General features: G+C 39.6%; 1 protein-coding gene across 1 annotated transcript; it reads left to right on the forward strand.

The window, feature by feature from the left end:
* Positions 1–7866: 7866 nt before the first annotated feature.
* LOC130463332 (uncharacterized) lies at positions 7867–26490 on the forward strand. The gene is made up of 7 exons (XM_056832429.1): positions 7867–9784; positions 10024–11640; positions 24387–24488; positions 25586–25649; positions 25766–25958; positions 26069–26296; positions 26434–26490. Exons 1-7 carry the CDS (start codon positions 7867–7869, stop codon positions 26488–26490), a joined length of 4179 nt encoding a protein of 1392 aa, XP_056688407.1.
* The last annotated feature ends 45599 nt before the right edge of the window (positions 26491–72089 follow it).

Below are 72089 nucleotides of genomic sequence, written 5' to 3' on the forward strand. Positions count from 1 at the left end.
GCGGTCTTCAGCATACCGTGAAGCTCAGTGAGCGTTTTGTCCAGACTATTCATACTGTAGTTCAGTTTGAACTGATCATACCCGCTATGAAGAGAATGGAGGATGGTGTCTATAGCCATTTCCTGAGAAAATTGCTGATCCAGCCGACTCATATTCTCAATGAGTCCAATCATTTTGAGAACATGTGGACTTACGGGCTCGCCTTTCTTAAGCTTGGTCTCAAGAATTTGCCTATGAGTCTCGAATCTTTCGACTCGAGCCAGATCTTGGAACATGTTCTTCAACTCACTGATGATTGTGAAAGCATCTGAGTTGATGAACGTTTTCTGCAGATCCGCACTCATAGTGGCGAGCATTAGACATTTCACATCCTTGTTGGCATCAATCCAACGATTGAGGGCTGCCTGAGTGATCCCGTCGCCTGGAGCTTCGGGCATCGCCTCATCTAGGACATACTCCTTTTCTTCCTGCATAAGAACTATTTGCAAGTTCCTTTGCCAGTCAAGGAAGTTTTTCCCGTTCAACTTCTCCTTTTCGAGAATTGATCGAATGTTGAATGAATTGTTGTTTGCCATATTAAAAACTACAATTGAAAAGAATAAACAAATAAATAACCATTCACAGTTTCTCTTAATAAACTTAAATTCTAGCATACATGCATAATTCAATGTTTATTAAGCATTTTATTCAAGTTATGTGTTCCGGCAGGTGTGAATAAAATGATTCCAAGATCCTAAAATCATTGAAGAACTAAGCACAGTTTGTCGACTTAATCCTAGAACATCTTAGGTAAGCAAAAGCCTTTTGCTAATAGTCTAGAAACTATTCTTGGTTGATAGGTACGTCTAAGAACTTATTAGGTAAACCTATCGAATTTGCCACGACATAAAAGGACTCCTTACTTATATCGTTGAGTTTCACCAAAACTAACATGTACTCACAATTATTTGTGTACCTTGCCCCTTTAGGACCAATAAGTAACACCTCGCTGAGCGAAAACTATTACTAGATTGATGTAAAGGATATCCAAGCAAGTGTATATTTTGGCATGGCACCTTTTAACTCAATTTTTAAGTTTGGAACTTAAGGCTCTTACTATGTTGGTTAGATTTTAAGTGAACTAAAATCCTTAATCATGCAACATAATCAAGCTTTTGATCTCATGCATTTTAAGACATATTTAAAGCAATAAATAACTTAAAACATGCATAAGATATTTGTGATCTAGTATGGCCCGACTTCATCTTGAAGCTTTGACTTCAAAGTCCGTCTTGAAAATCTCCGTGGGAGGCACCATTTTCTTCAAATAGGATAAGTTATAACTAATTACAACTATTTGATGGTACGCAGACCATATTTGAATTGAAAAACAACTTTGGTACTTTAGACCAATTACATTCAAATTAATGGTACGCAGACCATATTTTCTATCCTATTTGGGCCATACTAGTCACTTCATAACCTGCAAAACAGTACATATACAATATATACCATTCACCCATTCATTATCATGAATGGCCCACATAGCTGGTTAGTTAAACACATTATGCATCACGTAAACATTTGCAGCAATTAATCAAGGGCACCAATAATCTACCAATTATTCAGTCCTTATTAATTCTAATCGAGTTGTTTTAACCTTAAGGATTTGTAGACCTAATCAAGAGTTTATGACTAAAAAGTGCTCCCACTCAAACCAATAAATTCATATGCTTTACTAATTTTAAACATAAAATTGTATTTCTAGTCTAACCGGAAACATACAAATTTAATTAAAATTTAAAGCTCATATAAATTTATAATTGAATCCAAAATTTAATTTAATTTCAGTCGCATTTAAATTAATTCATGATTTTAATTTTAGTAAAATAATTAGAATAAATTCCATTTATTATAATTATAATATTCAAAATTAAAATCCAAGAAATTAATTCAAATTATTAATTTTAAAATTAATTAAAATTACGTGAACTGAAATTTTCAAATTAAACATTCAAAACGATCTAATCGAAACGCAAACACCCTACGCGTTGCACGCCCATGGGCCGTACGCACACAGCCATTGCTGGCCATGTGCGCGCAGCCCATGCGCTCGTTGCATAGCTGCTGCTGTCCCATACGCAAGCCTCCGCACAGCGCCCACCGCACGCGAGCTATCGCTCGCAGCGCGCGCGCGTTACCGCGCTCGCTGGTGCGCGAGATCGCTCGCTGGTGCGCGCGAGCCATCGCTCGCTGGGGCGCTGCATCGCTCGCTGGTGCGCGCGAGCCATCGCTCGCTGGCGCGCGAGATCGCTCGCTGCGCGCGCGCGAGCCATCGCTCGCTGGTGCGCGCGAGCCATCGCTCGCTGGTGCGCGCGAGTGATGCTGTGCGCAGCGCTCGTGGCACGCGAGCTTGCGCTCGCTGCGCACGAGGCTGCGCGCTGTTATGCGAGGCAGCGCGCGCTGTGGCGCAGCTCGCTTGCTGCCCACACGCGACTGCCTTGGCTCGCCCCTCGCCCATGCCCATCCGTTCATTGCTCGTGGCACACGACACAAGGCAGGGCTGCTGCCTTGCGCTCGTGCACTACGCCCTTGCTCATTGCATTCGTGCCGCACGGGCGACGAGCTCCCTTGCTCGTCGTCGCATGCCCGCATTATACAACACCCCTTAAGGGTAACACGAAGCGTCCATTGCTTCGTGCGTGCAAGTTATTTGAACGAATCGCATAAAAATTTAAAATTTATATTTAAAATTAATGACAAATTAATAAATATTATTAATTTCATAATTTTAGGGCGAAAAAATCGAAAATTTATTATCCAATTGATTTCCGATTGTTATGGATTCAAGTCTAGGTCATAAAAATTTAAAATTTGTCATAAATTTACAATTTTTATGGTGGTTTTTAATCATAGGTTTCTAATTAAATTATAATTAATTATGAAAATCAAATTAATTCTAAATTATTCTAATTTTCAACAAATTAATCATAATTACAAATTAGATTGCATAATTAACAAGACTAGGCATTCAAACTTGTTAAACATATGCAGTAGGTCAATCAAAAATTCAAGATTTATCAACAGGAATCGCAAATATTTAATTTAACATCTTAAATTTACGAAATTTTGCATCCGAAAAACTAAAACCTTCGAAAAGTCATAGTTAGGCTTCGAATTTGAGAATTCTGGGTTCGGCAGAAAAATACTATTTTTGTCAAAATTTTAGAATGCCTTTTACATGCGGAATTGACACAAAAATCACTCAATTCGGATGAGTAATGAGGAAACTGCCGAAAAACTGCGTACATATAGTTAAATAAACGCAATTTGCAATTAATTAACAATTACGAAAATTAATCACCCCTTTTAATTCTTGCAAATTTGTAATATTTAACCATGTTCATGCAATTTAGATTATGAAAATAATAAGGGGCTCGTGATACCACTGTTAGGTTATGATACATATGACATTTACATAGATCATGCGGAAAAACCATTAACCCAGGAAACATATTATTTACACATAATCATATAGCATAATTAGATGCATACTCTTTGTTGCGTGCCTTCCCTAGCTGCGCCCGAACCGAACAAGAACAAGTCTTTTAGGACTCCAAGTGTCGTCCCTCCGTAGAAAGTCCACAGCACGTCCGGATCCGCCTTAAGATTGACCAACTAGAATCGCCCTTAAGGTACTCAGAAAATTCGGCACTTTTGAGCAAGATGTGTGTTTGATTTTCTCTCAAAAACTCACTTTTGAATACTTGAAAACTTGTATATAAATTATGAGCCCTAGGCCTTTATTTATAGAGTTATGGAAAAGGAATCGTAATCCTAGTAGGATGCGAATTAATTGGAATTAGAATTCTACACGAATTCTACTTAATCAATTTATCCAATAGGAATAGACATTTAATCATACACTGACTCTTGCAGATTCAGGAATCTCGCATGAGCTGAAACTCACACACACACGGCAGCCACAAGGGCTGCCCATGCGCGTGCGAGCAGCAGCCCGCGCAGCACGGCCCACGCATGCGCGGCCTTGTGCGCGCTGGGCTGTGGCGTGCGTGCTTGCTGGGCGATGGCCTGGCTTCGTGCTGGGCCTTCGTCCGGCAGGCCTCGTCCGATGCTAATTCGTACGATACGCTTCCGATTAAATTTCCATTTCCGGAATCTATTTCCGATACGAACAATATTTAATATTTCCGATTCCGGAACTAATTTCCGTTTCGAACAAATATTTAATATTTCCGTTTCCGGAATTATTTTCCGATTCCGGTAATATTTCCGATTCTGACAATATTTCCGTTTCCGGCAATATTTCCGATTCTGGTAATATTTCCATTTCCAATAATATTTTCCGATACGTACCATGTTTCCGTTTCCGGCAACATCTACGACTTGGATAATATTCATATTTCCGATACGATCCATATTTCCGTTTCCGGCAATATCATCGTTTCCGGAGTATTCATTTCTTGCCTGTGACGATCTTAGCTCCCACTGAAACCAAGATCCGTCGGTTCCGAATATTCATAGATGGAGTATTTAATGCCATTAAATACTTGATCCGTTTACGTACTATTTGTGTGACCCTACGGGTTCAGTCAAGAGTAAGCTGTGGATTAATATCATTAATTCCACTTGAACTGAAGCGGCCTCTAGCTAGGCATTCAGCTCACTTGATCTCACTGAATTATTAACTTGTTAATTAATACTGAACCGCATTTATTAGACTTAACATAGAATGCATACTTGGACCAAGGGCATTATTTCCTTCACTACTTAGGTACGGGCGTATGTCCAACAAGGGAGAGTGCTCCTTGAGGACTATCGCAAGGTGGGAGACGTCCCGCAAGGCTAACTTGTCAGTTACCAAGTAAAATGAAGGTTTTATGAAAGATAATGGGAACTATCAAAGTTTCAAGTTATAAATGATGTTTTATTGCATTTATGAAAATGTTTTACTATGTTCTATTCTCCCTGATTGCAAAGTAAATAAAATGAATTGAAATGAGTTTACGCTGTTAGGGTAGTATGTTACTGGGCCTCGGCTCACGATGTTGCTTTTGTTTTAGGTACGAAGAAGATCATGGGATGCCTTAGAGTGAGGATGCAACCATCAAATTCACGATCGATGTTTAATAAAGATAACTATGTCATTAAAGGGATGTATTAATTAAACTCTAAGTTTGATTTCACGATTTGAGTTAGATTTTTAAATTAATGTTTAATCTTGTTAGAAATATTTATTAAGGTTTACTTAGATTTCAATGTAAATTTTAAAGAATTAATCGAAGTGAAGCATAATTACTGTTACTCAATAGTAGTAAGTAAACGTAAAAAGGTTATGTCGCCTTGTATTTCCCACGAGGGAGATACGGCAAGTGACGCTCCGACTAAATTAGGGTTTCCGCTGCTAATTAAAGATAATTAACCTAATTAATGGTGTGTAGAAGTCGGGGTGTTACAGTCTAGCTATGCCTCACTTCTTAAGAAGAACCCTCCTGCAATTTCCAATGAATCTAATTATACCAGCTTACCTAGTGATACAGGTCCTACCAGCTTCTTCAGTCACACCTCCCATAGCTCCTTTCTCCTGGGAGGTAGCAGTTCTGTTATTGATCCCAATACCTCACCTAAGGACAGTTCACACAATTCTCCACCACAGGTTCCTGGTTCGAATATTGCCACCATCACCTTAGATGCCCCAAAACTCGAGCATGATCAAATTAAACTTATGGAAGCCACTTGTCTTTTTGGTAAAGTGTGGGGTGAATTTGTCCCCCAGGCAGCTGTTATAGCTAGAATGAAGAGAGACTGGAGTTTCCTGAGGGGGGAGGTGTCCTTTAGATGCATTGGGAATGGGTGGTTTTTAATCAAATTTTCTAATCCTCTGGATAAGGAGGAGGTGTGGGATAATAGGCCTTGGTTTGTGCAAGGGCTGAATTTTGTGTTGATTCCCTGGAGAGCCTCATTTAAATCTCAGTTCAACTCCATTACTCATGTTGATCAATGGGTTAAAATACCTTTTCTCCCCACTGAGTATTGGACCTGGCACTACCTAACCCAAATTTCTAGTTGTGTGGGTCGGCCAATCAAGCTTGATAAGTTCACTTCAGAAATGCTGAGAAGGGTCAGTTTGCTAGAGTTTGTCTTAACCTTGACATCACCAAGCCTGTCCCTAGATCTATTACTTTGAACTTTGGCTATGACATTCAGGAGTACTTTCTTTCCTATGAAGGTGTTTGGGAAGTCTGTCCTCTATGTGGTGACCCTAAGCACTCCTTGAATACCTGTCCCAAGAGACCCCCTCCTTGTCTTGAGTTAGTGGTGGCTCAGCTGGATGAGGCAAAGCTGTCTATGGGGGTGTCTGGTGATAGTGGGGGGCAAGCTTCCCCTTCTGATTGGCTGGCTGTTGTGCCAAGAAGGAGAGCTAAGCCTAGAGGTAACTTAAAAAGAAACCAAGCTAAACCTTACCATCACACCTCTCCACCTCATACTAGACCTGTTGCTACTCCCCAGCTAAGGCCTGACACTGGTTTGCCTGTCATCCCTTTAGCCAATAGCTTTCAGGGTCTTCAGGATTTCCAAGTATCTACTGGTGATACTATTTCTCTTAATCCTCCTGCAGTCCAACCTTATGAGGACATTTTGCCTGACTTTGACCCTTTAGAGCTTGCTCCTCAAGGTGTCAAAGAGGTTCAGGTAGATGAGGAGCTGGATATGGACTTGGAAATCTATGATGGTGATGGGTTTGATGTTAATGATCCAATTTTCTCTGAATGCCCCCCCATGGAAGCTGAAAACACCAAGAGAAGGAAGAGAGATGATGGTGATCTCTCTCCTTCACCCTCTGCTGGATGATATGTCTCTCCTTACTATTGATTTTTTGGATGGTGGTTCTCATACCACTTTTTGACCAGTTGATTCTGATTTTTATGCCTTTAGGGTTTAGTAGTTATATTCATAGCTTGTGTTCTATCTCAATGTATCACTACAGGCTTCTTTTTTACATCTTTTGTAAACCTGTAGCTATAAAGATAGCTAGGCTTGTAACTGCTGTAGTTGTGGTTACTTTTTCTAACACCAATACTGTACCTAAGTGTCAAATTAATGATAGTATGGTTTCTGCCTTTACTTTCCTGGATTGGTACTGTGTTGTTTGTTGTATACATTGGCCCTGCTATTTCATTTATCTTAAACTGTGGAACAGTTGTCTTGCCTTGATCATTGCTATGGATCTCCTTTGGACCACTAACTGGTTCCAACTCAAATGGAGGAACCTGAGACATTGGAAGCTCTTTGATTGGAACCCTGTTATTGTGTTCTCTAAGGACCAAAGGCTCTTGTCCTATGATGTTGTAAGAAACAACTCTGGTTTCCTACCTGAGGACTTCTTCCCTCCTTTAACCTTGCTTTCTTCCTTCCCTTTCTCTTTTTTATGTTCATTTCTCCACCTTAAGAAGATTATTGTAGCTTTTCATGATTGGATAACTAAGCTTGTCTTTGTTTTTGTGCTCAGTTGGATGGGGGTTAACCACTACGACCTGCTGTACACGTTTTCGAACCTGTGGAACATGTACAGACCCAACCTCATTATATCACTTGCATTGTATCCAACTCCCCTTGCATTGTATCACTTTTTCTCAACAGCGTACACTACTGTTTTCTTGTTCATTTCCTTCTGTTTTTAACCCTTCTAATTTTTACTTGTATAAATTGGAACCGGACTGTGATCCGCTTAGAACGTATTGGGCTAACAGCCTACATTTGTTTTGGCCTTATTCTTCTTGATTTGGTGTGTATTATTTGGAACCGGACTTTGATCCATATGGAACTTTACGGGCACAATGCCCTGTTTTTATTTGCTTCTTACTTATGAGAATACTTTCATGGAATATTCAAGGGGGTAAAAAGCTCCAAGCTATTGGAGATATATCTCACTATATTAATTCGTTCAAGCCTGATATCTTATTTGTCCTTGAGACTATGACTTCTAATTTCACAAGTAGAAATGTAATTAAAGGTTTTCGTTTTCAAAAGCATATAATTATTGATCCGATTAATCATAGTGGAGGACTATGGGTTTGTTGGAACAACGACTCGATCCTGGTCCAAAACTACACTCTAGTAGATAGATGTGCTCACCTTAACGTCCTTTATAAACCAACCAATGAGCAAATTCTTGTCTCTGGGGCTTATTTCCCGGCACAAAACAACGATAAAGACCAATTCTGGGAGTTGATATCTAGCTTCTACGATAACATTCATATTCCCTGGATCCTCGTCGGTGACTTTAACGAACTTTTACATCCTTTGGATAAATGTGGAGGCAACCCAGTCACTCAAAGACAATGCCAGAGACTTCCAAGGTTTCTAACTCGTTCAAATGCGACAGACATAGCGTGCATACAACAATCGTACTCCTGGAAATCCCAATCCCACCCAGGCTTGTATCAACGACTAGATCGGGCCGTCGCAAGCAACAATTTCACTGATAAATTCCCCAACGCATCAGTTAAATATGGTACCTTTACTAGCTCAGATCATGCCCCAATGTTCTTTGATACAAACTCAGAGACCATTATGGTGAATAGATTGTTTAGATTCCAAAATTCTTGGACTCTCGAGGATGAACCAGCTAAAATTGTTAAAGAGCATTGGAACTTCAATACTCAAGGTTCAAGATTCTTTAGAATAAGATCCAAACTAACCAACATAAAAGGCGACCTAAAAAATTGGGCCAAAGGAAAATTCTCACACAAGACCATGCAACTTAAAACTAATGCAGATAAAATACAAGAACTCGAAGATAAGCTTATAACCCAACCGTTCAACCCTATCTGGCAAAACCACCTTTTAAGAATGCTCAAACAACGAGAAAGGATCCTCTTACAAAAACAGCACTTGTGGAAAAATTCTGCAAAAAAAACTTGGCTGAATCAAGGAGACAGAAACACGAGATTTTTCCACCAACTCATGAAACATAGAGCCGCGAAAAACCACATCTATCGACTAAAGAATGCTGACAACCATTGGGAGGAGGGTCAAGTGAACGTTCAAAACATCCTCTTTAACTCCTTTCAAGATAGATTCAAAACATCCGTTCAGCCTGGGCGTATAATTAACCTAGATTTTCTCCCACAATTAATTTCTGATTCCGATAGGCTTAGTCTCATCGCCCCCTTCTCAGACGAGGAAATTAAAAATAGCTTCTTTACTATGAAACCGCTCAAGGCACCAGGATCAGATGGATTTGGGCCAAAGTTTTTTCAAACCTACTGGAAAACAATCGGCCCTGAAGTTACATTAGCAACAAAGAGCTTTTTCTCACACGGAAAAATTCCGCCTTTCCTGAATCACACTCTTATAGCTCTTATCCCCAAAAATGATAACCCAGAGAACCCCAACCATTTCAGACCAATCAGCCTCTGCGGCACGATCTATAAAGCTATCTCTAAACTCCTAGTCTCTAGACTAAGTCCTATTCTTCAAAAACACATAAGCCCCTTCCAAAACGCCTTCACCCCTGGCAGGTCCATTCATGATAATTTGCTTTTAGTCCAGGAGATTCTCAATGTTTTTAAGAAATCAAAATCCAAAGTTGGATGGTGTGCTCTTAAACTGGACATGGAAAAAGCCTATGACAGAATAGAATGGGATATCCTTTGGGTAACTCTTGACAAAATGGGCTTTCCGACAACCTGGATAAACTGGGTGAAAGCAACTGTGACTACAGTATCGTACTCTATCAAAGTCAACAACTCAACCACGGATATTTTTACCCCGTCTAGAGGTTTAAGACAAGGAGACCCGCTATCTCCTTATCTTTTTATTTTATGCATGGAAGTTTTTATAATCATGCTGAATAATGTCAGTGCGAGACCTAACCTAGGACTCGGATTTAAAATAGCGCCACAAACTACAAAAATCCCATGTTTAATGTTTGCAGACGATAGCCTACTTTTATGTAAAGCCACTAACTTCGCATGCCATAACTTACCAAAGTCATCACTGACTTCTGTAAACTCTCAGGCCAACTAGTGAATTTCCATAAATCAGCTATTATCTTCTCAAAGAATATCAACCACCCCAAGAGAGATGCCTTGGCCAGCATTTTTAATATGAATAAATCTGGGTCTCTAGGTCGATATTTGGGTGCTCACTTCTCAAATTTCACACCTACAAGATCTGACTATCTACGCATCATGCAAAAAAATGAACGCTGTATAAACTCCTGGCAAGCTAACTTTCTATCCAAAGCGGGTAAAACAACGCTTATTCAAAGCAACCTTGAAGCCCTCCCGTCCTACATTTGCTCTTCCTTCCTACTTCCAAGGAAGACGTGCCACCAATTGGATAATGTCCATCGGCAATTTTTTTGGAACCAATCCAAGTCAGGTAATGCACTCCCTCTCATTGCCTGGAATAAAGTCTGTCAGCCTAAGGATCAAGGAGGGCTAGGTTTAAGAAGAACCTACCCTCTGAATAGAGCTTTCATCGCAAAGCTAGGCTGGAAAATCCTAACAGACGAAAATAACCTTTGGGCAAAAATCATGAGGAAAAAATATCTTCAGAACACAAATTTTTTCTCTGCTAAGAGAAAAATTAAAGACTCTCCTATTTGGATCAGCATTTTAAACCAGCGGGAGATTTTGCGGAAAGGAATTAGATGGAAGATAGGCAATGGGAATCACATCAATTTCTGGAAAGATAACTGGGTTGGTCAATATGCCCTTTCTGATCTCCCATGCAACTCTCCAAATAGTAGTAGGGGAGACGTCTACGTAAACTCGTTCATTGATGAATCCAAAAATTGGGATATAAGGAAACTTTCTTCGTTCCTCACACCTGAGTTGGTGCAAAAAATTAAAGGGATCCCTATCCCTGTTAATGAAGTGCCTGACAACCCTATTTGGGGATGCACAAACTCAGGAGAGTTCTCAGTTAAATCCGCTACCTGGCTTGCCCACGAACTCCCAGTTTCTGATAAAAAATGGGAGTTTAGATGGATTTGGAAACTCAATATAGCACCAAAACTAAAGATCTTTTTATGGCAAATTTGCCACAAAAGTATTCCAACTAAAGAAACTCTTTTTCATAGGAAAATTATTCCCTCAAGTTGTTGCCCTAGATGTAACCATGCTAGTGAGAATATTAATCATCTCTTTCTCAATTGTGAACACACAAAAAATGTCTGGATGCATAGACTAACTAAAAATTGGTTCGATTTCTCCTTCCCTATGACGGATTTCTTCAAAACTTTAGACTACCTTAGACGGAACCAAGTTGCGCTCAGGAAGTTCATTACTGTTTGCTGGACTATTTGGAAGGAAAGGAATGCCTTAGTGTTCTCCAACAATAAGCTTTCTCCTTGCCGCTGTTTTTTTAAAGCTCTTAACACCTTCAAAGAATGGGAGCTTAGACTCCAGATTGACTCACAACAACTTAGAGGTAACCATTTCAACACTCATCATCCTTCCACTTCTCTTCCAACCACCCCACAACCCATTCTTGTGCGGTGGTTCCCGCCCCCACTGGGCGCTTTCAAACTCAACTTCGACGGATCACGCAAAGACTCATCAGCAACAGGAGGTATCATCATCAGAAACAACAATGGAGATACGGTCATCACCAAATCTTTTAACCTAGGTAACTCGCAAGTCTACATGGCAGAAGCCCTTGCCCTTCATAAGGGCATCCAAGAGGCCATCAAATTAAACTAAATATCAAAGACATCTACATCGAAGGTGACAACCTACTTGTGATCAACTCGCTAAAAGGAACCTGGAACCCCCCGTGGAAGCTTCAAAACATTATTCAAGATAGCAGGACTCTTCTTCAGCATTTTCACTCTACCCATATCAAGCATATCTTCCGAGAAGCAAATAGAGCAGCAGATTGGATAGCTAATGTAGGACATCTTATTGTTGAACCAATGTGTATCACCCCGAACTCTAGCCCTAACTTAGAAAATATTGTCCAAAGTGACCGCTTAGGTTTCACCCTTGTGCGAAGGGGAACCTAAGTCTTTTTTCTTACCTTAAAAAAAAAAAAGTATACTAGGATTAAAATAATAGTTTCTTCAAAAGTGGAATGCAGCTTGGAAATAAAAACGAAAATGGTTATACTCTTATCTATCTATCTATCTATAATATACTAAAAGAGAGGAAATCAATGTGGTGATGACAAATGTCACTCATTGATTGGTCTCTCTTATAGATGTTAAAAAAAAAGTTAAAAAAATTAAAATACTTGATGCTATAATTATTTTGTTAACTTTTACTTCGAAAAAGTATTTGATTCTCTTTTCCTTAAAATATAAAAGATTTCAATTTATATATAGAGAATATTTTTTAAAATTATAAATCTTTTTAATATTTGGTAACAAATATAACCAATATAAGAATAATAATATTTTCTTTTTTATATTTGCTAACAAATATAACCAATATAAGATTATATTTTTATAAAAATTTAATCCATTGTACGGAGTACGTAATATGACTTTTATAAAAAATTAAAAGTAGTCTATTTATTTGTATTTCGTACTTACATAATTTGAATACAAATAAATTAGAAAATCAATCAAGTATGAATAAAAAAAATTACAATAGTACTCTATAACATTTTAACAACTAAATGCGATAATTATAACCGTCATTGATTGTACTATTTCATACATAGTATATTTAGCTACTAAATTCGATAATTATCACCACTATTGATAGTAATATTGTACTACTTAAAAAAATTATGTAATTTCTTTAAACATGAGAAAAATTATTTGTATAATCTAATCTATCTACTCCCTCCGTCCCATAATTATCTTCCTGTTTGACCAAAAACACGGATTTTAAGAAAGTGGAATATAGTATATGAAAAAGTGGAATAAAGTACAAATGATGATTGAGTTGTATGGAAAAGTGGAATAAAGTACATGTGAAAGAGAATATAGTACATGGGAAAAGTGGAATATAGTACATGGGTGGGGTTTTCAATTCAATTTTAATTAATATAGTACATGAGAAAGTGAGGACCTTAGTAGCCAAAATTAGAAACAGGAAGATAATTTTGGGACGCTCGTTTAGGAAAGTAGGAAGATAATTTTGGGACGGAGGGAGTACTATTTTACTACGTAATTCCTAAATTTTTTGGATGCAACTATTTGATTTTTACATTGGCTGTTATATTCACACATACCTGTATGTTTTCTGTTTTTTTTGTGATTATTAATATTTTATGATGAACATAGTCATGTACTCCGTAGAATTTTACCTCGAAAAATTCTATATAGAGAGAATATTTCAATCTACATATAGAGAATATTTTTTAAAATTATAAATCTTTTTTATATTTGGTAACAAATATAACCAATATAAGATTATATTTTTATAAAAATTTAATCCATTGTACGGAGTACGTAATATGACTTTTATAAAAAACTAAAAGTATTCTATTTATTTTTATTTCGTACTTACATAATTTGAATACAAATAAATTAGAAAATCAATCAAGTATGAATAAGAATGTATTAAAAAAATTACAATAGTACTCTATAACATTTTAACAACTAAATGCGATAATTATAATCGTCATTGATTGTACTATTGTATACGTAGTATATTTAGCAACTAAATTCGATAATTATCACCACTATTGATAGTAATATTGTACTACTTAAAAAAAATATTTAACTTCTTTAAACATGAGAAAATTATTTGTATAATCTAATCTATCTACTATTTTACTACGTAATTCCTAAATTTTTTGGATGCAACTATTTGATTTTTACATTGGCTGTTATATTCACACATACCTCTATGTTTTCTGTTTTTTTTTGTGATTATTAATATTTTATGATGAACATAGTCATGTACTCCGTAGAATTTTGTTGGATTTTTCTAAATACTTACATATTACTACTACATTTTTAAAATAAGTTTTACTAAATGATAATTTAAGATATTAATAGTTGAATTTATTTTTAACAACCGTGAAAATAAAGTTGTTTATCCAAAAAAATATGGAAGTAGTCATAAACAAGAAAAATGATGCGCGACTAACACGAAATCCTCTCTACTTAAAAAAGCTCCGCCAAATATTTTAGGCTGATAAATGACTTAAATTTTAGTCAATTTTTAACAAACATATGTATGGTAATTTGATGTGGAGCTAACACATGCCGCTCGTATTTGCCTCTTTTATAATATCGGTGAATGGTGACTAACATATAAAACATTTAATATAATTTGTATATGTTTTACCTAAAATCTTTTATTTATGTACTTATCGTAATAGTTGATTAAACGAATTACTTATTTACTCATGTCCATAAATTTCTTAATTTAAATCTATATATTCCGTACTATACTAAAAGAGAGACAAATCGATGTAGATATGTCAAATGTCACTCTATGATATGCCTCTCTTATAACATAAATAATGACTAATGTAAGTGCTATCAAGTTTTGTTTAGAAATTGTGTCATATACTTAGTACGGACATGTTCGAACGTTCCTCTAATATAGAAAATCTTATAATAATTTAACTTGGACTATGAATTATATCCTAACACTTTAAAACATGCAAAGTTCAAGTTACTATTGCAGCAATAGTGCAATGACGATTTTGCCCCCACCTCTACCTCTTTACTACTGAGTTGCCCTTCTCTCTAAATCAAACCAAGTTGCTTCTCTGCCCAGTTTTCTCATGTTTTTGCTCTTTTCTTTCTCTCTCTCTTCTTTCTCGATCTTTACTCCCTCCAACTTTCTCTCTGCTCTCGATCTTTCCTTCCTCTCTCTCTTCCCTTTCGCTGTATAATTTCAATTTTTCGCTGCTTCTCCTTCCTCCCTTGTCTTCCACTTCTGATCTTCACATCCAACTCCATGTTTTGGAGATCTGAACTGGAAGAGTAGGAAGAGGAAGAACTTTTGTGGAGTAATTCTCATGGATATAGTATTTTTTTTTAATTATTGTAACACCCCCGATTTACTAACTAGAAATAAATAAGAATATAAAAGACTTTATAATAAATTGCGGAAGCTTACACCTAAATCGGAGGCATCACCGCCACACTTGACCACATTGTCAAGTGCTAAGGCTTACAAAACTCAAACTATTACAACTTGATTACTAGGTGATCTATTTACAACTGTACAACTGTCATAAAAGACTAAACGGTAAAACTTGAGCTCCTTTAACTTCTAACTGCAATCCTTCACGATCAATCTGCTCCAGTCAATCTTGACTGCTCACCATAGAGGACAAATTCCAAAAGGATCGTCGCAGAGCCACCATAAGAAAAAGACATGGCCACAAACACACATAACAAATAAACACACACGTCAGCAAAAGCTGAGTAATCACCTATTACAAACAGAAACATACTAATATAGAACAATAAATTCTCATGTAAACAATGTAGTATGAAACCACATTTCAAGTACGATCCCAAAGATAAAACTAACTACATACTCCATTGAAACTATAAATCTTCTCTTCATATGAACCTCAAATATATTGATATGATCTTTTCCTCTACTAAACGTACTCAAGCCAATAGGTGCCATATGCGCTCTTTGTTCTATACCTAGCCTTGGACATGGGTAATTCGAATGAATATACCAACAAGTATAAAAACTTGAAACTCTCAATAGCTACTAGAAAGACTCTCTGAGTCAATGCCACTTTTGGACCAAATCCCACTTTTGGAGATATTAAGAAAATAATAAAGATTGTATCTTGCTCCTCTACTAATGGTTTTCATCTCCTTACCAACATGCCAAAGACTAAGGTCTATAACGTCGAGCCTCAAACCAAATACATAATCATCCTCAACCTTGTTCTCATAATATGATCAAAACGCATTACAAACAATACTGCATTCTTCTCAACAATGGCACAAGTTCCTAAAGTAATCCGAAACATAACAAAGTAAATCCTCTATATATTTCTCCAACGATACTCTTCTTTCCCATTAATCTTGTACCAAAAATTACTCTTATTTGATCTATACATAATAATACACCCAAATCCAAAACCTTATCTCACTTTAACCTATTTTTTAAAAAACAATTACGAAACTTTAACAAATCCCAAGCTATAATACTGTAGCACTTTAGCTATTAAACACATAAACTACAAAATAAATCAAACAATCTACTCAAAAATATATATTCTAACAACAGTTACGCATATAAACACAAGATAAAGAGTTCACCTAATAAACCGCCAATCTCAATCATATATTAAGAATACAATTACAGATAGAGTAAATAATTAATCTCATAATATTATACAATTACTTCAAGATATAAACGTGTGTGATTACGTATAATAATTAATTCACACAAACAACTCAAAAATATTAGGCGCGTGTGATTACAACTAAAAATATACACGAACAATTAGAAGGGACTAAGCGTGATTGAGAGGCTAAGTGCGCGTGATTACCTTTCGGAAAATAACACTGAGACCTTAATCATCTGACTACTTCAAAATCATCCATGAGGATGATGCTTTCCTCGCTAAACTCACGCATTATTGGGCTATAAAATATGTTGTTGACATAAGGCATATTATGAGATGAATGTGGAGGAATAAGGTGTATGCTTAGGAATTGACATCCCCATTTACACGCACAAAAGCAATATATCTCATTTGGTTATTGAAGTATCAAAGTCATGGTTTGATCAATAAGGGAATATGAGAGATAAACAAGGGCTGTACAATGTTTCTTTCAAAAAATAATATAAGGGTTAGGTATTTATAGGTACTCATATAATAGAGTCCCATAACCAATAAAATAGGGTTAAGTTTAACTTAACGAAAGTATTAACAAGGACTAATTAAAACGGAAATAATTATATTTTGACTATAAAATATATTTTATAAAATTATAAAATATTGGAGTATTACAATTATTCTGATCTGATCTACGGGTACTCTTCACGGACTAATTCATTCGATGTTGGTGTCCGAGTTGACGGCTAGGGTCAAGGAATCTGATACTACAATGACGGCCAGGGTAAGTGACAGGCTAAATCGTACTCCTATCAAAGATAAACCTAACGTTAACCAACTAAAAATATAGCAATGGATGCAGGGATCGTATCCACAGGGAAACAGGCGTTCTTTCTACTATTAAATTATTAATCTAGACTACTGGTAACAAGAGTTTGGATTGGGTTGTGTATTAAACTAAAGCAAATAATCAAATCGGAAAATAACAATATTAAAGGAATCTAGGGCAGCAGTTCACCATAAATGCAGACCGAGATTGGACAACGAACAATGACAATCAATTAACAATCATAACTAGGAAAACATGCATCTCTCGAATCTTATGAATTCCTTAGGATAGAACAACTAGCGGGCTCTCGCTACGTACTAGAAATAATTCCTATCTAATAGCCACAAACCAAAAACATCAGATTTATACCTCTCGGCGCATAATCCAAGGTTAATCAAACTCAAATCAAAATAGTTCGGCCGAACAGAATTGACGAGCAATAATAATAAGCTATAGAAATTATAATCAATCAATCAATTAATCAAGTCCACATATAATCCCAATCATGCATTCATGGATCCCCTAAACCCTAGAAATTAAACTACTCACTCATGATAATAAATAACAAAGCAATTAACATAATAGAAAACATGATCAAGCAATAAGATAAATTAAAGCAAGAAACAATACCGACTTGAAGAACAATGGAATAATAAAGCTTGAATCTTTGATTAAAATTAAAACTAAGTGTTTGGAGAAAATAGAGAGAACTAAAATAGACTAAGTAATTAGAAAACTAGAATAAAAGATGTCACTAAAAATATAAGGGGCTAGTATTTATAGTTTGCCCAAAATAGAGCCCGAAATCGGAAATAAAATCTCGCGAAATACGCTGGAGGTTGGCGTGGACCGATCGGGCGACGCTTCGCCCGATCGGGCGATGTGCTCGATAGTCGGCCCGATCGGGCGAAATTCCGCCCGATCGGGCGGTTGCAAAATGCCCAGAACAACGCCCTGAATGACCGTCCGATCCGGATCGGGCGAAGCCCGCCCGATCGGGCGCGTGTTGAAACTACACGATCCTCTATCTTCAAAACGTCATATCTCCTTCGTTATTCGTCGGAATTAGGCGAGTGACCACTTGTTGGAAAGATACTGAAGTCTATAATCCAACCCAATTAGAATTACATCATTTGGAGTTGTAGAACTTGAGTTATGCTTAAAATAGTGGACTATAGTCATTTTTTGTACTTCCTTCGTTATTCGCTTTGCTTCAAAACTTTTCAAACTTAATGTTTGTGCTCTCGAAAGTACATAATCTCTTTTATTGATTCAAATGAGTAGGAAATGCACAAAAATATACTAATTCCTACAATGATGAACCTGAAACTACAAACACACTACAAGGAGCACATTAGTACTAAAATTCGCTCCGAAGAGCTCATTTGGGATCAAAAAGTACTAAGGGACGGGGTAAAAACTCTACATAAAACACACATATCAAACTCCCCCAAGCTAGATCCTTGCTTGTCCCTAAGAAAGAAAATCATTGATGAATACAAGACCAACTTCACCCCCACCATATTTCAAAATGAAAAACATAATTCAAGGCAAAATCTAACGAGCATGCATCAATGTCAACCAATCAAATCCACCCAACCACAAATCCTCCCTAACAATCGTCACGCAAAGCGAACCACAAGTGCACAATGGAATTCAAGACTAGTGCTCACACACTCATCACTCATTTATGGGGCGGGTAAAAGATGTACCCGTTCGCTCTCCTCCCAACATATAAGTGAACAATGCCCTCCCAAACTCACAACACTCGTGTGTCTAGAAAAATATACACTCAACCTAGTAGTCGACTTGAAATGTGTCATGTCATAACTTGCATTGATAAACAACTATTTTCACATAAGTACGACTCTATGCACAAAGGTCAGAAGGTCTTCAAAGCTTGTAATGTTAGGCTTAGGTAAGGGTGCGGTAAATTTGGGTATAATGTGAGCTTTAAAGCCTTGGCTTTGGGGAGCATAAATCCTAAAAACAACCGTGATAAATCAACATAATGACCATAATCTCCCACTCAACACATGACAAAACAACAAATAGCCAACACCATACTTTCTTGCATTTTTTCACAATTGTAACCAATCACTCATAAGGATATGAATTTGCAGAACTTGATTGAAACAACACTTTGAACTTTTTTATGAGAGTAATAGATTTTTCTCTTTCTTTTCCTTTTCAATCTCTTTTTTTTTCTTTCTTTTTAGAAACCTTCACATTTGTTTTGTTCTTTCATCTCTTTTCATTTTCAACTCATTTTCAACAACAAACATGATAAGACGAACTCCTTTTTCAATACCTACTTTGTGCTCAAAATGTAGCACATTATAACTCCCTCACCTCACTACTATTAGCTCCCACAAGCTAGGATTGGGACTAGTAACCAATGGGGTTTTTCATGGGCTTGTAATATGGCTAGTCACCGAATAAAAGGGCACAAGCAACAACATGGGTAGAAAAGGAGGGGACAAATGTATCTAATTTCATCTGAAGGCTACCTAAATAGAAAAATGCCTTCGTCCTCCACAATGTGCATGTATATGAGTCATAAAACACTACTAATAGTTGCAAATCAATACTCAAAATCAATGACACACCAGGAAGCTATCACACATCCTAACCAAATCAACTAGTCAAGCACCAAGTCCACAAATAGTTAGTCGGAGTTGACTCATGTTAAGGCATCAAAGTAATCGAATATCAAATCATGGCTAACACATCTACATTGCCCATCATCAAATACCAAGAATCAAAACAATTTTCGTTCAAGGGGCACAGGGAAGCATGATATTGTATTCATCGGAACGTATTTTTGTATTTTTTTTTTCAAAGCAATAAACTACTCTAGAAAACATTAAACACACCAAAATAAACACACAAAAATAAGTAAATGCAAAAATAAAAGGAAAAACATACCTAATATGTACAAGTGAGTGAAACACCCCCCCAAGCTAAATCAGACAATGTCCTTATTGGCTCAAGGGGTATCATGAGGAAAGTGAGCAAACCGTGGCTTATTTGTCGCTGATTCGCAAATCGCCCGATCGGGCAGCAGATCGCCCGATCGGGCGAATTTCGAACCTTTCCGTTGAATCTGTGCGCGCCCGATCGGGCTCACCTCGCCCGATCCGGATCGGGCGAAATGCAATGCCTTGTTTTATTGACTTTTCTCAGCCCAGAATCCTTCCTTGACCTTTCTACGACGTCATCATCAACCGCCCGATCGGGCGGAATTTCGCCCGATCGGGCATTTCACTCGCCTTTTGTGTGGATCGGGCAACCGTCGCCCATTCGGGCGATTTTCCAACATTTTCCTTGAATCGACACGCGCCCGATCGGGCGCTCTTCGCCCTATCCGGATCGGGCAAAACGCAGACTACTCCGTTTCAGCTTGAATTCAACTTTTTCGAACTTGGAGCCTTAGACCTGCACAACATTAAACGTCCAAACCGTAAAATACCCTCTTCTCACCTCTCTAACACCAAAAACTACAATGAAACACACACTTGCTCAAAAATTATACCAAAACACACAAACAAAAGCGAAAAATACACTACGAAAAGCAATAAATGGATAGTGAAATACTCATCCCCTATTAGATTGATGCAATGTCCCCATTACACAATCTTAGTTTATGTACAGACAACGAAAGGAACGGGATGAGAGCCACGACAACTCATCGAATGGGGGCACCAAAGATGGTGCCATCTGGTGTCGAATCAATTGCCTTGGATGAGCTATGTGGCGCGGGAAGTGACAGACCACGACCCCGATCATGAATACGGTGCCCACCGTTCACCGAGCTTTCGGCCTTTCGGGTCTTAGCATCATCAAATCGTGCCTCCCGCAAAGAGATTGGTTAGTAAATAACCAACGAACGAGCGCAGAAGCTTGTCATGCGCACTCGCACAACTTTCGTGCAACAAGACATGCACGATAATCAACAACAACATTTGCATAAAGTCCGAATGAACTCTATGCCAGTAAGGAGTAGGATGCCTAAAGGAAGAAGAACAAAAAGAAAAAACAACAATAAAAGAAGAATAAGAAAAGGAAGGGAAAGAGAAAGTAGGCATACTCTCCTTATGGAAGTTGTTTTTACGGACTATTGATTCTTCAACCTCAATGATCAATGAAATAACTCTCTCTGTGTTTTGGAATTCATGGTGGATAGGCTCTTCACCATATAGAGCTCTCTGCAAAGCATCCACCTCTTCTTTGTAAGTATTGTAAGTACCTGCGAAAGATTCACAAAGAGGAACATACTCTATTGGGTCATTGGGCTTTTGATTTTCATGGGGAGGAGGAAGATCCTCAAGTAAAGGTTTTATGGGGAAAGAGAAGGGGAGTGAGACGGTGTAAACGGGGCTAAGAATAACCCTTCTTGGACTTGGAATATGAGGGGTAGGGGTTGACACAACAACAAGGGTTTTATCAACTTCAACTTCCTCATGGACTTGCTCTATGACATATGGCTTTTCAGTTTCAACAAATCCTTCATCCATTGATCCAACAGTCAAATCATCATCCTCCCACTCATCCTCAGCCTCTGTTATAAGCTCCTCCCACTCTTGGTTTCCTATGGGTTCACTCAGTTGACCCCCATCCCCAACACAACTCGAATCATTATTTTCAATAATTTCTTGAACTTTTCTAAATCTCTCAAGAGTAGCCTTACTAGCTTTAATAATCTCATTAGTAGCCTCTTGAGATCTAGTACACTGAATCTCAATCTCAGAGTTTAATCTTCTTAATTCCTCTAAGAAGCTATCTCTGCTTTCTGATTCGGGTTGAACAGGATTGAGCAAGGGTTCACAATAATACACGGGAGAAGCAAAAGTGGAATCATGAGGCAAAACATTGATATCCATGCAAGGGTTAGATAAGTCGTTAGAATATACATGATTATCATAAACATTAGAATGCACCTCATTATAACAAGCATTCAAGGGAGAGGGGGTAGAAACATGTAGATTATGCTCATAATTTGGATTAGCACATGTAACATGAATCGCCATTTCACGCTCATACAAATCCCTTGCAAACCACATATAGTAATCCCACATATCATCTAAAGACAAGGCTCGAAAATCACCATTAAATCTACTTTCTATCACATTCCTTGTATACTCATTCAAACCACCATAAGCAAAACCACAAGAATCCCAAAGATTAAAATTGTAGTAACCAATAAAATCATTTAGCCTATCGAAATACACCAAAAAAGGCTCATTTAAGAATTGAGGGAAAGAATAATAATCCATTTTTTTCAGGGGAAAAAAATAATAAAAAAATAAACTAAAGAAAATAAAATATATACATGGTCTCAAAGAACAGGAAGTTCTATAAGACTCAAGAAAATAATCTAGATCATAAAATTAGTAGCAGAAAATTAAACCGTTTCCCCGGCAACGGCGCCAAAATTTGACAGGCTAAATCGTACTCCTATCAAAGATAAACCTAACGTTCACCAACTAAAGATATAGCAAGGGATGCAGGGATCGTATCCACAGGGAAACAGGCGTTCTTTCTACTATTAAATTATTAATCTAGACTACTGGTAACAAGAGTTTGGATTGGGTTGTGTATTAAACTAAAGCAAATAATCAAATCGGAAAATAACAATATTAAAGGAATCTAGGGCAGCAGTTCACCATAAATGCAGACCGAGATTGGACAACGAACAATGACAATCAATTAACAATCATAACTAGGAAAACATGCATCTCTCGAATCTTATGAATTCCTTAGGATAGAACAACTAGCGGGCTCTCGCTACGTACTAGAAATAATTCCTATCTAATAGCCACAAACCAAAAACATCAGATTTATACCTCTCGGCGCATAATCCAAGGTTAATCAAACTCAAATCAAAATAGTTCGGCCGAACAGAATTGACGAGCAATAATAATAAGCTATAGAAATTATAATCAATCAATCAATTAATCAAGTCCACATATAATCCCAATCATGCATTCATGGATCCCCTAAACCCTAGAAATTAAACTACTCACTCATGATAATAAATAACAAAGCAATTAACATAATAGAAAACATGATCAAGCAATAAGATAAATTAAAGCAAGAAACAATACCGACTTGAAGAACAATGGAATAATAAAGCTTGAATCTTTGATTAAAATTAAAACTAAGTGTTTGGAGAAAATAGAGAGAACTAAAATAGACTAAGTAATTAGAAAACTAGAATAAAAGATGTCACTAAAAATATAAGGGGCTAGTATTTATAGTTTGCCCAAAATAGAGCCCGAAATCGGAAATAAAATCTCGCGAAATACGCTGGAGGTTGGCGTGGCCCGATCGGGCGACGCTTCGCCCGATCGGGAGATGTGCTCGATAGTCGGCCCGATCGGGCGAAATTCCGCCCGATCGGGCGGTTGCAAAATGCCCAGAACAGCGCCCCGAATGACCGCCCGATCCGGATCAGGCGAAGCCCGCCCGATCGGGCGCGTGTTGAAACTGCACGATCCTCTATCTTCAAAACGTCATATCTCCTTCGTTATTCGTCGGAATTAGGCGAGTGACCACTTGTTGGAAAGATACTGAAGTCTATAATCCAACCCAATTAGAATTACATCATTTGGAGTTGTAGAACTTGAGTTATGCTTAAAATAGTGGACTATAGTCATTTTTTGTACTTCCTTCGTTATTCGCTTTGCTTCAAAACTCTTCAAACTTAATGTTTGTGCTCTCGAAAGTACATAATCTCTTTTATTGATTCAAATGAGTAGGAAATGCACAAAAATATACTAATTCCTACAATGATGAACCTGAAACTACAAACACACTACAAGGAGCACATTAGTACTAAAAATCGCTCCGAAGAGCTCATTTGGGATCAAAAAGTACTAAGGGACGGGGTAAAAACTCTACATAAAACACACATACCAGTAAGGCGCCTATCGATTACTTAATATGGTTTTTTTAACATTTTTTTTCTTATCTTTTTATCCTTATATCTGATGCAATTGATATGGTTTGATGTTCTGTTTTGGGCCTTTTCTATGATACTCTTAATTCTTGATGCTGTATTTGTTGTTTTTCATATTCATATGAATTATAGGTTTTACTTATGATCTTGTTTCAACGATTTTAATTCTTGCGTTTATGTGTTCTTAGTTCAACAGATTTTAATTCCCCGGGGTTTGCAATGCAGCGAGTTTCGTCAACCCCCAAACTCAATTTGAAGTTAGGGTTTATTTTAATTTCCGGATTTCATTCCATGAGGTAATTTTGAATAAATAAAAAATTAGAACTGAGTTAATTTCTGATTGTTTTTGTTGAATTTTTGCAGTGGGAGAATATGAGAGAGGAGATGAGCTGTCGTGGTGGTATCCAGATGACGATAAGACTATTCGAAGCAAGTATAGTCCGACAACTTGTGCTTATACATTTGGTAATTATTCGATTCTATTTTTAGGTTTTGATCGATATTAGATTGCTTATAATGTAGTTAATTACTTGTGAATTAAATGTTGCTCATTTTGATGTTGATTACTGTGATCGTAACAATCGGTCGATGTTGTGATTAACCAATTATATTGGTAATGGCAGCGTCACTATGGGTCGGAGAATAGCGTATAGTATCAGGTTAACATGGATAATCTTATTTCTTCATTAATTAGTTTTGCAACTTCTTAGTACCTGCATAGAAACAACCTTACATGTTTATAGCTCTCTATAGATACAACTTCTTAGTACCTGGTCTTAGTACCTGCATAGAAACATCATTGTTTGTCTAACAAACTTTATTAAAAACATGAATGGGGATCATTCTCTCAACAACAAAAACAAAATGAAGAGAAAATTTTGAGCACGACACTTCACAACTGTTAAAAATGCAAGTTTCATCTTCAAGGCAGAACTTATATTAATAGTCGTATTGCAGTAATAAACAACAACCTATGCAAAAAATATTTGTTTGTATATAGGAATGGATGTGCTTAATTAGCATTTTAAATTAGTAAATCTAATTTATGTTGATATTCTCTTTTTTTTTGTTCTTTATAAATTTGGGTGGTGAATTCTTAATCTTCAATGTTTTCTTTTGTGGACATGATTTATATGTCCAGGAATTTACCTTAGGTAAAGTGACTTGATGTCTGTAGATGGTAATAAACTAATAATAATGGTCTTTACAAGTTTGCTAGAAATTTCAAATTTGTACTTGACTGTAGTTGGATATACATGGTTGGAACAATATTATTAAGTTTGTTGGACAACTGTGCATATCCAACTTGTGTCATTTGAGGTTATAGAGTCACTTGTTATAAAATCCATCCCCACCCTATTCAAAAGTCATTCCAGGGAAGTATGAGTTAATTCTAATGAACTAAAAATGTTTTGTTTCCTTAATCTACTGTATTCAACATTTTAATGCAGATGTTAGAGACTTTTTAGAACAGAACTTCCAACTATTGTATGCTTTTATCGTCATTTTATGATGATTATATCCTAGATACATTTTTATTCTGTTTGGTTTATCTTCTGCAGTGGAAGATATTTGTCATCGGTATCCAAGGGTTACTGAAGTGAATCTTTGTGGTAATCTAGAAAAGTGCACACACTCGTCATGAGAGCAGTTACTTTGTTGAGGTACATTTTCTCAACACTTCATATTTGAATTTGTATTAGGTTTGTGGTTCAAGGAGATGATTAATTCTTGTTTTCCAGAAATCTTGAGGCATTGACCTTGGGTAGAGGACAACTTGGGAAAATATTTTTCCTTGCTCTTTCTGACTATCCCTTGCTGAAGAAGTTGGTTGTATCTGATGTCACTCTTGGGAATGTTGTACAAGAAATATCCATCAATCATGAAAGATTGGAACATCTTCAAGTTACAAAATGTCGTGTACTCTGTGTGTATGTAAGGAAGGCAGTTAGGCACTTCATTTGGCTTTTTTTATAATATAATAAAATAATTATAATTTTTAACAATCTCCTTTTGCTTGATGTTTGACATTTGATAATATACAGGTGCCCCAGCTTCGTATTTTATCTTTGAAGCGTAGTAACATGGCACATGTGGTGCTTAACTGCCCTACTTTGAATAATCTGGATAGTGGCTCATGCCACAAGCTTTCCGATGCAGCGATTCGTTCTGCTGTCACATCATGCTCCTGTTGGAGACTCTTGACATGTCTTGATGTTCATGTGTTAGTGACGAAATGCTTCGTGAAATATCTCAAGCTTGTGCGAATCTTTGTGAGTTGAATGCTTCATACTATACTAATATTTCTCTTGAGGTTTGGTATCTAATTTTTCTGTAAAATTCCATCTTCCTGAATATTGCATTTTAATTTATTTAATGTGATATTTGATATTCATATTCTGCTTTGTAGTATGTGAAGATGTCGTTGCTAACTGTTTTGAAGCTTGAGAGGTGCGAGGCCGCATAACTTCTGCTTCGATGGCTGCAATAGCTTTCAGTAACATGTTGGAGGTGGTAGAGATCGTTTGATTACTGCTTCTCTCTAGAAATTATGGTTAGATTTACTAATTTAAAATTTTCATGTTTCATTTACCCGATTTTATAAAGAATCTGTTTGTATATAGGAATGGATGCGCTTAATTAGCAGTAAGCTTACAAAATCGATATTGGGTTGAATTATTTGGGTTGAAATGGATAGTACGGAGGCACTAAACCAACAATCTCTCTTTCTCCTCCATTTTAATAATATCTTCAAGCATCAAAATTCACATTTTTAGGATTTTCTTTTTTTGTTTGCTCCATATACCTTACTGTACTTTATATTAATAGGCAGACAACTCGTCAAACTTCTTACAGGACCCATTGAGGGGAGGGAGTCCAGCTGAAGCCTCACGTTTTCTTTCATATTTGCAAGATTCAAATGATTCTCTAGCTGTTGCAATGGGAGCTATGCAACTTTTACCTAACATGAGATGACATCAACTTCTTGTATCATCTTAAAATTTCAGAAAACACTTCGATTTGCCATCATCTGCCCCTTCTCTCTCCTCCATCTTCCGCTGTCCGCCCCTTTCTCCACCAGGACCACCACATATTTTCTTCTTATAACTCCCCATCACACGGAAAAGGAATATGTCCTTGAGGAAGAGTTACCGGAAACGGCTAGGCAGGAGGTAACTCAAGCTTCCCTTAATCGTTGGATCCATGCCAATAGGGATGTAAAATGTGTGATGCTTGCATCCCATGACTCTTGAACTTCAGAAAACGTTCATCAACTTGGATGCCTATCATATCGTCTCAGAGCTAAACAACATGTTTCAGGACCAGGCCAGAATCGAAAGATTCGAACTCCGAGGCTGATCCTTGGGACAAAGCTCAAGAAAGGAGAACCAATAAGCGCTCATGTTCTTAAGATGATTGGATTGTTTGAGAATATGAGAGGTTTAGATTCTGATATCTCAAATGAGATGGCCATTGACATCATTCTCCATTCACTTCATAGTGGATATGATTAGTTCAAGTTGAATTACAACATGAACAGCATGGAGAAAACTCTTACTAAGCTTCACGGTATGCTGAAGAGCGCTGAAAAGACGCTTAAGAAAGATAATAAGCAAGACATGCTTATGATGCGTAAGGGCAAAGGCTTCAAAAAATCTAGCAAGGGAAAGGGAGAGAAGGGTAAGGGCAAGGCTTCACCCACACCTAAGTCCAACGGCGTCAATTCTAGTAAACAGAAGAAGGCGACTCGTTCACTCGACGAATCTCAATGCTTCTATTGCAAGAAGAAAGGGAATTGGAAGAGGGATTTCTTGAAGAGAAAGGAAGATGAGAAGAACAGGAACGTTGCTTCTACTTCAGGTATGTATGTTATACATTGTAATCTTGTTAATTCTACTATTAGATATTGGTTGTGGCTCACACTTATGGTCCAATTCACAGGGACTAAGGAGAAGTAAAAGGCTTGATAAAGGCAAGATGGATCTACACGTGGGAAATGGAGCACATATTGTTGCATTTGCCGTAGGATCTTATTTTATATCTTTGCCCATTGGTTTTGTTTTGGAACTAGAAAGTTGTTAGTATGTTCCTAATATCCACAAAAACATTATTTCCATTTCAAGTTTGGATTCTAAAGGTTTTAGTTTTCAATTTAAAGACAATAGTTGCTCTTTTTCTTTGAATTGAATGTTTTATGGTTCTGCACAACAAGAAAATGGTCTATATGTGCTTTATTCGAACAAACAAACATTTAACATAAATACCAAAAGGGCTAAAACTGGTAATTCGGATCTCGCATATCTGTGGCATTGTAGATTAGGCCACATAAACATAAAGCGCATGGAAAGACTTCAAAAGAAGGAAATTCTAGAATCATTTGACTTAGAGAATATTGATCAATGTGAATCATGTTTACTTGGAAAAATGACAAAGCGACCTTTCTCAAAGGTGGGAGAAAGAGAAAGCAAACTACTAAGACTAATACATACGGACGTATGTGGGCCTATGAGTTAAAAAGCTAGAAGTGATTTCAACTATTTCATAATGTTTACGGACGATTTCAGTAGATACTGTTATATCTACTTAAAGAAACACAAATCTGAATCGTTTGAGAAATTCTGAGAATTTCAGAGCGAATAAGAGAATCAACTTGGCAAGAAAATCAAAGATCTAAGATCATATCGAGGAGGTGAATACCTTATCCACGAGTTTGGTGACCATCTGAAAAAATGCGGTATTCTTTCTGAAATGACTGCTCCGTGGGCACCACAATGGAATGGAGTGTCGGAACAAAGAAACGGGACCTTACTAGATATGGTAAGGTCAATGATGGGTCAAGCCGAACTTCTTTTACAATTTTGGAGACATGCGTTGCAAACAGAAGCACTCCCACTGAATCTTGCTCCTTCAAAATCTGTTAAAAAGACTCCATATGAATTATGGACTGCGAAATTGCCAAAGTTGTCTTTTCTCAAGATTTAGGGTTGCGAAGCATATGTCAAGCGCTTAATTTTGGACAATCTAGCACCAAAATCTAACAAGTGTTTCTTTGTTGGGTATACAAAAGAAACTAAGGGGTATTACTTCTACAACAAGTCGGAGAATAAAGTATTCGTTGCTCGTAAAGGTGTATTTTGGAAAGAAATTACATTTCCAAATTGACAAGTGGGAGAATAATACACCTCGAAGAGATTCGAGACGAACCTATAACTTTTTAGAAGCAGTTCAAGATGAAGAAACTCCAAGGCCTTTGGAAGAGTCGGTGGGAGTAGTTCCTAAAGACGTTGTTGCCCCTCGTGCACATAGAACTAAGGCCTAGCCGGACAGATGGACGGGTGTCCTCTTGCCTGAATACTTAGAAGTTCTCATATTGGATAGTGATGAACCTATGTCCTACAAGAAAGATATGACGAGCCCAAACTCGGCAAAATGGTTAGAGGCTATGAAATCTGAAATAGACTCCATGTCTGAAAATCAAGTCTGAGATTTGGTCGATTTGTCTGATGGGTTTACACCTATCGGAAGAAAATGGGTTTTCAAATTGAAGACAGAAGATGGAAATGTATATGTACACAAAGATAGATTGGTAGCAAAAGGTTACAGACAAGTTCATGGTGTTGACTACGATGAAACATTTTTTTCCAGTTGCAATGCTTAAGTCTGTTCGAAAGATACTTGCATTTGCTGCATTTCATGACTACAAAATATGGCACGCAAATGGATGTCAAAACTGCCTTCTTGAATGGTATTCTTGAAGATACTATGTTCATGACACAAACGAAGGGTTTTTTTTGATCCAAAGAATGTAGGAAAGGTATGCAAGCTTAAGAAATCCATTTATGGATTGAAGAAAGCATCCAAGAGTTGGAATATACGATTTGATGAAGCAGTCAGTGCATTTGGCTTCATCAAGAATCTAGACGAGTCTTGTGTATACAAGAAAGTCAGTGGGAGTAAAATTGCATTCCTAGTGTTGTATGTTGATGACATACTACTTATTAGAAACGACATTGCTATGCCGGAGTCTGTAAAGACTTGGCTTGGAAAGTTTTTCTCAATGAAGGACTTAGGAGAGGCACAGTACATCTTGGGCATCAAGATCTATAGGGATATATCTAAGAGGGTGATTGGACTAAGCCAAAGAACTTACATTGACAAAGTGCTAGCTTGGTTCAATATGACAAAGTGCTAGCCTGTCACATGGCATATATCTAAGCAAAGACTCAATGTCCCAAAACATCTGAAGAGCGTAGAAAGATGAGTACGATTCCATATGCTTCAGATGTTGGATCTATCATGTATGTTATAATTTATACAAGGCCGGATGTTTTGTTCGCATTTAGTGCAACGAGCAAGTACCATTCAGACCCAAGAGAGGCGCATTGGACTACTGCCAAGAATATCCTAAAGTACCTAAAAAGGACAAAGGATTAATTTCTAGTCTATGGTGGAACTTATGAGTTGATTGTTAACGGCTATACGGACGCAAGATTCCAAACCAAGAGAGATGATTTACGATCATAGTCGGGTTTTGTGTTCTGTCTTAATGGCGGAGCAGTAAGATGGAAAATTGCTAAGCAAAGCACTATTACGGATTTTACAACTGAAGTCGAGTACATTGTTGCCTCAGAAGCAGCAAAGGAAATTGTTTAGATTCGGAAGTTCATTGAAGAACTTGAGGTTGTCTCCTCCATAAAGAGACCAGTGGATTTATATTGCGATAATAATGGATCCATTACCCAGGCAAAGGAGCCTAGGAGCCACCAGAAGGTTAAACACGTACTGCAGTGATTTCACATTGTAGGGGGGTTTTTTTGTTTCCCGTTTCCTACAAGGGGGGTTTAGGAGGCCGGCCGGCTCGTTTAGAGAACCGTTTGAATTTTTTGCACCTCGAAGGAGTCGCCACCAAACTTTATTTAAGGTCTTGTTTGGAAAGACCGCAAATGACTCTATTTTTGGATAAGGCCTTGAATCCTTGAAACGGATGGGTGAGATCCGGGCTCGGGAACGAAAATGCTTATTCGGCGAGCTTTAGAAATATTCAAGTACGTTGGCACAACATTAGTTCGAAAATAAACCCTAGATTAGACTATGTGGGTTTGAATTTTAGAGCAAAATAGAATTTCTAATTGTACGGTGGTCACTTTGCTTTAAAGATTGATTTAAGGAACCTAAGGCCGGTTTGTCTAAAAATATCTTCGTTAAGCGTGATGTAACCTTTGTATTTTGTTGTATTTAGCATGTTGGTGATGAAAGCGATAAAGCACATAAAGCAACATCACAATACTAAATAAAGTGCGGAATTAGTAAATACAAGACCCCCTAGAAAAGGACTAGGGAGTAGGTTCACATTGCCTAGAAATGGACTAGGCAAGTAAATATGCGGAATTGAAAGTGTGGAATTGAAATTGCGGTATTGAAATTGCGGTATTGAAATTGCGATATTGAAAGTGCGATATTGAAAGTGCGATATTGAAAGGTGCGATATTGAAATTGCAATATTGAAAGGTGCATAATTTAAATTTGTACTTGGGCACATGAGATTCGAACGCCAAGCGGCTCCTTAAAAATAAGTGCGCCTGACACGAATTCAAAGCCAAAAATCTCAACTTGGGAGAGGTTGCTCAACCCAAATATCCTAGATTTTGCATATTAAACTTGAAATTGAAAGCTTGAATATTGAAATGTTTGAACTTGAAATGATTGAAATTTGAACTTGGAATGATTGAAATTTGAACTTGAAATGATCCTAGTTTAGGGAAATAACTATGAATAACCCTAAACATGGCAAGATCTTTGAAAATTGAAGACTTGAACTTGTATATTGAAAATGGAGTTTTGAATCTTAAAGACTAAACCTTTAAATGTTAAAAGGTGTTTATCTTTGATTACCCCATGTTTGATGGTGATTCTAGCCCAAGAGATGATTGTAAACAACTTGGACATCCTTGAATCTTTGAAAATCGTATTTTGTATTTTGAAAAAGTTTGTATTTTTGGAAAACATGTGTGATTGTTGCAAGTGGTGTTTTTTATTGATTAAAAACACCAACTTGCTAATCATTTAGAAATCAAAGCAACATAGTAGATTAGAATGGGATTCGGATTTACCTAGTTAGATTTAGGCAAGAGCTCCCAATTGCTTTGGATTTTAGGAATTTTGTATGTGTTTTTGAGGAGTTTTGAGTTGTATTTTGAGGCGTAATGTCGAAATTACGACGTCGTATTGTTGTGATCCCCCTTTTTTCGATGGAAATGAGGGGTATTTATAGGAGGGAATGGTGCAAAACGCCAGCACACGCCAGCGCAGGGCGCCAGGCCAGCGCAGTGCGCTGCAGACGTGGCTTGAATGCCGCCAAGGCAAGGACGAGGAATCGTCCTTGTTTCGTCTTGTAGCATTGTACCTGTTGTACGAATAGTACTAGGTTTGGCGTTTTGTATTTTCTTGGAGGTTAAGGCATCGTTTATCGTCTAAAAACAAGCCTTTCTCGGGTTTTTGAATTCCGGTTTTACGGGACGGGGCCTGGCATGCTCGATTTTGTGGGTCGGCGCCCGAATTTGACTTTCCTTATATGATTTTGAGTGGAAAAGGCCTAGTAAGACCAATGGGATGGTCTACTAGATGATATTGTACTTGGATTTTGAAATTGAATTTGGAAAGTTGTATTTTGTACCGAGAACCGAAAGGGGAACGGTCTCGGGGGTTGGATTTTGGATCTTGAACTTTGGAAGCATTCTTAGCAATTGGGATTTCTGCCTGGAGTTATTCCAATCACCTAACAAGGATAATGGTATCGTCATCATCCCAAAGGGGAGACACAAATTAGGTGTCTACAGAAGGCCCCACTTTGACTGAGCGTTCGGTTAGGAAAGCGCAAGTCAAAGTATTTCGAAAGGGACGGAGAATGATCAAGATGTTCTGCAATCGAGACCACTCTTTGTACGCCGGTACCTGCATAAAACAGGCGTTAGAAAAAAGGATAGAGTCTACGTCGATGCGGTTGTTGATGACTCCGGTTTGTACTTGTATTTTTCCGCCTTCAGTTCAGGACGGAGCTTGGCATCGAAAATTTTGAATCTTGAATTTTTGAATACCTGGAGTTAATCCGTTGGGGATGTGCTTTGCTGGGGATAAGAGCTTTTTGCTGGCCCTTAAAATTTGGAATTTCGACTGACTTTCCCGGAGCTTGGGTCCGTTGGGAGTTGGGCGCCTGAGTCGTCGCATTTTTTGGACTTTGTATTCTTGAAATATTAATATGTTTGCACTTGGAGATACAGGTGTATACCCGTATTTTTGATGGATGGCTCGATGCGACGTTTGATGCTTGGTGCGGAAGACCGTAGCAGTAAAGGACGTGCAATCAGCACGGGAGACCGCGCGCGCTGCAGATTCGCGCATGCAGCAGGGTAGCGCTGTGTGCTGGGTCGATGCCTGGCGCGGGGCTGAGCTATAAAATCTCCCCTTGTTATGCCGTTTTGAGGCACATTCTCTTGAATTCTTTGTTCTTTTCTCTCTCAAAGGTCGATTAGGCTCTTCCCTTGGTCTTGTTCTTGCCTCGTCCATGTAACTTTTTCACGTTTTTGCTTATGAAATAACTCTAGGATTGCATGTAGTTTTGATTTTCTCGTACTTTGAAATGATGCTCGTATGCTTAAGCTTCTTGAATCTTGTAGAAAACTGTTTGATAGCCACTTGAACTTGAACTGTTGGAACTTGTACTTTTGATTTTTTTTGAACTTGTATCTGCTTCGGCATGGATAGCCTAGGAGTTGATGTAGAACTTGTATACCTGCTTCAGCGTGGGTAGCCTAGGCGTTGGTGTAGGAATTTGAATACCTTCTTCGGCGTGGGTAGCCTAGGCGTTGGTGTAGGAATATGCATCTTGAACTAGAGGTCCACTGGGGATTGTTGTTTCGAATCTTTTGACTTTGTATAGGCCAGCATAGGATAGCCCCCAGTTTAGAATTTTGACACTTTGTATGCTACTTGATTTAGTATGCCTCGTCACACTCGGAGGAAACTCGCTGAATCATCTGTGGTTCGAGCTGCCGAGGAAGACGCTTTGGATGACGAAGCGGCTGCAATAAATGCGCCAGGTGGGGATATGGTTCCCCGAGATGCGCCCGCTTTCCCTAGTACTGGTTGGATCCCTTCCGACCTGGTGTTTCGGCCGGATTGGCACTTATCTCAGCGGCCTCGCGCTGGCATGGTGAGTCTTGTACTGTGTTTTGGGTTTGTACTTTGTAATTGTATAGGTCTTGAGCTAACTCGTTCACCTGTAGGCCGATGGAAAGCCGTTCCGTACTTACTGGTCCTTGGTGGAGGTTCAGAGGGCCTTTAAAGCTCTTCGTGCTGATGCGGAGGCTATGGAGATTTGGTCGCAGATGGGCCTGGCCGATTTCTGGCGCACCATGGGAGGTTCTCCTAGGAGAACGGGGATTAAAAACCGTTTGTGGGCTTTGTTAGAGCGGTGGTGGGATACCACCAACACTTTCCACATGGCATGGGGGGAGATTACTATCACCCCTCTTGAATTTGCTATGATTACAGGTCTTCCTTTTTCTGAGAGGAATGTGACCTTTGATTCTGAGCTGACAAGGGGCTCGACCGCTGCCAGAGACTTGCTCGGCCCTATTGTTGACTTGTTTGATGATGACGCTCACGCTTCTGTGAAGGTGATTGTGGAGGCTATCTGCGGTGGGGGTGTGTCCGCGGAGCAGAGGGTTAGGATCTTCCTCCTAGCCTTGGTGAGCAGAGTGATGGCCCCGAGTAGGAATAGTCGGGTGCACATCAAATGCTTGTCCTCTATGCGGGACTTGGGAGCTGTTTCGAGCTATAACTGGGGTGGCTTGGCATACAACCATCTTTTGTACGAGATGAAGCGGGCCTCCCGGACTGCACTGGGGAATGACCCGAGCATGGCTGCTCTATGGAGCGTGCTGGAGGTATTTGAGACTCCTTGTACTTTGTACTTATATGTTTGTATTTTGAACTTGACTGATGTTTTGCTTGTTCCTTGAAAGATTTGGATCTATGAGCACTTTCTGACTTTGGCGCTGGAGCGTACTAGAGATGTGGCTTACCTGTATGCTGCCTCTTGGATAGGAGCGGTGCGCGTTGGCGCGTCTCTGGCGGCTTCTCGCAGGGCTTGGAGAGTTCTATCCGCTGAAGATGTAATCTTTTGTACTGTTTTGCTTTCTTGTATTTGTATTTGTACTGTTGCCTGAATTGTTTGCTTTGCAGGTGGTATGGCGTCCTTTTGCCAACGCGGTTGTACCTGTCTCGGCTGCTCGTGCCCATTTCCTGTCTGGGCGGCGGGTTTTGCTTCCAGGGGTGTACCGCCATATGTGGTATCTGGGGGAGCGAGTGTCCCTTCAACACCATTCAGGGGATAGGCTTGTCCCCAAGGATCCACCGGAGTCCATGCTGGCTCTGGATGAAGATCTTGTCCGACTCTATGCGGAGGCTAGGGGCGAGGCTGTTTGCCGCTCTTGGAGGGAGTTTGTACACAGGAAGGGTAGCTATGATGACTTCCTAAGGAGGTTGGCCCCACCAGTACGCTTCGTACTGCCGGTGAGCTTTTGAATCTTGTATCTTGTATTCTTGTATTCTTGTATTCTTGTATTGATTGCATGATTGTATGATTGTATGTAGGAGGAGGAGGTTGATCCTGAGGACATTCCTCATGCTGATAGGATCCTCCGCTATGAGAACTCGGACGGGGTAAGAGGTGGTGGAGACCATTCCTTGGGCTTCTCCTCCGCACCGGAAATCATATGATGTTGTACCTGAGCATTACGCCCCTGTAAGTACTGTTGCATTCTTGAAACTTGTTTGTAACTTTGTATGGGAAAATTGATCTTGAACTTTGTATGCAGGCGCCTCGGGTGAGAGTTCGTCGCTGGATGCTCTTGCTTGATTCTTGGAAGAGGCAGTGCGCCAAGCTGACCCGGAAGCTTTCTGGCCGGAACAGAGAGGTACCTCACTTGATCTTGAAACTTGTATACTGGAAATTCTGTTAGGTTATGATACATATGAATAAACATAAATCATGTGGAAAAACCATAAAGCCAGGAAACATATTATTAACACATAATCATTTAGCATAATTCAGATGCATACACTTTGTAACGTGCCCTCCCTAGCTGCGCCCGAACCGAACAAGTCTTTAGGACTCCAAGTGTCGTCCCTCCGTAGATAGACCACAGCACGTCCGGATCCTCCTTAAGATTGACTAACTAGAATCGCCCTTAAGGTACTATATATTTTCGGCTAATAGGGCATGAATATGGCTGATATTTCTACTTAAAAATCTTAGCTTTTTATTGTTTGAATACTTGAAATTTTGTCATAAATTGTGACCCTAGGCACCTATTTATAGAGTTATGGAAAAGGACTTGGAATCCTATTAGGATACTAATTTATTTAATTATAATCCTACTAGGACTCTAATTAAATAAACTAAATCTTTTAGGATTAGATTTAATCACATGACGAATCCCGGTAGCCTTAGGATTCGAGTAACACACTTCGAGTGATACGCTAGCACCGCACGCAGGCCTTACGGCCCACGCACAGCGCCAGCCCACTCGTCGCAGCCCATGTCGCAGTTCCGCGCGCGCCAAGGCCATTGCTGGGCCTGGCCTTGCGCTGGGCTTGGCGTGGCTTGGCAGCGTGTGTTTGGGCGCTTTGGCTTGCTGGGTGTAGGCCTGGCTTCGTGTTGGGCCTTCGTCTAGCAAGTCTCGTCCGATGCTAATTCGTACGACGTGCTTCCGATTAAATTCCCGATTCCGGAATTCATTTCCGATACGAACAATATTTAATATTTTCGATTCCGGAATTAATTTCCGTTTCGAACAAATATTTAATATTTCCGTTTCCGGAATTATTTTCCGATTCCGATAATATTTCCGATTCTGACAATATTTCCGTTTCCGGTAATATTTCCGATTCCGGCAATATTTCCATTTCCGATAATATTTTCCGATACGTACCATGTTTCCGTTTCCGGTAACATTTACGATTTGGATAATATTTATATTTCCGATACGATCCATATTTCCGTTTCCGGAAATATCATCGTTTACGGAGTATTCATTTCCTTCCTTTGACGATCTCAGCTCCCACTGAACCCAAGATCCGTCGATTCCGAATATCCATAGATGGAGTATTTAATTCCATTAAATACTTGATCCGTTTACGTACTATTTGTGTAACCCTACGGGTTCAGTCAAGAGTAAGCTGTGGATTAATATCATTAATTCCACTTGAACTGAAGCGGCCTCTAGCTAGGCATTCAGCTCACTTGATCTCACTGAATTATTAACTTGTTAATTAATACTGAACCGCATTTATTAGATTTAACATTAAATGCATACTTGGACCAAGGGCATTATTTCCTTCAGTCTCCCACTTGTCCTTAGGGACAAGTGTGCATTTCCTAATTCCTTTGTCGCTCGATGCTTGCTCTTGAACATAAGGTAAGAGTTGTCATCCTTATTATGTCTAGAGGTGTTTCTCGGTTTCAGAGTTCAACTGATCAAATAAACAGATAATCATAGTCTATGATTCGTCTGAGCACGGCCATGCATTTTACAGTTTCTAGCTCTCCGAGTGGCCTTGTACAACTTTTAGCATCTCATCCCGATTTATGGGAGGACAATCCCAATCTTGCGATCTTGAGATTAGACTTCGTTTGATAGGTAATTACCTGAGCGTTGCCTTTATAGCCTCCTTTTACGGTGCGACGGTTGGTCAACGTCAAAGTAAGCAGTTCTCAAACAAGTAATCTCAAATCACTCAAGTATTGAGGATTTAGTGTCTAATAATTTCAATGAAATTTACTTATGACAGATTTTCATCTCTTACAATAAAGTTTCATAGGTCTGTCCGATACTAGTCTTCCCAAAGTAAGTATCTATGCAAATGATTATGACATTGCCATGTCCACATAGTTCAAGAAACAGAACTACTAGTCATCTTGCATTCTAGTCGTCTAACGTTTTCTATGCGTCCATCTTTATAGAAAACTCCGACCAGGGACCATTTTCAACTTTTGACATTCAAGTTCACTTGATATACATTTCTTAGTCACAGGACTGGTCCTAACAGTCTATCTTGAATATATCGTCAAATTGAAGGGACTCATCATTTAATACTAAACCAAGATTAAATGGAATATGAAAACACATTTCATATATGATAAATGTTCAACCTCAATGTTCTACAACCATGGGCCTCGAACCCATCTTTAAAACAATTCATGGAATTCAAAGCTATGCTCGATTTCCAGTGCTACAAGTGAGTGTTGCTTCTCACTTGTTGCATAGGTTTAGTTATCATGCTTTGCCAATCTTGATATCCTTTTCTCGAATGTTCTTCGAGATATGATGATAAGATCTTCTGAGTATGTTTATTTTATGATCTAGTCTGTCCAGCTACAAGAGTGGTTCTACGCATTTTTCAATGAAGAATCATCAAGTCAGCAGACATGTGATCTACCTAAGTTCAATGAAGAACTCATTAATACAAAAAACTCTTGTTTTATTGCTTCTTAGGAAATAAGTACTTCTACTTCAACTGTTTAGGTTGCTAGTGATGCTTTGGTTGGATTTACTTATCCAAGCAGTTCACAGATATGTGGTAGACTTTCCAGCTGTATCTTAGAACATAGAAATTAATATTTATTTTCCCACGCAACAACTCATGGTCTCCAATCCATGTTGCCATTTCAAAACACGATGCTCTATAGCTCGTCCTTGCCAATGGTTAACTCCAAAGGGATCTTGCTTGATCCTTTACCAGTGTTTATGTGTGTAGCATCAATATTTAGCATATCTTTATTTCCTTGAATCAAGAACTAATCTTATGTAACTTTTCAAATACCATAAGTTTTCTTGATTTCAATCTAGTTGATCTTTACTTAGATCAATAGAGATTGGTATATGTTCGTCATGCCTAAAGTCATACGATAAGTTTTTGGCGATCCTCATATTATATCATACATGATAAATTCTTTTGTAGAATAATTCCCAATTGAATTCTATTCATGTAACTTTAGCTCATTCTAGTTTCAGTAGATACTAAATCCAGCTAAATTCTTTGTCATATAATATAGGTTAAGAATCTTACTTACATCCTTTGATGTTTAACTTAGTAAATGCTTATACATAGTTCAAACATCTTTTACTTGGATTTATTCATATGGGTCGAATATCTCCAATGGAGTCTTTCGTGTTTGATTTAGTAAATACCATTTACTTAATCCAAAAAAATATCATAAGATCTTTGTAAATAGATCTTAATACCCAGTATGTACTAAGTTTCGCCATGGTCCATCATTGATGAATAATTTCAAATCTAAGTCATTAGCATTTGAATGTTATTTCACAATAGAGAGATATGTGTGTGATACACATAGGACCAATTAAGTTTTTATATACTCCCACTAAACTTCTTATATATCTATAAGAATTATGTACATTTTATGAAACTAAAATACTTATTAGCTTCACTAAAATACAATTCCAATTCCCAATTGCTTGCTTAAATCTGTACTTAGATTTCATAAGCTAGCTTTTGTTTTCAAGTATTTATTTGGATCCACAAATCCTATGACATGCCATGTACATAGTTTCTTCCAACATTTGACTGAGGAAGATGTTTTGTCATCCAATTGCCATATGTACCAATATGTGTGAGGGGGTCGAAAAAGCACGAGGCGAATGCGTGACCTTGTCCCTCGTGGGTGTGACGTTTCTTTTTGTCAAATCAAGTGTAATTGGATTTCCTATGAGTTTACACCCAATTGACTAGTAATATAGGAGTCGCCATTCAGTTTTTAACGACAATGAGAAAAACTGACAAAACCCGGTTATCGTGACATAAAGGGAGTGCAATTATGTTTGACCACGACGGCCGTAGGTTCCCTTGTGATCCCTGGTGTGGGGATCTCTCAACATACACCCGCAAGGTAGAGATTGAGGGTTCGGGGGACTGTAACTACCGAGAGGAGTACTTGCTCTTCGATAACTCCAGAGGCAGGATATCCTTACTAGCTCAGCATAAATAATTGAAGGGACATGTGTTAACTATTAAACTAATTTGAGTTGATTTTAACAATATGCAACATATAGTACTAGATCGAGCGCGATTATCTGATTTAGATTGTTTTAAGGGACCTAGCATGATAATCCAATTTCCCAAAAATATCATATTTATTAGGCGTGATCGAACAATCAGATTTAGTTAGTGTAACAGTTCATAAAAAGGGCGAGGAAAGCAATTAAATCATAGAAAAGGGACACATTACGACGCACCCTTGAGAGGTGCGTCACGGTTCTCAGAAAACTAACCACTTTGACTTTGCTATTTCTCCTTTTATTTAACGAATCTCAAATTATGGGACAGGATACGTTCTGTTCGATTTATGGATCGATTGCGACAGAACGCGTGATCAGTTTTGCAGCGTGAGGCTTAGGCTTAGGGGTTTAGAGTCAATACTCAGAATAATAATTGTGTCGTTGTCCTTTTTTCACGTCGAACTTGGGCTATATTTATAGAAAAGAGTTTGTGGAAAGATAGAATTGTAGAGCTCTAATCCACGAGGAATTAGGAAAGAATACGTCCCAGGTAATTTCAGCGCCCAGGCCTGGGCGTGATAGGCGTATTTTCCGTCGTTGATAGAAAACAACCTAATCAAACAAAATTTATAAAACACCTAAACTACCGGCTATATTGACTATCGCGGCAAGTATAGGGATCGTCCCATAGGAATGGATATGTTTGACTTATCAATCTATGCGTTCACAAGCTAGTTCGGATGGAATTTGAGTTTTTGAATTAATCTAATCAAAGCTAGAAATGCAAACAAATAAAGAAACTCTAGAGGATTCGGGAATCGGCTATGGAAATCGAATCAAAGGAAGCACAAGGTCCAAATAATCATGAATATGCAAAGACATAGCAAGTAGGGGAATGAAAACTAATGACGAACCCGCCACCTCTCGGATAGGGAACGCTAAGCGTCTAATCCACGGAAGAGCTTTCGCCTAATCCTAGATTAAACTAACTAGCATATAATAGGAACTATCATTCACTTGCACAATTAGGCTCACAATGTCTTGCCAAACCTAATCATACATTTCAATCTAATCCAATCGAATAGCATTCGCGACTACTACTCAACTAGTCATGGAAATCCTATCACTAAATCACATTTAATCACAACATCAATCATGAATTTCCCCAAAACTTCTCCAAATTCAATCCCAAAGCTTCATCCCTAACCTCTAGACTAAACTACTCAATTAGCATGATTAACATCAACATTAAACTAATATTAATCCTAATCATGAAACTAATTGAATTAATGAAGCTAATTGAAACAAAGAAAATCAGAAAATTCAAACTACAAAAATTGGGGAAAAATCAAGCAAATTCAAAATATCAAACTAATTCTAGAATTCAAGCATAAAATCAAAGCATGAAAGAAATTAACAAAGCAATTAAAGAATTGAAGAACAAAATCAAAAGAAGAATTAGAATTATACCTTGGAATGAAGAAATTGCATCAAACTTGAAGCATAAAATTGAAGAACAAAACTCAAAGCAAAGAGAAAAGGAAATCTGAATATGATGATTGAATTGAATTTAGAATCAAGAATTTGAGGCTAAGAATCCTTAATCCTAATCTCTAATCTAAGCCCTAAACTAATTCTAGAGAGAGAATTCTAAGAATTGCGTAATGAAAATCTAATTAAGCCTCACTAAGCCTATGCGATTTCTCGTATTTATAGCAGCCCCGCGTAACCGTGTGTTCGCACGAACGGAGCCGTGCGTTCGCACAAAACACCACTGAGTTCCTGATCCATATTTGCAGATTTGTGTGGTCGCACAGCAGTGTGCGCACACATGCTAAATCTGTGTGGTCGCACAGCTACTGCACTTGCTGTTTGCGAGTTGTTGTGGCTGCTATTCTTCTTGCTATTTGCTGTTGTTCTTCTTGCTATTTGCTGCTGTTATCATGCAGCTACAAGACTTCTTCCAAGGCAATGCAAAGGAGCTAGTTGGTGAGCTTAAATAGCTGCTGTAAAGCCACGAACAAGAGCTTGAAAGTGCGCGTAAGTACAGCAGCTATGGCTGTTGTTTGCTCGATGTTTAGCAGCTGTTCTTGCTCGTGTTTGGCTGCTGTAATGGTGTATGTCTGCAGGGCTGTAGCTGCTACAATGGTTGCTCTTGATGCTGCTATCAAGGCACTATCAAGGTGATGAAAACGAGCCCAAGGGGCTGCTGCAAGAACACGAGTACATGGCTGTTTTTTTGTGCTCGTGTTGCTGACTGTTGTGGCGCATTGCTGGCTGTTCGTATGCACTTGTGGGCAGCAACCTAGTGGCTGCCTTGCTGCACATTACGGATCCTTGCATAAGCTCATGGCTTGCTTCGTCGCTGCACAAGCAAAGAGTCGATAGCAAATAAGAAAATCGCAATACATGTTATTAAAAATCGAAAACATTATTATTAATTCGTTTAACATTTTTACAAATCGTAAAACATATAACTCGTCGACAAGTATAATGACACATTAATAATACGTTAATACTCAAAACGAACCTTACCCAATAAGAATGCGCACAAAAGGCACGTTTAGAGCAAAAACGACTAAAATATGCGCAAGACGAGAAAATGTTACGATAAATGCAAAAATGCAATAAACGAACTAAAAACGATAAAACTAAGCAAAAATAATAATAAAAGGCTAATAAAATGAACTAAAATCCTAAGTTAAGAGCGACATAAATGCCGCTCATCAGGGCGCCGAAGATTTCGGCGCCCAGAGCCAGGCGTTGAAAATAGGATCTGGACTGTTTTCTTAGTCAGATTCGGATTCCTAGAATCCGAAGTGTTTGAGACTTAATCGAGTCTTTTAGCGCGTATTAACCTTGTGACGGAATGCGTCTGGGCCCGTTACGAACTCTAGGCTCGTTAGGATTTTAATTAATACGTGACTCTTATTTTTGAATCATATTAGGAATAGGATTCTCTCGCAATTTCTATCTCATTTAGGATTTATGTTGGAGTGCAACACCTAATTCTGACAGGTTTCTATCTTTTATGACTTGCCACTTTTAACAACTACCCATTACGGCAGTTACTATTTTTAGCAGGTTTCCATAAATAACATGTTTCTATAAAGAGCAGGTTTCGGGTGAAATGAAAAGGGGTGATCGAGATTCGTTATTTTATAGGAGATGCATTGTCAAGTGGAGATTTATGTTTTCATCATCGAACCTTCCCTTTCGGGAATGGGGACAAAAGTAGGTGTCTACAGTTAGCCCCCACTTTGACTGAGTCTTGGAGTAAGACGATGGTCAAAGTATTAGACGGAGTGTGTCGCACAAGCCATGGTGACCTGTTTTGGCGAGGGTCTCACGAGCCCCCGAGTGATAACATTTGACTTAAGGGTCATCACTTGAAGTGTCGACATATCCCTCACTTGTCATTGGGATTTATCAACGGATAGTATAGAAACTTCCTCACTTTGTCATTGGAAGGATCTAAAGGTGCGTAGAAACTCCCTCACTTTGTCATTGGGAGTAGCTACAAATGTTTTCGAAATCAAAGCTATAAAGTGTAATTGGGCCTGGCCAAGCCTAATCACGAGGTAAAAATGTTTTTAAAGATTCTCATTTTCAGGGTTAGCTAAACGAGAAAACCCCCTTGTTTTTATGGGACGTAAAACGAAGGAAAATCCAGCACATCGTTCTTTTTTGGAAAAAACGGAAAACCAATCTTTGGAAAAAGGGAAAGCTACTCACATCGTTCTTTTTTTGGAAAAACGGAAAACCAGAAAAAGTTATCGCTGCAGCGACTAAGGACCTGCGCGGTTAGTGACGCAGACCCCGTCGGCTAAAGATGGCGAGCCTGTCCGCTAAGGGTGGACACCCCGTCCGATAGAAGTGGACGAATCTATTTTTGAAATTTGAAAATAAGGACCTACGCGGTTTGTGACGTAGATCCCGCCGGCTAGAGATGGCGAACCTGTCCGCTATGGGTGGACACCCCGTCCGATAGAAGTGGACGAATCTATTTTTGAAATTTGAAAATAAGGACCTACGTGGTTTGCGCCGTAGACCCCGCCGGCTGAAGATGGCGAGCCTGTTTCATTTTGTTTTTTGAAGACTCTATTTTTCGAAAACTGAGGATCTGCACGGCTAGTGACGCAGACCCCGCCCGCTGAGGGTGGGCAAACCCTGTCCGCTGAGGGTGGACGTCCCTGAATTCGTTTTTCGTTTTGGAACTCGCGTGGTTCGTGACATGATCTTGCCAACTGAGATGGGCAAGTTTCCTATTTTTTCATCGTGATTTCTTTTTTGAGAATTTCTTTTGTTCATTCTTGCAAGAGCGAATTCTTTCGAGGGATGCTCGAATTTAGTTGTGACCTGAACGTGGGTTGACAACGGGTTTAGACGGACCTTTGTCTTGCGACCGTCTGCTTTCGTGGTTTTGAGCTAGTCTTTACGGCTCGATTTTTGCCACTACTTGGTCTTTGATCAGAGGACTATGTACAAGTGTCAATGACGACCGTTTTCTGAGGTCGAACCTGTTCTTTTGAGATCATCCAAACATGGGACGGCGTATAGCGTAGTCCGGGAATGTGATTTCGATTGCGCACTCTTTGTTGGAGTATACTTTTCGCGAGCCCCCAAGCACTCGGGCTTGGTTGGTCATTTTTTGCATATTTCATAACGTCTTTTAATCATGTTTGGGGTCGTGCTCGTATGTGCGAGCGACCTTTCATAGTGGTGTGCTATTTTGGCGAAGTCGTGGGGTGCGACTTCAGTGTTCGGGCGACAAGGTTTAATATCATCCGGTTTAGCTTGGCCCGGATTAATCTTTTGACAGACAAACATTTTTTATTTGAGAAACCAACGACTTAACAACATTTTTTTGTGTTTCGAAGAATGACCTTGATATTTCATATTTGTTTTGAAAAGTGTACATATATGTTCCTTGAGACAAGTCTAAGTTTTGACCAAGTTTTACCATTCATTTTTGCTAGTTGGGAGCTTAAAGGTGCTTTTGGGCTTGATCTTAATTGCAATGGGGTCTCGTGCATAGCAACACGGTTTTAAGTCTTTTCCTGTTCCGCGTTTTGTGAAATTTGGGCCTTGGGCTGCATTTTCGGCGCCCAAGGCTGGGCGTTAATTATTTCGGCGCCCAGCTTCGGGCGCTGAAAGTCCTTTCCTGGCGAATTTTGACTTTCGGATTTCTTAACGCGTTTCCGAATGGGATCAGGATGTCACTTGATGCATTCAGCTATATATAGGGGCTAGATACGTCCCTATTTTCCATCACTCTCAATTTCCTTCTTTCTTTGCTGTGTTTTAGTTACTCATCGCTTTCACCATGTCGATTCCTACTTTCTAACTCCAACGGGCTGTTAGGCGTTGGCTACAGGCTCTTACTCCTACAGAAAAGGCTTTGTGAAAAGAATACCACTTAGAGGCACTTTTAGGCTTACAACAAATTAATATTGACTATAATTTTCTGCATGCAGCCCTAAGCTTTTGGGATTCCGATCATCATGTTTTTGTCTTTCGGGGCAACGAAATATGTCCTTTGCCAGATGAATTCGCTGCGATCCTTGGTTATCCTACTAATGCTACCCCTGCCACTCCCGGCACTATTGAAGAGGGTAAAACAGCCATAGGGGCTTTCCTAGGACTAGATGCTAACATGCTTGCTGAAATTGTTGTAGGTGATGAGGTTAATTTGGCAAAACTTGTAAAACATCACTTTAGGCCTAGTAAGAATATGACCGAACAGAAATTGAATATTCGAGCCCTTGTATTTTGCTTGTTGAATCATTATTTGCTGTCGAATAACAATGGTGAGTTCGGTGACATAAGGTTGATCCCCTTGATTATCCAGATGGAAAGTTGCTATTCTATTATGCCGTTGGTTGTTGCCGAGACTTTGCTGAGTGCGGATGGTTGAAGAAGGATGCCAAATCTGAATATTTTAAGGGAAGCCCCCTATTAGTGCAGGTAATCGATTTTTTTCTTTGCGCACATATACGTTTTTTTGCATATATATTTTTTATTCGTCCTACCTTGGGGCTGAGTTTCAGCGCCCAGGGCTGGGCGCTAGAATTTTCGGCGCCTGGTCCTGGGCGTTGAAACTGCCCCCAAGGAACCATTTTTTTTTTTTTTGATCGTACCCGTTTTTTGCAGATTTGGCTCGTGGAACGGCTTAGGCTCTTGGAAACTCCTGCCGATCCTAAACAATATCGCCCTATAGCCTTGGGTAACCGAAAATATTTGCACCGAGGCCAGGACGAGGCCGAGTGGGCCTCCTTTTTTACTCATGGTATCTGTTCTATTAAGTGGGTGGTACCGTGGTGGGGTTTGACTACTATGACGGGGGGTTCTGATGTATCGGTTTATGTTTCCTTGTTGGGGCTATCTCAGCCCATTTATATTTTCCCTTACCGAGTCATGCGTCAATACGGTTTAAGGCAGACTATCCCCTTTTCTGATACGGTACCACCTAAAGTAGAGGCCTTTTCACAAGCACGGGTTCAAGCGTGGGCTAAGTAATATGATGGTCTCCCGCGTTGGGCCGTAGCTACAAATGGCTTTGTGGGTCTTTCTGAAAACTACAAGTTGTGGATGAGCTCCGATGATAAGGCTGTGAGGACCGAGGCTCGAAATGGGGAGCCGACTGAGCTTTTGATACCTCGCATTCGGGTCAGATATGAGGGCCGTGATTCTGCCAATCCTCGCACCCATGGTATTAAGACTGTGAAAGCTCGTCCTGATCGAAAGCGAAAGGAAGTTCCTCCCCGTTCCAGTTCTAGACCTAAAAAGGTGCCTAGCATGAAGGGGCCTGCTGTTGTTAAAGGAAGTGCAGGCTCTCGCGGAGATCGTCGCCGGAACAATGTATGGGTTAGGAAGGCTCAGCCGCCTGTAGAAACAGTGGCTAGTCTAGTTGATGATAATAATTCTTCTCCCACCATTGTCTGTGCCCTTGAGGCTGAGCGGGCAATAACCGAGAATGTTTCTGAAGCCTTGGCGTCTTTGAAAGTTAGTGTCCAGGAGCCGGTTCTTATGGAGATTGATATAGGGGCAGCGCAGAAGACTGTGGGGGTGGATCCTGCGAACATTGCCCTCTACAAGACTTTATTTGATGATCCGGAAGAACTAGACTAGTGTAGTTCTTGCTAGGGTGTAGGTGCCCTTTATTTATTTCGGTTGTGTTTGTTTTTTCATTTCTTAGCACTTTGTTTTCCTTCTTATTATTTTTCAATAAAGGCGTATTTTATTTTTCATTTTCATTTTTTGTTTCTCCTCTTTTTTATATTTTTATATGTCTAACACTTTTTGCGCAATATGTTTTTTTTTTGATTGGACCAAATCCTTGGTAAGGATTGCCTACGTATCTTGTCAGAATCAAGTCGCGCGTAGTTCTAGCTAGAATAAATTCTAAGATGCAGGATTTTGATAGATATGCCCTGAGGTGGAAGCATATTACTTAACCGATCAAATGAGTGAAGTATTATCATTATTTTCGTCTGCCGTTTTTTTTTGCCGTAAGTCGCGTAAAAAATGAAATTCGACTATTTTTTGTATGGCTGTATTTTTTTGGTGAGCCTATTTGGATACGTGCTGTACCCCCCAAGTGTTCGTTATTTTTCCGTTATGTGCGGATAAAATGACGAGCACTTCTAAAAAATTTAGGCAGGCAGAGAGTTTCAACGCCCAGGCTGGGGCGTCAAAGATTTCGGCGCCCAGGCCTGGGCGCTGAAAATGATTTCTGGAGGTCGTTTTTGACGCTTTGCTTCACGTGTTCTTGCATTTTTTTTCGTTTTAGTGCTTTTCTTTTTACTTGTATAAAAATTGATTTTGAGGCTATTTCGGAGGCTTTTTTGACTGTTAGTGTGAGACACATTTTTGTCCGGATTAATTTTTTCTATTCGTGACTCGAAATAGCTTTGAAAATGGAGTTAGGGTGCGGGAGTTATGAAGATATTTGTGTAGGCTTTTGGGTGGGTTTGAGGTGCGTGTCGTTTTTGAATGGTATGGTGGGGTTACATTTTATTAATTCCCTTTTTAAGCAACATTTGCATTTGTTTTGGATTTTGATTTCCTTTGATTTCTTTGGGTTGCATGGATTTACTTTTATGATGACACTGGTTGACTTTTATGTTTTGGGGATATGAAGGGGATGGTACGGTTTATTTTGTGGATTTCGGGAATTTGTTCCCATGGCACGATTTCAAGACCGAGTGGGTCTCGTTTATTGGGCCTAGAGTGGGCTGCCTGTTTATTTTTGTATTTTACAAGTGCATTTGGTGCTTACTTGGTGTTAGAATAAAATTTTAGGAGAAATATTACGCCTTTATTAATTTGGAAAGTAAGGGAAACACACTGAAATAAAATTGACCTATGTTCTAAGGGGTCTTAGGACCATCTAAAGTCTTTATTATTTTTTCTACCAATCTAAAGAACTACTAGGCGCTTTTACTAAGGTGCTCTATGTGGCTCAAACCTTGGGTTTAGTCTCGTAAAACTTTGGTCCTTCACCGGTACTCATCTTGAATTCTATTTCTTTTGCATTGACCCACTGATATGTCTTCACCCATCCGTTCTCGATCTCTTCTAGTGTTGATGCAGGAGCGATTAACTGGGTTGGATCGAAACCTTCATCTTGTAAAGCTAGGGTAGTCATCACAGTCTCGTCCTCCATAGGCCTCGATTCGTTAATCAATGTCCATAAAGCTTGGTTGTCCAATATTTCAGCTGTTTTAGTCTTGGTGAGGTGGGGTGCCTCATCCAAGGTGTGGCAGTCATGGAAGATTTCAAATCCTGGTTTTAGCAAGTCATCCTGAACGAAGGGTTCAGGGAAATCACAGCATGGGTGTCCTTCTCCTTCCCGAACGAACATCCCGTTAAGGGTTCTTTGATACGGGGGAAGGAGGGTGGTTTGTTTGGCCTTGTTAAGGCGTAGCCCAGACAGGCGGTCAGTAATATCTTCCTCCGTTGGTTCATAGCCTAAGCCAAAGGGAGTAGATTTGTTGGGTAAAGGATGGAATGTGTATTCCTTCTTCCTTATGCCCAATGGGGTTCCAGGGAAATAACCTTGAGCTAACAGCATTCTAGGGATGACTTGGGATGCGTGCGGGTCTAGGAATGCTGGATCATAATCTTCGATGAATTGGATTGCTTCTTCCATTTGAAACCCGTAAAGGTCGTCTGCAGTTTCGGCCGTTCCAACCATAGTACAACTGACGTCGAGAGGAGGGGCGCGGATTTCTAGTATTACCCCGTTATGGTTTAGTTTAACCATTTGGTGCAAGGTAGAAGCCACACCTCCTAAGTCATGGAGCCAAGGTCGCCCCAAGAGGAGGTTGAAAGTGGGCTTGATGTCGATTATTTGAAACTCCGTGGTGCGTGCCACAGGCCCGGTTTGTATGGTAAGGTTGATTTTTCCCAACACAGGCCTTCGGGAGTTATCATAAGCTCGTACCCCTTGCGTGGAGGTTTGGAAGTCATAGTTTCCTAGCCCCAAGCAATGGGCGGTTCTCAATGGGCAAACATTAACCGCCGAACCGTTATCTACGAGCGCTAGGGGGATGTTTTGTCCTTTGCATCCAACTACTAGATAGAGGGCTTTATTGTGAGCACCCCCCTCTTTGGGCAAGTCTTTGTCAGTGAAAACTATGGCCTTTTCTCCGGCATCTCTCGTGACGTGGTTAACCAATGAGTCAGGTGTGATATCTGTTGGTACTGAGATGAGGTCGAGTGAGCGAATAAGCTTTTCGCGATGTTCCTTTGAAGTACACATGAGATCCCAGATGGTAATTTCGGCTTTGGTTCTTTTTAGTTGTTTCAAGAGAGGATTTTCGATAACTTCTGCGATGGTGGCGTGCCGTCCATTCTCAGGAGTTTGCCTAACTGGGATATCGTCCATAGGAGGTGGGCTAATATCCGGTTGGTATATCCTTCCGGATCGGGTGAGGTTGTCGACCTCGGGCTCCTGAGGGGCGGTGTCAATGTGAGCATACCCGGGCCAAGTTTCAGTAAAGAGGTCCTGGCCCGACACTTGAGATAGGTAAATATCTTCAGCATCATCATCCCACACACCGCACACTTCTCTCTCGATTCGATCCATAGGGACCACAGCGAGTGGTGCACCTTGAGGCGTAATGTACACCGTAGGGTCGAAGTTCTCATTTTCTGGTTGGTCCAGAGAGATGTGACAAGAGCCGAGTGGGTTCTTGTTGTTGTTGGGTTTGCCAACGTTAGGGAGAGGTATCACTTCAACCTCTATCATGTCCTGGATTGTATTTTTTAGGTTCCAGCAGTTTTCGGTGTCATGCCCATTTCCTTGATGGAACTTGCAATAAGTACCTTCGACCCAATATTTGCTCTTGACAGGAGGGTCACGGGTGGGGCCTATAGGTCTCAACTTTCCTTGATTGGTTAGTCTTTCGAAGGCTTGCACCAAAGTCGACCCGAGTGGGGCAAACTTTCGGTCTCGGACCCATCTTCCAGGGCTTCTTCGTGCGGGAGTCTCCTCTACGGCATGGACTTCTTAGGCTTGGGATGTGTTGCCCCTGTTGTAGGTGTTGCTTTTGTATGCTGGTTTACTTTGTATTGTTTTTGCGAGATCATCCTCGATCTTTATTCCCACATCATAAACTCTTTTGAAAGTGTCAAGTCCCAGGTACCTAAGGTGTTTTCTGTAAGCCGGGTCCAGGTTGTCAATGAATTTTTGGACCAATTCTGTTTCGGGAGGCCTATTGATTAGTTGGGCCGCCTGGTCCCTCCATCTAGCAAAGTAGGTTGTGAAACCCTCATTTTTCTTTTGGAAGAGAACTTCCAGCTCGCGTATGGTGACTTGAAAATCCATGTTCGACGAGTATTGCTTGATGAAGACATTGACAAAGTCTTCCCAAGTGGGGAAGAGCTTAGGGTCCTGGTGATAGTACCATTTGAGCGGCACAGGTTCCAAGGACAAAGGAAAGGCAGGTAAATACATGGACTTGTCCACGCCTTTCAAGTTCATGGCATTCACAAAGCTCAATAGATGATCACGGGGATTGTCCGTGGCTTTAAACTTTGGTAAGTCAGATGAACTAAACTTTTCTGGTAGTTTGCCAGGAAAAGGTTCAGGATCGAGGGAGAAGTACTTGCTCCCCATGGTTTGCTGTAGGACCATTTTTTCAATCCTCTTCTCGTTATCGAGGTCATTTTTGGCTTGTGCAGCGCTAAGGCTTCGTTTTCCATTTTCAGTTGGCCCATGAGTTGGGTCATTTGAGCCATCTGGTCTCGCAATTCTTCGATGGACATGTTTGAGGGTGCGAATCGAGGTTGGGGAAGCGGAGATCCTTGAAATGAGGGATGACGGACGGAGCTTGGAGTCACTAAACCTGGTGTTGGCGATGTATCTTCGAGACGTACTAACCTTTGATTTCCCGATCGGCACCAAGTGGCAGGACCAGTCCTATGCATAAGATAAGCTAAAGTTTAGGCCCCAAAGTTTCAAGCATTACTTAGTCTAGACTTTGACTCTCTCTATTGGTTTTTCGCTATTTCTTTTGTTGGTACACTTTTAGTTCTTTCTTTTGGTCATTCTTTGGATTTTCGAAACACTTGCCCGTGTGACATTCATAGTTATTAGCATGTTCGGTTTTGGTGCCGAGCATTGTCGTCGTAGTAGGCCTAACAACAACACAAAGAGTTATTTTTTTTTAAGTCGCTTCTAGAATCGAGTGCTTTTCTTACGCCCTCGTAGCAATTTTTTTTACGAACGGTTTTTTGTGCTATGTATTTTCCTTTTGCGCGGGCACCGAGGCTGCTGCGCCTGACCAGAAGGCCAAGCAGCAACTTCAACGCCCAGCGTAGGGCGTGAGAAATTCTGGCGCCCAGCCAGGGGCGTTGAAAATGCGTCCCTGGCTGGTTCTTGTTTTCTATTTGCGTCTACTTTTGTTTATGCGACTTCGATTTTGCGTGCTTGCCCAATAACGTCCTTTATGCGTTGTGTAGCGTTTGTGGGATTCGTTACAGGCCATCACGAGCATCGCTTATTTTTGTGGCGATCGTTCGGGTTTGCGGAACACGTATTTCGGTATAAATCTTTGGCAAATTGGTTTATGAATGTTTGGGCAATTTTTTAAGGTCGTTGGTTGGCTAACATTGTTTGTCACACACAATCACATATTTTGCTACACATAACTAACATTCCATCATAAGGCAATAATAATATGTCATGTAGTTTATGATAGGCTTCTATGGGTAGTTTTTTGCGCCTGGCTTGGTACCGCTTCTATCGCAGATCCAACACATGCCCCGGTCGAGGTAGTGTCTTCAACAGAGGAATTTCGCCCAAGAGGCCAATCACGATGTAAGCCAAGGGGGCATGCACCAATGAGAAAGACCTAGTGGGCGAGCGATTGGGTTTGGGACGGGTGTAGTACTAGCGAAGGTGCCGAGTGGACAATATTCGAAGCGTATGCACCCCCGGTTGGCGATGGGTATCCTTAGTCCCAACTCCCGAGATGAAACATCAAGGGAGCCAAGATTCGTTATGCGATTCTGTCCGTTCACATTAATATGCTGATTTTCAGGTCGTCCCAACTTGATGGGGAAATAAACGCGGGGTAGGATCGTTTCACCCTTCGGCTATTTTGATTACCTACGAGCACGAGTATTTCCTTCACTATCCCCAGTGGAGTCGCCACTGTGAGGGGGTCGAAAAAGCACGAGGCTAATGCGTGACCTTGTCCCTCGTGGGTGTGACGTTTCTTTTTGTCAAATCAAGTGTAATTGGATTTCCTGTCAGTTTACACCTAATTGACTAGTAATATAGGAGTCGCCATTCAGTTTTTAACGACAATGAGAAAAACTGACAAAACCCGGTTATCGTGACATAAAGGGAGTGCAATTATGTTTGACCACGACGGCCGTAGGTTCCCTTGTGATCCCTGGTGTGGGGATCTCTCAAGATACACCCGCAAGGTAGAGATTGAGGGTTCGGGGGACTGTAACTACCGAGAGGAGTACTCGCTCTTCGATAACTCCAGAGGCAGGATATCCTTACTAGCTCAGCATAAATAATTGAAGGGACATGTGTTAACTATTAAACTAATCTGAGTTGATTTTAACAATATGCAACATATAGTACTAGATCGAGCGCGATTATCTGATTTAGATTGTTTTAAGGACCTAGCATGATAATCCAATTTCCCAAAAATATCATATTTATTAGGCGTGATCGAACAATCACATTTAGTTAGTGTAACAGTTCATAAAAAGGGCGAGGAAAGCAATTAAATCATAGAAAAGGGACACATTACGACGCACCCTTGAGAGGTGCGTCACGGTTCTCAGAAAACTAACCACTTTGACTTTGCTATTTCTCCTTTTATTTAACGAATCTCAAATTATGGGACAGGATACGTTCTGTTCGATTTATGGATCGATTGCGACAGAACGCGTGATCAGTTTTGCAGCGTGAGGCTTAGGCTTAGGGGTTTAGAGTCAATACTCAGAATAATAATTGTGTCGTTGTCCTTTTTTCACGTCGAACTTGGGCTATATTTATAGAAAAGAGTTCGTGGAAAGATAGAATTGTAGAGCTCTAATCCACGAGGAATTAGGAAAGAATACGTCCCAGGTAATTTCAGCGCCCAGGCCTGGGCGCCGAAGATTTCGGCGCCCAGAGCCAGGCGTTGAAAATAGGATCTGGGCTGTTTTCTTAGTCAGATTCGAATTCCTAGAATCCAAAGTGTTTGAGACTTAATCGAGTCTTTTAGCGCGTATTAACCTTGTGACGGAATGCATCTTGGCCCGTTACGAACTCTAGGGTCGTTAGGATTTTAATTAATACGTGACTCTTATTTTCGAATCATATTAGGAATAGGATTCTCTCGCAATTTTTATCTCATTTAGGATTTATGTTGGAGTGCAACATCTAATTCTGACAGGTTTCTATCTTTTATGATTTGCCACTTTTAACAACTACCCATTACGGCAGTTACTATTTTTAGCAGGTTTCTATAAATAGCAGGTTTCGGGTGAAATGAAAAGGGGTGATCGAGATTCGTTATTTTATAGGAGATGCGTTGTCAAGTGGAGATTTATGTTTTCATCATCGAACCTTCCCTTTCGGGAATGGGGACAAAAGTAGGTGTCTACAATATGCAATCATTGCTTGAATTATAGACTTGAGCATTACGTTTATGCATGAGGTTTCAACACAATCCACGCCGTGAATTTTGCTTGTAACCTTTAGAAACTAATCTAGCTTTGTGTGTGAACACAATTCCATGTTTGATGGTTTTTATCCTTAAAATTAACCAATTTGCAACCAATAGGTGTTAACCCATTCTTGCAAATCAACAAAATTTCAATTTTGTCATCAAAACATTGGTTATGTTTTATGGCCTTTAACCATCTACAACATTTGAGTCTATATATGGCCTTTAACCATTTTAGGGAATCTGGGTTTCGTCATAGCTTTCTTACAAGTCACAAACTCATTATTCTACATGATAATAGTTTGACTACAAGTTGTAGGTTTCTTCACTATCTAATAGAAGAATCGCATAGTTTCATTGACCTAATCTCTATGTTTCTTCACTATCTAATAGAAGAATCTCATAGTTTCAGTGATTTGAACTCTATGCCTACTTGGGTATATCAAACAATAGAATATCCATGGCCACTTGAAAGTCCATTGAATATTCTGTTCTCCTTGAAGCACTTGTAAAGTCTTCTAAGAGATGTCTATTCTTTAAAAGCCAGTTCTAAAGTCCTTAAAGAATACGTGTTCGGATTTTCTTAAAGAACTTCGAAAAGCCTCCGGAATGTCCCCTTATGTTTGTTGTTCGCCTCGAAGACTTTCGAGGTCTATTTTCTCCCACTTGTCATTTTGGAAAGGAATCTCCAAAAGGACATTATTTCAAGCAAACAAACATTATGTTCTCAAAAATTCGTGGTAGAAACAATTCCCTTGTGTCTCATTTGAATAAATCACAATGAAACATATATCTATACTTGGGCCTTAGTTTGTTGAATAACAAACGCTAAGCTCCCACTGATTTTGGCAACTCTCTAGATATATATTATGAAAAGATATTCTGAAATTACTTTTCAATAGCTTTGACGAATTTGGTTTAGTTTGGTGGTAGTTGTGCATTTTGTTTAGAAATTATAGGAAAAGTCTTTATGATCCATCATTGATCGAATCAAGTACTAATTGATTTGGATCATTCCAACTTAGATACACCATATCTTATGGAGCTAGATCGTGAAATTACAACACACAATCATTGATGATCATTCTTGGTATAAGTAATCAACAACATGATCGAACCTAGATCTTTATGATTTCTTGCCAAGTGGATTTTATACTTCTGAATCTTTGAACTAGTCAAACAGATTCAACTTATATCACATTTGAGTAAATAAACCTATATTCACTCAAATCCATGTGAAATAATAAAGTCATAAAATCTTTCTTTAGCTTTGAACTCTATTGTCTAGGCGTTCTAACAATAGTTCATATCTTTGGTTACTTTCAACAAGTAAGACTAGTTGTCTTAAATTGATCTAGAAATCAATCAACTTTCAAAAGTCCATCAAAATAGAGCTTTTGAATGTTAACTTGTTGATATGGTCTAAGCAACAATGCTAAAGGTTAGTGGAACTAAAATCAAGAGATTGATTTGAACCTAATAAAGTTTTATTGTTAAAGATTTGTTTGTTTTAATCAAGCATTGACTCTATCCGTAAATGACCATTTCATTCAAACATTGTTTTTGTTCTTCTGAATGTGAGTCTTTCTGTGTTTGAAAACAGAAATTTAGGTATGCCGATTGTGGAACAAAATAGCCATTAAGTTCCAGCTTTTGAAAGGACTTAAAACAAACTAGATGACCCTACAACTAATGTAGCATTGCCATGCTTCATTTCCCACTTGTAGGCCATTAGTGTAGCCTAGCTTCCATTGTTTGAGTTATTACCGAAGTAAGAACCTCAAGCGGTATATGATACCAAGGAAGTTTGATTGCTAGGTTACTTCTCTTTAAACATAAACTTTTAGGTAGAAATGGAATTGTAAGTTCCTTTCACTTGTTCCTTGTTTTCCTATTTCTTGTACCCTTTCTTATAGTCTTAAGAATTGAATTCTTTAGTGTTGACTTTTATACTTTGTTAGACATGTCCAATGTCACTCCAACAAAGTTCTTACCATTTTGTTTATGTTGAATATTCTTTTTCAACTAGATGATCTTACCAGAAGCTTCTAAAGTTCTCTAAGCATCGATCTATTCGAATGTCTAGGGATTAGACTCATTCGAGAATTTAAATGGACAAAGATATTAGGTTGTTAACCATTGTTAAAGCTGAGCGTTTAAACTCAATGATTTATGATCTCAAAACTACATTGTATTTTGAATTCACAAGCACCAATCGGTTTCCCATTCGACTTTGATATTCGAAAACAACCATAAAAGTCGCTAAAAGAAACGTACATTTTAAATCGCTCATTTTCTCTCATTTGCATGAATCGTTCTTGGATTCACTACCAATCGAGGAAATTAACTGTTACCTTTCTAAAATGATTTATTGCAGTGCAAGATATTTAATTATAAACAATAATTAAAACATACATTGAAGCATGCAAAGTCTAAACATTTATCATGAGTAATAACTTGAAAATTAAAGCATTCATGCAATTTAAACAAGTTATTAGCATTTTATTCGAGTTATGTGTTCCGGCAGGTGTGAATAAAATGATTCCAAGACCCTAAAACCATTGAAGAATTAAGCATATTATGTATTTTGACTCAATTCTAAAATATTTTAGGTAAGCAAAAGCCTTTTGCTAATAGTCTAGAAACTACTCTTGGTTGATAGGTACGTCTAAGAACTTTATTAGGTAAACCTATTGAATTTGCCACGACATAAAAGGACTCCTTACTTATATCGTTGAGTTTCACCAAAACTAACATGTACTCACAATTATTTGTGTACCTTACCCCTTTAGGATCAATAAGTAACACCTCGCTGAGCATAAAACTATTACTAGATTGATGTAAAGGTTATCCAAGTAAGTGTTATTTTGGCATGGCACCTTTTAACTCAATTTTTAAAGTTTGGAACTTAAGGCTCTTACTATGTTGGTTAGATTTTAAGTGAACTAAAATCCTTAATCATGCAACATAATCAAGCTTCAATCTCATGCATATTTAAGACATATTTAAAAGCAATAAATAACTTAAAGCATGCATAAGATAAATGCGATCTAGTATGGCCCAACTTCACCTTGAAGCTTCAATTTCAAAGTCCGTCTTGAAAATGGATTGGAAAATTCGTCTTGAATTTCACCGTGGGAGGCTCCATTTTCTTCAAACAGGATCGACTATAATTAAACTAATTACAACTATTTGATGGTACGCAGACCATATTTGAATTGAAAAACAAATTTGGTGCATTAGACCAATTACATTCAAATTAATGGTACGCATACCATATCTCTATTAGGGAAATGGGCATGACACCGAAAACTGCTGGAACCTAAAAAATACAATCCAGGACATGATAGAGGATGAAGTGATACCTCTCCCTAACGTTGGCAAACCCAACAACAACAAGAGCCCACTCGGCTCTTGTCACATCTCTCTCGACCAACCAGAAAATGAGAACTTCGACCCTACGGTGTACATTACGCCTCAAGGTGCACCACTCGCTGTGGTCCCTATGGATCGAATCGAGAGAGAAGTGTGCGGTGTGTGGGATGATGATGCTGAAGATATTTACCTATTTCAAGTGTCGGGCCAGGACATAGAACTTCTTGAATTTGAACATGGAACTTAGACATAGAACTTCTTGAGTTGATCGAGGTTGGTAAGAGATCTGAATTCTGTTCCGTCGATGTCTGTTAGTTCGACTGCTCCCCCTGAGAGGATCTTCTTGACAATGTATGGGCCTGCCCAGTTGGGTTTGAATTTTCCCCTTGGGTCCATGGTGCTTTTGCGAAGGGCTTTCAGGACAAGCTCGCCTTCCTTGATGTTTCGGGTTCTGACCCTTTTGTTGAAATGTCTGGCAACTCGGCGCTGATAGACTTATACATGGTGAGCGGCTTGAAGCCGACGCTCATCGAGCATGACTAGCTCTTCATATCTTGCTTGTACCCATGCAGCTTCTGGGATTTTGCTTTCGAGGACTATCCTTAGAGAAGGTATCTCCAGCTCAATAGGTTGTACTTCTTCCATTCCATAGACCAATGAGAACGGAGTTGCACCAGTTGAAGTTCGAATTGAAGTTCGATATCCCCACAATGCGAAATGCAGCTTTTGGGGCCAGTCCTTGTAATTGGTAGTCATTTTCATGATGATGGTCTTGACATTCTTGTTGGCTGCTTTGACGGTCCCATTGGTTTGTGAGCGATAAGGTGAAGAGCGATGATGTTGAATCTTGTACTCGGTGAATAGATCTTCACACTCTCCTTGAAAATGGGTTCCCTGGTCACTGATGAACTCTTGAGGAACGCCATATCTGCATATGATGTTTTCTTGTATGAACTGGGCCACTTTCTTGGAACCCAATACTTTGAATGATCTGGCCTCGACCCATTTGGTGAAATAGTCGATGGCGACCAGTATGAACTCATGACCCCCGGTTCCTGTTGGAGTGACTTTGCCGATGACGTCGATACCCCAGGCTGAGAATGGCCACGGTGATGATTGAGAGTATAGTAATGATGGAGGAATGTGCTTCAGATTCGCACACTTCTGACATGTAGGACACTTCTTGACAAAGAAGTAGCAGTCCCGTTCGAGGGTAGTCCAATAGTATCGTGCCCTAATGATCTTGAGGGCTAGCATCTTCCCATTCATGCGGGTGCCACAGACTCCTGCATGTATGTTGTCCATGACTCTTTGAGCTTCGTGCTTGTCAACACATCGGAGGTTAGGACCGCCAAGGGACCTTTTGTATATAACGCCGCCTTCTATGACGAAATTGGCTGATTGTAATCGTAGAGCCCTTTGATTCTTGCTTGAAAAGTGTGGGGGATACTCTGAATTTTGTAGATACCTTTGAATGTCTGTAAACCAAGGCTCATCTTCGTCTTGCTCGACGTTGTCAATAGCATGGACATATGCTGCTTCTTGACGGGTTTCATTTGTAAGTGGCATTTCAGCCATGCTGCTTGGAATGTGGATCATTGAGGCCAGTTTTGCCAGTGCATCGGCGAATTGGTTCTCCTCTCTTGGGAGGTATGTATAGCGAAGCTCTTCTATTTGTTGAGACAGCTGTTCGAGATAGGACTGGTATGGAGCTAAACTCTCGCTTCTTACTTTGCATTTGCCGGAAATTTGATTGATGATTAGGGAGGAATCCCCGTACACTCGAAGTTTCTGGACGCCCAATGATAAGGCGGCTTCCAGGCCCATGATATATGCTTCATATTCTACCGCATTGTTTGTGACGTTGAATTGTAGTTTTGCTGATATCGGAAAGTGTGTGCCGTCTGGAGCTACTAAGATTACTCCAACACCACATCCGTTCTGGTTGGAAACACCGTCAAAATGCATTGACCAACTGTCATCACTGGTCATTAAGATTTGCTCGTCGGGTAAGTCGTAATCTTCCTCTTCTGCCTCGACAGGACAGTCGGCTAGGAAATCTGAGACTGCTGAACCCTTGATAGACCGGGGGCTTCTGTGGAATGTATTTGAGGTCGAGTTCTGCTAGCATGACCAACCATCTGGACAACCGTCCGTTGAGTGCTGGTTTCTCGAATAGATACTTGAGAGGATCCGCTTTGCTGATCACATGGACTGCATGGGAGAGCATGTAGTGCCGTAGTTTCTTTGTGGCCCAAACCAAGGCGATGCTGAGTTTCTCGAGCTGAGTGTATTTGGTTTCGTACTCGATCATCTTTTTGCTTATGTAGTATACGACGTTCTCCTTGCCTTCAATTTCCTGGGCGAGCATAGCCCCCACTGCTGAATCTGTTGTTGTGAGGTAGAGCCTGAGGGGAATCCCTGGCATTGCTGGTTTGAGTACTGGTGGGTTGGAAAGGTAGCTTTTGATTGTTTCGAATGCATGCCGACAATCGTCATCCTACACTTTGGGCTCGCTTTTTCGGAGCTTTCGAAATACTGGTTCACAGATCATTGTGAGTCTTGAAATGAACCTGCTGATATATTTCCTTTTCATTCGTTGGTGGTTTCATCTCGAGAATTGCTTTGATTTTCGAAGGATCAGCCTCTATGCCTCGAGAGCTGATAACATATCCGAGTAACTTGCCTGACGTTACCCCGAATGCGCACTTTTGAGGATTGAGCCTCATGTTGTATTGTCTGAGCCTGTTGAAAAACTTTCGAATTACTGAGGTATGCTCGTGCCGTTCTTTGGATTTGACAATCATGTCGTCGACATATACCTCAATTTCCCTGTGAATCATATCGCTCATGATAGCTGTGGCTGTTCTTTGATAAGTTGCTCCTACGTTCTTTAGTCCGAACGGCATAACTGTATAGCAATATGTGCCCACTAAGTGATGAAGGTTGTTTTCTCCATGTCTTCCTCTGCCATGGGAATCTTATTGTAGCCTGCATACCCGTCCATAAAAGAGAGTAAGGCATGACTTGCGGTGTTGTCGACCAAGATGTCGATGTGAGGCAATGGAAAACCGTCTTTAGGGCTGGCCCTGTTAAGATCTCTGTAGTCCACACACATTTGTACTTTGCCGTCTTTCTTTGGAACTGGGACGACATTTGCGATCCATTCTGGATATTTTGCTTCTCGAATAAACCCGACCTCTAACTGCTTGGAGACCTCTTCTTGAATTTTGAGGGTAACATCCGGTTTCATGCGACGGAGTTTCTGCTTGATGGATTTTGAACCTGGAATAAGGGGAATTGTATGCTGACCGATGCTTGGATCAACCCCTGGCATATCATGATAGGACCATGCGAAGACGTCTACATACTCTGAAAGTATCTTGATAAGATCGTCCCGCTCTGCTTGAGAAAGAGTTAAACCAATCTGAACTAGTTTTGAATCACTGTTGTTAGAAAGGTTGATTTTTTCTGTTTCCTCAATTATGGGCGTCCTCTTTTCATGATTTTTGATAGCTTTTAGAATTTCAAAGTCAGTTTCTTGTGAAGCAAAGTTGTATGGACTAGGATTTGATTTTGAATTAGGACTCGAAGAGTAAGTAGAAATTGAAGTGTTATTGAAATCAACAATCATTACATCGACTGTTTTGACTTGAAGCTCGACCTTTAGAGGCTCTTGATTGATGCAAGACTCTAGTTCTAGACACTTAGACTCATTGCTAGACTCAGATCTAGACTCATCCTCTTACTCGGACTCGCTCATCATAGATCCTTCGCCCACAGTAATCTTGAACATTTTGCCATTTGGAGCAGTTATCTTGAGAGACTTTCTCCAACCATTGACCATCTTCTCGCTTGGAGTAATTAGCTTGGATGGGTCGAAGTCTTCGATTTGAGTGATCATTTGGACCATGGTATCTTCGGAAATGATTGGGGTTATCTCCTGGCCAAACAATAGACCGAAAGCTGACGAATCAAGACATTCAGGGGAGGCCTTGTCTTGTATTGGAGGAGCATCCTCTAGAAAATGACAGTCTTGAAAGATCTCGAATCCGGGGTAAAGGACCCCTTTTGAAGAGTCATAGAAAGGTTCAGGGAAGTCAAAGTATAAGTCATCCTCTCCTTCTTTCACGAATTGCCCATTGAGTGTGAGTTGATGAGGAGGTATCTTGAATTGATCATTGCCAGCTCGACGGGCCCTTAGCTTAGCCTTTTGCTGTTTTTCATCGAACTTAGTCGGCATGTATCCCAGTCCGCAACAGTTAGTCTGTCCTTGGGCCTTGAAAGCAGATTCGGTGGGCGGTCCCAGAGTAGTGCCCAAGAAGCGCCCACGCTTGATCATCATGCGCCTTGCCATGGGATTCATTCTGGATTCGATAGCTCCAACTTCAGCACTGAATCCCCAAAGTTCTTCGTCATTGTCATCATGTTCGATCAATATAAGAGCCTTGTCGGCTATCTTGGTCCTTGGATGGGACTCATGCAGGGTAATGACGTTTCCTTGGACCTCCATTCGAACTTTCTGGTGGAGTGAGGATGGCACTGCTTTGAGGTCATGGATCCAAGGTCTTCCCAACAGGAGATTGAAACTTGCTTAGATGTTGAGCACTTGGAAGCTCACTTTCCGCTCGATTGACCTTGTGCGGAGTAGTAGAGTGAGAGTTCCCATTGCTTCCCGACGAGTGTTGTCATAGGCACAAACACCTTGGGAGGAACTAGAAAAGTCACTATGGGTGAAACCCAGATTTTCGGCAGTGCGGAGAGGGCACACATTGATGGCCGATCCATTGTCCACTAGAGTCATGGGGATGATCTTGTCTTTGTACTCGACAGTCAGATAGAGGGCCTTGTGATGGCCTGCCCCCTCAGGTGGGAGGTCTTCATTAGTAAAGGTGATTCCTTCTTCCAGATTCGTAAGCAACCCGATCAATTCGTCAGGAGTGACTTCTGGAGTGACATTTAGTTTGACCAGAGCATTGATAAGAGCAGTGCGGTGCTCCACAGAGGAAGCCATGAGTTGCCAAATATTAACCTCTGCCTTAGTGCGCTTCAATTTCTTGATTAGAGGGTTCTCCTCGGTGGGTAGAGGAACATTAGTTGCCGGTGCCGTTCTGTTGGCTGGCTCTTGAATTCGACCAGACCTAGTCATGACCTGAACACTGTTTTCTGCCTTGGGGTCCAAGTACCAGTCGGCGCTGACGATTTCTCGGCATTCATCATCAGAGATGTTTTCAATAGGAGGGTCCTGATATGTGTCTTCATCATCGCTGGCGCAGATCCTGCAAATGTCTCCTTGAGGTAACTCAGATTCCGAGTTTTCACTTGGCTGCACCAGGGGTCGCACAGACCCTTGATTATGAAATATTTCCTCTACCTCGAATGGGCCCACAACATGGAAAAGAGTGTCTTGATTGTCCTCGAGAGCCCTTATGCGAGCATCCGCTTCCTCAACACGTTCATAGAGCTCTGCTACAGCTGCTGCTAGTGAAGTCATCTTGAATAGGATTTTGAGAGGAGGAGTCTGAGCACCTAGTTAGGACATGATTTTGAACTTTAGAACTTGAACTTCCCGACACATGATATGATATGCATGCAATGAATGAGACCTAGACTTGACTCTAAGTGTCACTCCGAAGATTCGGGATTTTGGATTTTGTACTTGTATTCAGGATTTGCAACCCGTTGGAAATGTTTGAGAGGAGCGTTCATTCTTTTGTGAAAGTTGGCTCTTGTACTAGAACTTGGAATGTCAAAAAAGAATATTTCGACCTATTGGAAATTAGACTTATTTGAAGGGGATTTCAACCCGCTCGAGAATTTGGAAATTGGACTTGTACTAGGAAATTGAATTTTGTATTATTTAAAGGGAATTTCAACCCGTCAATTTTTTAGGGGAGTTTCAACCCGTTGGACTTTGAATATTTTGAAGGGAATTTCAACCCGATTGAAAGGGAATTGATTTTGTATTATTTAAAGGGAATTTCAACCCGCCAATTTTTTAGGGGAGTTTCAACCCATTGGATCTGGAATATTTGAAGGGAATTTCAACCCGCTTGAGAATTGGAATTTGTATTATTTCAGGGGAGTTTCAACCCGTTGGAATTTGAACTTGTATTATTTCAGGGGAGTTTCAACCCGTCGAATTTGAACTTGTATTATTTCAGGGGACTTTCAACCCGTTGGAAATATTTGGAATGAGGTTTGTATTATTTTAGGGGATTTTCAACCCGTCAATATTTTAGGGGGATCTCAACCCATTGGAATTGGAGTATTTGAAGGGAATTTCAACCCATTGGAATTTGTATTATTTCAGGGGATTTTCAACCCGTTGGAATTTGAATTTGACTCGAAGTTTGAATTTTGAAATGGAAAAGGACGCACTTTGTATGTAGAACATGAAGCTTCGTATTTGGAAAATCCGGCATTATGTCGCCGTGGATTTGAGACATTGAATTTGGGAACTTGAAAGTCCGGCATTATGCCGCCGTGGACTTGGAGTGTAGGATTTGAGATTTGAAGGTTTGGAATTTTTGAACTTCGAGCTTGAGGTTTGAAATATGGAATGGAAAATCGGCATTACGACGGCACGGATTTGGAACTTGAAGTTTTGAGCATAGGACTTGAAATTCGAAAGATTAACATGGAATTTGAGGTTTGAAAGTTGGAGTTGAAAAGTTGGCATTATGCCGGTCATGAACTTTGGCATTTGAACTTTGAGGTTTTGAGACTTGAAATTGCGACTTGACTTCGATGCTTGAAGACTTGAATGTTTTAAATAGGAAATCCGGCATGACGCCGTTGGATTTGTGGTTTTTGACTTTGAAGTTTGAAATTTGGACTAGAAAATCCGGCATTAAGGCGCCGTTGGGTTGCATTTGAAAATTGAAATTTTGGACTAGAAATTTTGAATTTGAACTTGAAGCTTGAAGACTAGGAAATCCGGCATTATGACGCCGTTGGGTTAAATTTGACTCGAAAATCGAAACTTGAGTTTGGAAAATCCGGCATTATGGCGCCGTTGGATTTGGATTTGAAAATTGAGGTTTTGGATTAGAAGATTTGAACTTGAACTCGAAACTCGAAATTTGGACTGGAAAATCCGGTATTATGACGCTGTTGGATTTGAACTTTGACTTGGAAGAAGTAGGAAACCCGGCATTATGGCGCCGTTGGATTGCATTTTGAACTTGAAAATTGGAATTTTGGACTCGAAAATCCGGCATTATGACGCCGTTGGATTGAACTTTTGAATTTGGAACTTGGAATTTGGACTCGAAAATCCAGCATTATGAGGCCGTTGGATTAAACTTTGAATTTGGAACTTGGAATTTGGAATCGAAAATCCGGTATTATGAGGGCGTTGGATTGAATTTTGAACTTGGCATTTGGAATTTGGACTCGAAAATCCGGCATTATGACGCCGTTGGATTGAATTTTGACTTTGGAACTTGGAATTTGGACTCGAAAATCCGGCATTATGACGCCGTTGGATTGAATTTTGACTTTGGAACTTGGAATTTGGACTCGAAAATCCGGCATTATGACGCCATCGGATTGAATTTAGCATTTGTGCGTGAGGCGTGTTTAAGGGTTTTGAATCAAATGGAGTGACACTCTTAAAGACCCTAAAATCGACGATTTAGATGCATGAGGTTTGAATGATGCTCCTAGGGGTTTGGTTTTCTAGCTGGAGGCTAATTGGTTTTGGCAAGCTAGAACTCGAGGTTAGCCATTCACGCGTGCAAAGACGCCCACACAATGCACAAGTAACACGTTGTCACACGAATCATGAATATGAATGCAACATGCAAAGTTCCCAACCTCAGGTCGGTCTAAGTTTTGTATGATGCAAGTGGTCGGCTATGGGTGTCAAAAGGTACTTGGCTAAGAGACGGATCCGGCGACAAGCTTTCACATTCCGCCTAAGGGAAGTGTGCGTCGGCAGACGGCCTCCATACTTGACATCGGGAATGTCAAGCAAATGCGAAGTTTCGGTAGGCGCGGAAATGGTCACACACTTTGGTCGGGAACCGTATGGAGAGTCACCATTTCGTTACCCCCGGGGCTAGCCCGAATGTAGAACACATCCGTTTGGGCAAAGGTAGAAATTCATTTTGCACAATATGGTTTTCGAAAAATGCATGAAATGCCTAGAAATTGAAATTGAAATCGTACTTGAATTTGTATTTGTAAAGCTCGTTTTTCGGCACTCGTTCACGAGGCTTGGGAGCGTCCTTCCAGATGCAAAAATAGACTAACTCCCAACACGAAAAGTTGAGCAAAAGTGGGCGACAAGCCACTGTGAGCCACTGTCCTGGATGCAGGCAGTGGCGTTGGGCGCAGGGGCTGCGCCTGGCACCAATGCTGACATCCAGTACTTCGGCAGATCAGTGGCCGGTTGCTCGAAATTTGCTCGCATTTTTGAATTGAAACTTGAAAAGTCCCCAGTGGAGTCGCCAAAATTATAGGGGGGTTTTTTTGTTTCCCGTTTCCTACAAGGGGGGTTTAGGAGGCCGACCGACTCGTTTAGAGAACCATTTGAATTTTTTGCACCTCGAAGGAGTCGCCACCAAACTTTATTTAAGGTCTTGTTTGGAAAGACCGCAAATGACTCTATTTTTGGATAAGGCCTTGAATCCTTGAAACGGATGGGTGAGATCCGGGCTCGGGAACGAAAATGCTTATTCGGCGAGCTTTAGAAATATTCAAGTACGTTGGCACAACATTAGTTCGAAAATAAACCCTAGATTACACTATGTGGGTTTGAATTTTAGAGCAAAATAGAATTTCTAATTGTACGGTGGTCACTTTGCTTTAAAGATTGATTTAAGGAACCTAAGGCCGGTTTATCCAAAAATATCTTCGTTAAGCGTGATGTAACCTTTGTATTTTATTGTATTTAGCATGTTGGTGATGAAAGCGATAAAGCACATAAAGAAACATCACAATACTAAATAAAGTGCGGAATTAGTAAATACAAGACCCCCTAGAAAAGGACTAGGGAGTAGGTCCACATTGCCTAGAAATGGACTAGGCAAGTAAAGATGCGAAATTGAAATTGCGGAATTGAAATTGCGGTATTGAAATTGCGGTATTGAAATTGCGGTATTGAAAGTGCGATACTGAAAGTGCGATATTGAAAGGTGCGATATTGAAATTGCAATATTGAAAGGTGCATAATTTAAATTTGTACTTGGGCACATGAGATTCGAACGCCAAGCGGCTCCTTAAAAATAAGTGCGCCCGACACGAATTCAAAGCCAAAAATCTCAACTTGGGAGGTTGCTCAACCCAAATATCCTAGATTTTGCATATTAAACTTGAAATTGAAAGCTTGAATATTGAAATGTTTGAACTTGAAATGATTGAAATTTGAACTTGAAATGATTGAAATTTGAACTTGAAATGATCCTAGTTTAGGGAAATAACTATGAATAACCCTAAACATGGCATGATCTTTGAAAATTGGAGACTTGAACTTGTATATTGAAAATGGAGTTTTGAATCTCAAAGACTAAACCTTTAAATGTTAAACGGTGTTTATCTTTGATTACCCCATGTTTGATGGTGATTCTAGCCCAAGAGATGATTGTAAACAACTTGGACATCCTTGAATCTTTGAAAATTGTATTTTGTATTTTGAAAAAGTTTGTATTTTCGGAAAACATGTGTGATTGTTGCAAGTGGTGTTTTTTATTGAATAAAAACACCAACTTGCTAATCATTTAGAAATCAAAGCAACATAGTAGATTAGAATGAGATTCGGATTTACCTAGTTAGATTTATGCAATAGCTCCCAATTGCTTTGGATTTTAGGAATTTTGTATGTGTTTTTGAGGAGTTTTGAGTTGTATTTTGAGGCGTAATGTCGAAATTACGACGTTGTATTGTTGTGCTCCCCCTTTTTTCGATGGAAATGAGGGGTATTTATAGGAAGGGAATGGTGCAAAACGCCAGCACACGCCAGCGCAGTGCGCTGCTGACGTGGCTTGAATGCCGCCAAAGCAAGGACGGGTAATCGTCCTTGTTTCGTCTTGTAGCGTTGTACCTGTTGTACGAATAGTACTAGGTTTGGCGTTTTGTATTTGCTTGGACGTTAAGGCATCGTTTAGCGTCTAAAAACAAGCCTTTCTCGGGTTTTTGAATTCCGGTTTTACGGGACGGAGCCCGGCATGCTCGGTTTTGTGGGTCGGCGCCCGAATTTGACTTGCCTTATATGATTTTGAGTGGAAAAGGCCTAGTAAAACCAATTGGATGGTCTAATAGATGAGCTTGTACTTGGATTTTGAAATTGAATTTGGAAAGTTGTATTTTGTACCGAGAACCGAAAGGGGAACGGTCTCGGGGGTTGGATTTTGGATCTTTAACTTGGGAAGCATTCTTAGCAATTGGGATTTCCTCCTGGAGTTATTCTAATCACCTAACAAGGATAATGGTATCGTCATCATCCCAAAGGGGAGACACAAATTAGGTGTCTACACACATACTTCGAGAAATTGTTTAACGGAAAGAAATCGAGATTTGTAAGGTTGGAAATGACGACAACGTCGCGGATCCAGTGACTAAAAGTTGCCACAAGTGAAGCAGAACAAATATGTATCAACCATGGGAATCACGCATATTGTAGACTGGCTTTTATTTTTCTTACGTTTTTTTGTTTTAGAACATTTGTTGGATCTGTGTTTAAAACAATTGGTTTAACCATTTCATATTTATGAAATTCCATGTTTTATATTCATTTAAATTTAGTTTAGTATTAAACGATTAAGTCCAAGTGATTCAAAACATTCGATCAAACGGGATATCAAGGATCGATTCTTTGACAGAGAAACACCCATAAGTGAACTTGAATATTGAAGTCACAAAGGATCCCTAATCCAGGTCATTGAAAGGTTGAACGAATAATTACAAATAAAGATTAGATTGCAAGTAGATTTATAGTTCAGTTTCTTGAACTAAATGAGACTTGAATGTCAGAAATATTTTGCATAGATACTTATTGGAATTCGTATCGAATTGACCATGAGAACACTTTAAGAGATTAAAGTCATGTCATAAGTCGTTCCCATTAATGGTGATTAGAACCATTCCTCAAAACATGAGAAATTATGATTGATTGTTTGAAGATCAGTTCTCTTTGATGCTCGCTAAACGTTGCACCATAAAAGGAGACTATAAAAGTAATATTCAGGCATATTATAGATTGGACTGGCCTCCTGTCTTTGATAGGATATGGTGTTTTGTGTAACAAGGCCTCTCAAAGAGTTAGATACTATGAAAATGCATGGCCGTGCACAGAATGGTTAAGGCTGGAGGAAATATGTCCTTCACCCAAGATGTATTAAGTCTAATACCAAGGTTCAGATTAATTGCGTACAATTAATTCAGTGAGATCAAGTGATCGGAACAGCTAGCTGGAGCAATGCTTCCGATCAGTGAGTTCTAATGAATATTAAGCTCACAACTTACTCTTGAGTGAACCTACAAGGTCACACCAATGGCACGTAACAGATCACCGGATTAAATGAATCGGAAATTCATTTAATAGCTTTTCGGGAATTAGTTTTGGAAAACATATTATACGATACGACCTTGCATCGGAATCGTATATCGTATCGCGAATATTCGTAAGCTGGGCGAAACGAATAAATCGTGTCGTACGACGGTGAGTCGTCGTATACGAAACGATAAATAATATCCGGAACGATATTAGTCGCGAATACGAAGAGCAACCCACGAGCCGAATGCACGAAGCATTCGAGGCCCATGGGCGCATGGTGCGCAAGCAACACAAGCACAACAACGCTGGCCCAAAGCCGAGCGGCTGCGTGTGTGCGCACGGGCCAAAGGCAACAACGCAGCAGCAGCAGCGCGTGGCCCATGGCCCAGCTGGCTGCGTGCTCGCTTGTCGTGTGTGTCGCGTGGGCTTGCTGGCCGGTCATGGCCTTTTGGATTGGCCGGTTAGTAAGGTTATTCTAATAACCTACACACCCAAGTTTTCCATAACACAATTCAATCCTACTCTAACCCTAGACACCCAGAGAACCCTAATTCTCTATGTGCCTCCAAACTGAGTTCTTCCCAAAAGCAAACACTCTTGATCGATTGTCTAAGCTACGATTATCAAGACGGATCTGATCGTGTCGGTGAACCAAGTAGAGGAACGACAAGTGGAGTTCTAAGTTCGTGTTGTTGACAGATTACTAGGGAAAACACGCTTCAAACGTAAGTATGCTTGATCTGTGCTTTATACATGTTTCCTGGCTTTGGGGATTGTTTCCGCACATGTTATTATGTTTAACTGTATTCCCCTACAGTGGTATCATGAGCCTTATGTATTCAAAGCATATTTTAGCATGATTTATTTGTTTTTGCTGTTGTCGAAATTTTGAGAATTTTTGTTGAATTTTCGGATTTATTATGAATTATTGGATGAATTGTGTAATAAGGTCTGATTTCAAAAATATTCGGTTTTTCGACTTTTCTAACCCTAATCTGATTGAAAACAATTTTCTAAGATCAACTCAAGCGAACGGAATTGCAAAAACAGGCCTCGAAGTGTCGTTTTTTGGGCGTTTTTGTTAATTTTTTAATAAAAATTAAAAGTGTCGGAAAGTAATTCAATTAAAAGGTCGACCTCAACAACTCGGAATTTCTTAAAATTTTGACACGATGTCACTGAGTATATTTTTGCTCTATGGTAAAAATTGCAGATTTTCTCGATAAGTATAAACCCTAATTTTGCTTTCCCCAAATTCGTAAAATTTAGATCCTTAATTGATTTTTTAAATAATTTAGATCTAATAATTCGGTTAATTGGGAAAGGGAATATAATTTCATGGGTCAGTGGATAATTTTAAAAATTATTGGATTAAAAATTTGAATGATTTCGTTAATTTTAATTGCACTTAAACCTAATTATTAAAATCTGAAATTTAAATGTTAAAGAACGATTTAAAGTTTTGGATTTTATTATTTAAAAGTTCAAATTTTTAGTTGATTCGTTCTTTCTTAAAATTTGAATAATGTTAGCCTTGATTTATTATTTTTCGAAATTGGATTGTCGTTAATTTTATTAAATCGTAAAAACCGTTGTCTTTCGAAAATAAAAATCGTAACTTTTTATGAAAAATATCATTAATGCAAAGTTCATGAAATTAATTTCTTTTTTTGATTAAGTTGGTCCGTAGTACGAACCACAGGCATGAACACAAGGGTGGGGTGGACGTGTGGCTCGACGAGCCACGCAGGCTGCCATGCCTATGCCGAGCCGCAGCGACGCGGGCAGTAGCAAGCGAGCTGCGTGCCGCGCGCGTGCTGGGCAAGGAAAGGACGAGCAAGGCAGGCGCCTTGGCTTGCGAGTGTTGCGAGCGAAGCAGGGCACGAAGCCTTGCACGCGCAGCGCAGCGACGAGCACAACGCAACGCGCAGGGCAGCACGGAGCTGCGGGGACGCGCGCGCCAGGCTGCGGGGTGTGCAAGCTTGCTCGTGTGCCTCGTAGGCCACACAAGCGCCCAGCCCAAGCATGCTCTTGGACATTTTTTCTTAAAATTGTTTATTTCGTTGGGCTTGACATGTTTGCATTAATTTGGGCTAACGGGATATTTAATTTAATATTTTATTTACTTGGGCCGGGCCGCGAGTTTTAATTTAATATTTTATAATTAATTATCCGGAATAATTATTGGTTTAAGTGGGAGTCACTAAATGAAATTAAAATGAAATAATTATTTTTTAATTATTTTCGTAGGTCGCATTATTTTAATTAAATTCAATTTTAATTAGAATAAAGTCTAAGGATTAATAATTTGGAAATTGATTAATCTTTTAGGACGCGTTATGTGAACGTGAATTTTAATTAATTCACGTAAATACTTGCATAATTATATGGGCCATTCGTTTTAGCATACGAATGGGTGAATGCATAGAATGTATATTTTATGTAATGCAGGTACTCCAAGTGACTAGTATGGCCATTTAGGATAGTTAAATACGGTCTGCGAACCGTTCTATCTTTGAATGTAAAGTTTTAAATATGGTCTGCGTACCATGGAAATTTTGATGTAATTTATTATTTTCAAGTATTTCTAAGTTTAGAACTTCAAGTTAGCAATTGAATGAAGATTCAAGACGATGCCAAGCTAACAAGATGGTGATGAAGATTGGATGCTTCAAGACAAGTGTTTTGGGCCATACTAGTTCACCATTTATTTATGCATTTTGATATATATTATGCTTGAATGTATGTATGTATACTTTGCATGAATAGGTTGTTTCGTATGACTCGATTAGATTAAGTTCACTAAATAATCGAACCAACATAGAAACAACTAGGTCCAAAGTAATATTGAGTTTCAAAATTGCCTTCCAAATCAAGCACTTACAAAAATCTAAGGATCTAAGTGTAGACACCTACTTTTGTCCCC

This window comes from Spinacia oleracea, chromosome 6 (genome assembly GCF_020520425.1).
Source record: "Spinacia oleracea cultivar Varoflay chromosome 6, BTI_SOV_V1, whole genome shotgun sequence".
In the NCBI taxonomy this organism is placed as follows: Eukaryota; Viridiplantae; Streptophyta; class Magnoliopsida; order Caryophyllales; family Amaranthaceae; genus Spinacia; species Spinacia oleracea.

Excerpts from the sequence above, each read along its gene's own strand:
- LOC130463332 (XM_056832429.1), top strand. The coding sequence starts at position 7,867 with ATGAGAATACTTTCATGGAATATTCAAGGGGGTAAAAAGCTCCAAGCT. Across the intron at positions 11,641-24,386 it reads CACCAAATCTTTTAACCTAG|TGGGAGAATATGAGAGAGGA; the intron begins GTAACTCGCAAG and ends GAATTTTTGCAG. Across the intron at positions 24,489-25,585 it reads AACTTGTGCTTATACATTTG|TGGAAGATATTTGTCATCGG; the intron begins GTAATTATTCGA and ends TATCTTCTGCAG.